The sequence below is a fragment of the Crinia signifera genome, chromosome 5 (genome assembly GCF_055691185.1).
Source record: "Crinia signifera chromosome 5, ASM5569118v1, whole genome shotgun sequence".
Classification (NCBI taxonomy): domain Eukaryota; kingdom Metazoa; phylum Chordata; class Amphibia; order Anura; family Myobatrachidae; genus Crinia; species Crinia signifera.
Genome location: NC_139221.1, coordinates 276,092,161 through 276,164,249, shown reverse-complemented (window position 1 = coordinate 276,164,249; position 72,089 = coordinate 276,092,161). Strand labels below are relative to the sequence as shown.

At 45.0% G+C, this 72,089-nt stretch overlaps 1 protein-coding gene across 1 annotated transcript; it reads right to left on the bottom strand.

Moving 5' to 3' along the window:
• Nucleotides 1-47,546: 47,546 nt before the first annotated feature.
• On the bottom strand, nucleotides 47,547-54,864 carry XRCC2 (X-ray repair cross complementing 2). Its single transcript, XM_083189043.1, has 3 exons — nucleotides 54,494-54,864; nucleotides 51,472-51,553; nucleotides 47,547-48,463 (listed from the first exon to the last, which is right to left on the bottom strand). Exons 1-3 carry the CDS (start codon nucleotides 54,530-54,532, stop codon nucleotides 47,739-47,741), a joined length of 846 nt encoding a protein of 281 aa, XP_083045169.1. The 5' UTR covers nucleotides 54,533-54,864; the 3' UTR covers nucleotides 47,547-47,738.
• Nucleotides 54,865-72,089: the final 17,225 nt, after the last annotated feature.

Here is a 72,089-nt window from a genome sequence, read left to right as displayed (position 1 = left end):
TAGACTGTAAACAGTTATAATTAATTTACACATAGAATCAAATGACAGCAGGATGGACATATATGATGATACAAAATAAACAGTAGAAACATTAGATTTTTAGTTTTCATGGTTAAAAAAATAACAATCAAAGCACAAAAAATGCATTAAGAGGCATATAGACAGGGCGACAGGGGAGGCTGTGCTGAGCGACGTGTGTAAGCACTTATCGCTCAGCACACATCGCTGCACACCCGCTATGCACCTGCGATGTGTGCTGAGCGATCAGTGTGGCCCAGTGTTCTCTAGTGAGTGAACACTGGCGATGACTAGATTTTGACTGCATGCACCCTTACACAATGTTGTCTATATTGTTTAATTATTTTGTCTGTAATGCACTTTGGGAAAAGCATTAGTATTGCTGCGTCTGAAGGAAAAGAATCAAATAAATCATAGCTTAAATTAAACTGTATTTACAGTATGTGATTTGGCAGTAGAAGTGCACTTACAAAAGTCTATGCCTTAAATTGTTACTATGTATATATTTATTTGTGACCTCACTATATTTCTTTAGGCAGATCTGACTCCCGACAGACAGGTCTGACCAACATTGGACAAGTGAGTTCCCTCCACTGACAAACCCCTTTCCCCGATCCTCGTCACCTGTTGGGTCAAGATTCTAAAAACCTGGAGACCTGATCAGATGACACACCATCAGATTGGTGGCATGTAGGATCCAGAAGGATCTTGGCACCATCCACTGTTGCTGTGGGCAGCATGGATAGTGTAATGGTTAGCATTACTGCCTTCACAGCACTGAAGTCATGGGTTCAATTCCCAACATGACCCTGTGTGGAATATTTTTTTCCTTGTTGCCTGCATGGGTTTCCTCCAGGTACTCCGGTTTCCTCCCACAATCCAAAAATATACTGGTAGGGTAATTATCAGGGGCGTAACTACCATAGGTGCAGGGGGTGCAGCTGCTATGGGGCCCAGAGCTGAAGGGGGCCCATCTTTGCTGTCAAACTAATATGTTTTGCATACATTTATCACCATCAGTTGCTAAATAGGGGGCCCTTACAAACTTTTGCTATGGGGCCTACGAATATCTAGTTACGCCTCTGGTAATTATTTCCCAACAAAATGAATCCTAGAATGTGTGTGTGTGTACATGTGATACGGAATATAGATTGTAAGCTCCATTGGGGAAGGGACTGATGTGAATGTTGAAATTTTCTCTGTAAATTGCACCATGGTTTTCCAAGGAAAGAGACTGTTGCACAAGAAATCTGAATGGGCTTCGGTCAGGTAAATATGTTTTCTTGAGAAGAAACATGATATAAAGGGTGTTTTTCTTATAGACCATTTGAGTCAAAAGCATAATGCATTATGACAGATCCTCTTTAAATAGAAAATAGAATATTAACCCTTTTGCCTCTGAGGGTTTTTGCACACATGTGCTGAGCCCATTGTAGCACTTATTTACTTAGATACGTTCCAACACTCATAAATTAGTTTTTTGCAGTAGGCACACAAAATATAACTTATTTTTATAGGAATTCTTAGCTTTCAGATGATACCATTAGTTTGCTAATTCATTCTCACACAGTAAACACTAAAATAAGCAAATAGACAAGTGTTTTTTTTTTTAATTAAAACTGCAAGAAAGTGAACTTGAAGCAGATTTTGGTATTTTTTTACATAAACACCAACATAAAAATGTAAGAAAGGTATTTGCTCAGGCACTGCACATACATTACTGGTATAAACATATATACAGTGTGGGCAGGTTGAAGAGCTCTTTAAAAAGGAGAGCTGCACAGACTGATCAGTTTTCGCATCTCTGGGACAATACAGGTCGAGTATCCCGTATCCGAATATCCGTTATCCGAATTATTCTGAAATACGGACATTCCTGAAAGTGAAAAAAAAAAAATTTTTTTTTTGCTAAAAACTCACTGGGGACATATGTAACAGCATCACTGGGGACATGATATGTAACTGGCACTATATATGTGCAAGACAATGATTGCTTGGCATTCAAATTCAGTGCTGAGATAGTACACACATTTTGTTTCACGTTTTGAAACCTTGTTTTTTGAACAATTAAAATATGTTTGTGTGTATTTTATGTGGTAATAAAATATATTTGTGTGTATATTATGTGTTTATACAGCATAAATGCAAGATACTTCAAAATACATCATTGAAATATTAAAATATTCCGAAATACGGAATAATCCGTTATCCAAAATTCTCCTGGTCCCGAGCATTTTGGATACGGGATACTCAACCTGTATTTACCAAAAACTCTTCGCCAATAATAGGATAATCTGTTTAATATATATATTTATATATATGCATGTATGTATGTGTGTGTGTAAGTCACTCACTTGCATTATTGGCACTTACCATTGCGATCAATGAGTAGATCCTTTGATCCTTTCGATCATCAGAGATGGAATAAAGGATTGTTGATACATTGTAGCCAGCAGTGTATAGTACTAAGGGATCTATATTAAAGTAGGTCGAAATTAACATTAAAATTCATGGATATCTACTTCTTACCTTTCAATCCCGATCCAGCCCACTTTACCCATGCACTATTATGAGGAACTAAAAATATTTTTTTCTTTGGAGCTGAACTGCGGAACCCTTGCCAGCTTCAGATGGCATATGTTGCCTGTGACTTCCCTGTGGGAAATAGTTCAGGTTGCGAAGAGAGATCTGCACCCCTACCACTTTCTGAGGGATTTATATGCTTAATCACTTGGGTCCATCCAACCCTCAATAATTAACATAATCATAGGTCCAACTGATCTTGGCTAAGTGGTATACAGTAGGTCAATGAATTGGGAAGGTCAAACCTAATAATGTTGTAATATTAAGTAAATACTTAATGAATAAGTAATAATGAATCAAAAAGGAAATATTAACAAGTTGAAGAAAATAATAGCCGACAATGCAGCAGTTGTATAACTTCAGCCCCTCCAGGTGTTCATGCAATAAAAACAGAGATAAATAAGGACTTTTTGAATTAAAGAGTTCTGCTTCTACTGTATCCATGGCTGGTATCAGATTTGATGGTAGCTTGGGTCCTTAATGGATTCATCTGTTTCCTAATGGACACATACAGACATAGTTATACTAAGCATTTCCATTGAATATGTGCTTATATGTACAATACATTTTTTAATATAATTATTGAAAGTAATATTTTAAACCGAATCATGCTGAAGTTTTAATTGCATTGTACAAGGTTAAAGCATCTGTGTTGTTGGCTAAACCTTTCTGGGTACACGCAGAGGCATAACTGGGAGGCAATGGAGTCATCTGCTGCTGGGCTCCTACTCCAAAGGGGGCACCACTCCTGCCTGCAAGTTTGAATTAGTTAATTGAAAGCTGGTGATATAGCTTCTGTGGCTAATTTCCCGTTGTAGCAGGACAATGTACGTCTTACATATAGTTATATAAGGTGATGTGTGGGTGGGGGCACCTATATTTATCTTGCCTCCGGGCAACTGGGACAAACTTACATCACTGGGTACATGTGAAGTGAGCAATAAGATGTTGAACAGTCTAAGGTCAGCTATGTGCCACTGCGGGGCTCTGTCACGACCTTTCCCCGAGAGCTAAATTGATAAACTCTATTAAGAAATATATGAGGACTGGATAGCACTGATTCTTCTTATTTCTAGTAGCACCAGGTAACTTCCACTTGGTAATGGGGTATAAAGATAGGGGATGTGTTAGGTGCTACATTAGATTTTCACCCCATTCATATTTCAAAAATATATTTTGTATATTTTTTCCTGGTCTTTTTTCTTTTAGACCTTTATCCCCAAGGTTCTCTTTTGTTTATGCATTGTTCAGTAGCCTAAAGATAAAAATCTACAGATATGCTTTAATACTGGAAAAAAATAAAATTGAGTACATTTTGTACAAACATAAATCCACACGGCAGTTCAGCACCTGCTGCCAAGTTAACCTTGCCTCTGCAGCAACTTGGACAGGTTACAGGCTCCCATTGGCTGTGCCAGCATTAGCCTTAATATGATCACAGCATTGCAACCTGCCTGGAAATGAAGTACAGATATACAGCACTATATTCATATATGGTAGGATTTCTATTCCTTTAAGTATGGATATAGTTTTGATAGCTTAACAATCATGTTTGAACCTTTAAAACTGACACTGTTATAATGCTTTATATCACAGTCTTAGCCCGTCGGCTTGTAGTGCCCCCATTATCACTATAAATGTTATGATCATTAAAATGACACACTAAATCCGTATAACTATTGACCAAGCTACATCCCATTGTCTATGGCGGAGTATGGGCACGTAGCGTTATCTTTTTATATATAAAAAGATAACGCTACGTGCCCATACTCCGCCATAGCCACTGTGAGTGGGGTCTGCCCATCTACCTCTTCCTTTCCCGTATCCATCTTGAGTTTTCCAAACCATAAGGAATGATATGTAACAGTTGGTATTCTCTTATTGGTTTTTTCCTCATATTGGGAATACACCAAGGTGGTGATAAGATCTAGGGAGACGTCGGCATCTGACATCTCTGCCGAAGTCCCTGCGCCTCAGAAGTCCGGAACCCCAATTTCGTTGTATTGTATGGTTTTGTAAATTCTTATCGGGTGACAACTGTGGGATAGTACAGGCTCGAGGCTGCAATAGCGCCAGAAGGTGGCCAATTCCTATAATCTTTCTTGTATATACTGCATTTGTGGCAGACCCCACGGCGGCTTGAGGAAGTGGCGCCAGCGAGGTCTGTGTTGGGCGCTGCTGGCTGAACTGACAGGTGAGCCAGGCAGCAGTGTGTGCTGAGCTGGCACTGCCCTGTACATATCTAATGAGCGGGGACCCAGTGCATTGCATATTGAATGAGCGGGTCTCCGCCGCGTGCATATGTAATGAATGGTTCCCTCATTAAATATGCACGGGGCAGAAACCCACTCATTGAATATGCACAGAGCGGGACCAGCTTGCCCCTTCTGGTTGGGGCGCCAGATTTTTTGGGGCAGGGGGAGAAAAATTTATAGCTACTCCACTGATTTTTCTGCATATCCTGCCTGCTGTGGGGGTGGGGCACTACCCCAAAAAGCAGGGTAAATATGCTTCTCCCTTCTAATCAGTTTACTTTGGTTTATCTTGTTTACATTACATAGAGCATGCATCTACACACTTATTGTATACTAATATTTTATTATGGCCCTGATTCCTTTGCGTACAACATTACTCTATTTACCATCTATATTACTTCTAGTGGACACAATGGATACATGGTGAGAATCTTCTTATCCCACAAGCCTTCTATCAGGCATAAATATTTTATTAAAAATGTTTTGAATTTCTGCATTAAATGTATAAGAGAGCGCCAACAGCAGGAGATAGCATGTTAAATGCCACGTCTGGACACCCTTCTAAATGTTCAAGGTTGTGAATGATATATACAAATCCGACAGCATTTCATTGTCACATACGCTATATAACAATGTACTCCGAGGCTCACAGAAAGTTTCTGAAATGTATTTGAAGTTCATAAAATGCATTTGGAATTTGCACCTTGAACATCGCCCTGTACAACTTCTCAGATCTTTAACATTGTGTCTCTGCTCTTTGAACTCCCTCTACAGTTTTTCTGGTTCATTTTATACTTTTGCCATTGTCCTTTAGTCCTTTTGTCCTGTTGAAAATCTATTATAAGGATTTGTACTCATTAATCCTAGTTTCTGTCTGCCAGATTGCAGGTGTTACATTTTAGTGGCACCTAATTAGGTAAAGGAGTAGGCAGTACAGAACTTGATTTAATAAAGTGAATCTATATTATTTAATATTAGCAGCGTACCCATCCCATAGTAAAAAAAAAACCCACAAAACCAAAATACTGTATGTAATAAAGTGCAAGTGTGGGAAGAACTTGCACCCATGGTTAGATTCTGACGTGTTTCCGAAGTGATTAAAGTCGCTATATTCAATTGAACGTACTGTAAGTCAGGGACGTGCGGTGAGGTTAGTGGTTGGTGAGGCACTGGCGTGGTGGAGCCAGCGCCAATGGGCTCTGTGGGGAGCACTGAGTCCGGTTTGCATCTGCACTGACAGGCAGGTGTGGGATAAGCATAAGCAGCAGAGACCTGCAGAGCAGCTCCTGCCTGTCAGTTTAGAAGAAACCCAGACCCAGCACTCCCCACAAACCATGTTGGCGCTGGCTCCACCAAGCCGCAACCAGATTGCACTTAATATGCGATCTATCATAATTAGGCCCCATGGTGTCACAGATATACTATCCTATAGGCCACAGGTCTTCAACCTGTGGCCCTCCAGATGTTGTGGAACTACATTTCCCAGCATGCCCTGACAGTTTTGGCATGTTCTTATAGGAAAAAATGTGGCAATGCATGTTGGAACATGTAGTTTCACAACATCTGGAGGGCCATAGGTTGAAGACCCATGCTATAGGCAGTGCCAGATTAAGCCTTCGGGGGGCCCGGGGTACTTTAGCCAGGGGGGCCCCCTTGCACTTGTCATTAATGGCCGCACACTGCATAGGACAGGGCTGGGCAACACCGGCCCTCCAGATGTTGATGAACTACACATCCCAGCATGCCTTGCATCAGTTTCAGCATGGCCACATAGCAAAACTAATACAAAGCATCCTGGGATGTGTAGTTCATTAAAATCTGGAGGGCCAGTGTTGCCCAGCCCTGGCATAGGAGAATATTACACTGTCAAAACACAGAGTAAAGGCAGTGTAAACTTGGTCAATGGGTAACTGCATATATATATATATATATATATATATATATATATATATATACACACACATACACATAAATACATACCATATGAAAAGCCTGTGTTTGTCCCTCTGCACCTTACTCTGTAGGAGACCTCACAGTCCTAGTGCTGCCTTTGATTAAAAACCCTCCCATGACTAAGCTGCTGCTGCTGTTCTCCATGGGCATGTAATGAGCTCCATCAATTAGAGCTCAGCACAAACCTCTCAGCCTCTGCCCTCTGGTTTAAAGTATCATGGGACTTAGTCAACTCCCAGTAATGCACTGCACACTTGTGCAATCAGTGTGCCTTGGCTCCCATTAATCATTGTCACATTGGCAGATAGGTGAAGCTGCAGCACTACCCCACTCCCATGCACAAAACCTTTAGCAAAAAAAATAATATATATTTTTTAAATACATGCCAACCACAGGGGGCCCCTAGCTAGTGGGGGGCCCAGGGGCACTGACCCCTTGTGCCTCCATTATAATCCGTCCCTGACTAGGAGTCTGCCAGCGGTGCCACACTGTATCCACCCTGCTCGATATACTGCAGTGTACGATCCGCAATGTATCTGACCTAGATTGTATTCGGCCCGCATTGTATCTAGCCTGCATTGTATCTAGCCCGCATTGTATCCAGCCCGCATTGTATCCAGCTCAGATCCGTAACTAGGAGTGTGCCAGCCGTGCCACATTGTATCCACCCTGCTCGATATACTGCATTGTATGATCCGCACTGTATCTGACCCAGATTGTATCCAGCCCGCATTGCATCCAGCCCACATTGTAGCAAGCCCGCATTGTATCCAGCCCGCATTGTATCCAGCTTAGGTCCGTAACTAGGAGTGTGCCAGCGGAGCCACACTGTATCCAACCTGGTTGATGTGCTGCATTGTACGATCCGCACTGTGCCTGACCCAGATTGTATCCAGCCCACATTGTATCCAGCCCACACTGTGGCCCTTATTCTGGTTGGTGCGGTCGAGCCGCATATGCGGCTCCGACCGCACCAGACGAATCCCCGCCTACAAGACGGATCGGCACGGCCGTCCGTACACGGACGGCTGCCGATCCGCATGAAAATGGTGGAGGCGTACGCCTCCACCATGGTGGGAGCTGCCCCCTGCATTCGATGGTCGTCGACCATCGAAGGCAGGTCCGCACGCCGCGGCAGCTCCCGCAAGCTGAGACCACACGGACAATCGTCCGTGTGGTAGCTTGTATGGGGGCTGAAAGCTGACATCCGGCGACGTCAGCTTTCCGCCCCCATGAGTTGCGTCATGGCCTCATTACCATGCGTACGCCCCGCGTTTGCATGGGAACGCCCATGAAACGCGGGGCGTATACATAGGGAAATGAGGGCATGAAGCCCCTCACGCCCCTATACGCCCCCTTTGCGGCGTACTAACGTTATGTGCGGCGAATTCGCCTGCACATGCGCAGATTGACCTCTGCGCATGTGCAGACGGAAAACATCGGCGGTACGGCCGCACGCGGGCCGTACCGCACGAACCAGAATAAGGGCCTGTATCCAGCCCTTGCTGGCTGTTTGCAAAATGACTGACAGGTGTATTTTTATATAAACGTGATCAATTATGTAACATATTTTTACCATGAATTCATGTATTTATAATAAACATGATAATATTATAATATTAAAAAAAAAAACTCCCCCTTTTTCATCTTACCAACTTTTTGATACACCTTTACTCCATCATATTATAGAATTACATTTTAGATACTGAAGGTCGCGGATATTTTTATCACCCCTGTTTGCACATTCCCTTTTTAGTTGACTTACCATCACCTATTATTTAAAAGTTAGCTGACGCCCAAATATACTGGGAGTATTTTATGGAGCTCCGCCAGTGGCACCACACTCCCCCCTATCTTCTCAATATATATATATACATAAGCTTAGGGACCAGAACACGGGCTCTCTATACTGCATACGACCCGGCTGTCAGATGCAATGTAGCCTGGATCAGGGGCGGGAGTGCTGTGACGCACCGTCGTCCCTCCCAGCTGGCGCTTAAATTGTGGAGTGGAGCAGGGAACCATCGGGATTACCAGAATATCAGCGCAGCAGCAGCATGAGTGGTGGTCGCATATATACACTGTGCTCTATCCTCCTCCTGTGTACCTGCTGCAGCTAGCAGTGTACATACAGATCGCGGCTGCGGGCGGGCGAGTGGCAGAACAAAAATTGAAATGGCTAGCCTGCCCCCTGACTTAGCCTGCTACTGTTTTCAACTGAGATGGTTAATAAAACAGCCATTGGCATCGTGCAGCCGCCCTCCTTTTGCTGGTGCCCATCATAGGCGTGCGCACATAGAGTGTTAGGGGTGCACAGGCACCCCCTAATGCTGTGCCCACCCTTATAAACACCTCCCTGCCGCTAGCAACCAGCAATACCTTTTACCAAAGATTTTTGCTTTTTAGAGCGGTATTCCATTCAAAGAAGCGCCCATCATTCAATTATGTGTGTTTTGCATTGTTAATTGTACTAGACCAGTGGTTCCCAACCTCGGTCCTCAAGTACCCACAACAGTGCACGTTTTCCAGGTCACCCAGCAGGTGCACTCATTATTCAGACACATTTTAAAAGATCCACAGGTGGAGCTAATTATGTCACCTGTGATTCTGTGTGGAGACCTGGAAAACATGCACTGTTGGGGGTACTTGAGGACCAGGGTTGGGAACCACTGTACTAGACCATTGTCATATTACTATATACCTGTGTCATCCATGTATGTTTTTGATTTTATTTGCATGAACTGTTACCAAGAGTAATAAGAAGATTAAAAACTGAGTGAAATAGGCAGGAGATTATGTATTGGCTGAGAGACTTTTATATTGTAGTGAGTGCCAATAGATGATGGTACGCCTGATTGGTGGTGTTAGACACACCCAATGGATGTTGTTAGACATGCACAATAGGTGGTGCACCCCCTAATAAAATGTGCTGCGCACGCCTATGGCACCCATAGGTGATTACCTTAAGCTGCCTAGTGGTGGCGTCATACATGCCTTTAGCGCAGTACCATGTATTTAGGGCCCTGTTATGTGAGATATACAGGGATGTGTACACGTCTGTGTGTCGTTTCCTCACATATATTTATTAACCATCTTTTTTTGTCCCTGAATGATTACCTGGATCCGCTGCACGTGGCCAGTGTAAAGCACATGGAGTATGACACACTAGGCTACTTCATGCCTGTGTCTTACCTGAGCTCTTCCCTGCATTCTATAAACTCCTGGTGGTCACAGTGGCTGGAAGTGGTTCCATGCAATGTTATATTATGGCAGGAGGTCCCATATACCCTCATACACCCCCCATATACCCTCATATTCCCAGCCATACACCCCCAGATCTATACACCTGCCACATTGTCACCTCTTCCCCATACCTGGAGGTGTATCTGGCTGTGAGACCGTGGCCAGTTATACACATTATTCTCCACTTGCTGATAGACCAGTGATGCTGTACATACACCGATGTACACCATTGGCTGCTGGGGATCCCGCCCTGACCAACAGATTTGTATTATATAATTGGATAGGATTGTCTCCTCATTGGACAAATACAGGGCCTAATGAAGACCTGATCGCGGGGCAAATTTGTTATAAAAAATGGGCAAAACAATGTGCACTGCAGGTGGGGCAGATGTAATATGTGAAGAGAGAGTAATGGTGTGTACACACGGTAGATGTGCCTTAAGATCCTATCCAAGATCCGATCAGATAGGATCTTAAGGCACATCCGATTTGCATCCTATATTGACTATATAGTGCAGATCTGCACTATATACACAAGGCAGCCAAGACTTTCTGGCTTCCGATACGTGAACGCGCATCGGGATTGGATCGGGATCGCAAGGGTTAAAACCCTTGCGATCTGATTCCGATCCGATGCCGATCCGATGTTGACTATATCGTCAACATCGGAAAGGAAATCGGACAGTGTGTACACAGCATTAGATTTGTGCCTCTCTCCCCAGCTCAGGACATAGTACCGAGCAGCATGTGCTGAGCTGGGGAGAGAGGCAGTTGCAGTGACAGTTGGGTCTCTCTCTCCCCCTGCAGCAGAGGGGAGGCAGGACTCAGGCCCCTCCAACAGACCTGGGACCCGGTAAAAAGTACCCGCTACCCCTCCCTCTCAGCGCCTCTGCTGACACTGAGAAACACTGCTGTAAAGCAAAAGGTAAGTGTGATATGTTACTGAGGAACACTGTAGCAGTGGCCGGGGAGATGGGACCATGTCCATCTATTATACAGGGCACAGACCTCTGGGGTGACATGTTATACCTACAGTACTGTACAGTAGGGGATGATACACCTCGTTACACATGATCTCATTACACGTTGTGCGGCTGATTCAGAGTCGGAGCCTTTGCGTCACATTATGCAGCCATGGGTTGTGTCACGCACATCACACACACGCACGCACGGACTGTTTTTGTACAGGGTTTTATTGTACATTGGTTATCTATAGATAGATAGATAGATAGATAGATAGATCTATCTATAACTATGTACAATATTTACAATATTTACAAATTTACATATATACAAATATATACAAATATACACAAAGGTATATACTGTCCATGTCACCACCGACCAGCAGCAGTGCGGATATATATATACAGTCTGATCAGCCAGGATAGCATAAGCATCAAAATAATGTTGTTAAAGGGGTCAAATCCCTCCACTTCTGTGTGCCCGGTGCCAGGCGCCACTTTGACGCTCCCTTGGCCAACACTTTCTCCTCCGGTGTCAACACATTCCACATCGGGCGCCTCCAGCTCCTCTTCCTCATAAATGGAGGACAGTCTAGGTGTAAACCTGGGGAGCTTGCGCTTTCTGCTCTTCCTGGTGGTAAACCTACGGAGCTTGAGCAATCTGCTCCTTCTGCGGCTAAATGCCGGTCCAGTGGAAATTATCTTCCATCTCTGATCTTCAAATGGGAAATCGCCATCTCTGACACAGACATCAGCATTCTGGGATCTCACAGGTGCAGCGCACTGCACATCAGCATCGTCATCACAGCACTTGCTAAGACAACAGCCCATCTTCACGGATAACGTCTTCATCCAGTTTCCGTCAAGGTATGAGCCCAGAGCCAAACAGCTCAGCCTATGTGTGACATCACCGCTCTGTGACATCATCACTCTGTGAAGCCTCAGAGCTACTCACATTTGCACAGATGGCAACATACTTTCAATGGTCCAGCATTTAGTTTGGGTCTGCGCGTGGATATGGATCTGCTCAAGTTTAGCAAATTAATTTGCAGACTTGCACCTTGCGGGTTCTACTCACAGTGATCTGCAGCTTCTCAGATCCATGCCGAATTAGGCCCTTTGTCCCACACAGCAATGACTCACACATAGGCTTACCAAGCAAACTAGAATTAGGCCCATAATGCCCACATATTATTGCCCTGCACATTGGGGTATTTAGACCTGATCATTGTTGTGCGTATGTATCCAGAATACAGTATGCCTGCCTGTCACCAATCAGCAAACTGGCCGCTACAGTATTTGACTGACAGGAATCTGGTGTCTGGGGGTGTCACCCAACCATTATATGGGCGTGTCAGGGAAAAAGGTGTATGTGATGTCAGGTCTGGCCTCAATCAGGGCGTGATGCTAAACAGCGAGTTCGGCCTGTCCTGATGGTTGTGGGACTGCACATGCGCATGGTCTTTATATGCATGTGCAGGTCCCCTCAGCGATGTGCGTAGTTGCCGAGCCGTTTGCAGGGATCGGGACAGGCTTGGGGCGCTCGGCGGTGGGGACGGGGCTGCCCATGAGAATGCCTAGTGTTTTATGGGCATCCCCATGAAACCACTAGGCGTTCCCATGGGAGTGTGGGCGTGACAGTGTGGGCCAGGGGCAGGTGGCTGATGTCACAGGACAGCGCTCGCAAATAAAATTCAGTAACCATTAAATGATTTCTCCATCAGCGGCAGCACACGAGGGGATGTGCTTTTTTTTGTAACACATCCCCTCGCAACCATGCAAGGGGGCAGGGGGAGGGTAATCGGTGGGGCGGGCTCTCTGGCGCTCAGTAAGCTGCGATCTTCGCAGCTTACTGAGTCAATCAGAATCACCCCAATTATACGTTTACTAGCGATGCCGCCACATTATGAAGTTTAAGGGACAGAGTGGATCTACTGCTCATGCCCAGTGGTAGCAGCTTCTTCTACCAAGTTTGGGGTGTGTGTGTGCGCGTGTGTGGATATGAGTCTCAGTCAGTGCACTGGACCCAAGAGCAGCTACCAGGAAGAAGATACAGGTGCTTGACCATGAGGTGGAAGAATGTGTGCTTAGAAAGTGCAGTTATTATGATGGTAAATTAAGAGAGCGCAAATTCAAATTAAAACTAATATTCTATTTTATTATTACTAATATTGACCATAGAATTCATTAATAAACATTTTCAAATCATACATTTATATCAAACGTGATAGATTTGCAATTTATAAATAGCTAACGATCCACATCAGCCCAATTACGCAGTAAAAAATATTTTGATGACAAATTCTAATTCAAGCCCTTCAGTTACAGTCCTGTCAAATTTAAAGAGACGGTTGTATGCTACAAGGTATCTGTTCTGTACGAGCAGAACATTGAGATTTGTGGGCAGATGTTAAGCTTTTGCCTGGTTTAATATGAACGGAGCCAAATTTCTCAATATGATTTGTCCAGAATGTTAATAAATGAATTTGGAGATAATAAACAGTCTCCAGATCGCCTCCACCTGAAGGAGCTGTGTAGCTTTGGAAATAAGTGCACTTACTTCCAAAGCTATACAGCTCCTTCAGGTGGAGGCGCCCCCAGGCCTGAAAGTAATTTTATACATATCTTATATAATTTTGTGCATGAAACAAAGTTTGTGTACATGGAACCATCACAAAGAAAAGTGTCAATTGGTGCTCACAAATGGGTACTTGTGTAGTATCACGGCGCCCGTCGCGTCGCATCGCATACCACGAATTAAGGTATGCGATGGCATGCGATGGACCCGATTTGAGGCTTTTCCCGGGATGAGTGTACAATTTTAATATCGCGTCTCATCGCATGTCATTATAATGGCATGCGATGCGATGCAACGCGATTTCAATATTAAATGCCCACCCAGACCCAATTTTTAATTGTATCCCCACCCTGATGGGTAAAGACAATGTTAAATGCCCCCCATTGTTAACGCCACCCCACTATCAACGCCAACCCGAAGCGTGGCGAGCGCAGCGATCCCGAGAGGGGCGGCGGTACGCGTCCTCCGACCTTTTCATACCCCCACTCAGTGCCAGATTAAGCCTTCGGGGGGCCCGGGGAACTTTAGACAGGGGGGCCCCCTTGCACTTGTCATTACTGGGCGCAAACTGCTTGGGGGAATATTACACTGTCAAAACACAGAGTAAAGGCATTATAAACTTGGCCAATGGGTAACTTCAGGGGATATATATATATATATATATATATATATATATATATATATATATATAGGTGAAGCTGCAGCACTACCCCACTCCCATGCACAAAACCTTTAGCTAAAAAAAAAAAAAGACATGCCAACCACAGGGGGCCCCTAGCTAGAGGGGGCCCAGGGGCACTGACCCCTTGTGCCCCCATTATAATCCGGCCCTGCCTATAGGGTCTCCCAGCACATACCCTGAGCCAGCCCCGCCAAGTCTACTGCAGCCCACAGGCAGCACATGGGCGATGCCCGGGCACAGAGCGGCTGCTACAAGTGTGAATTACAAAATAGTAGAGCCTGGTGGCCACTATGACAGGTAGCAAGGAGGTGGCATGGCTGGGATCCTGGCAGAGTGACAGGGGTGACTGTCAGCAGGCATTCTAGTTAGAAATCTGGGTGCAAGCTGTACTGAGTATGCTAGAGACAATGTGGAAAATACTGTCACTGTCTGCTTTGAAGGGTACATTAATGCAGTCTGCTGTCCCTGCTGTGCTATAACCTAATGGCCACATTCTGGCTGGGGACATTGTAGAACAGGGTACCTCTCTTAAGTTGCCAGCTCCAGCTGGTTGCCTCTCTCCTTGTAGCTCCTGGTCACACTCCCTGTCCCCTCAGTCACCAGAGGTTTTCTGTGCAGCACCACCACCTCTGCGGTGTGTTGGTCACTGCTCCCGCCATTTCCCACATAGCGGCAGCGTACGCTCCCCCTCCCAGCTGCTCCCCTCTGGTCCATGGCTCTCTGCCCGCTCCCAGCGCTCCTCTCCGTCCACACCAAAAACCCGGCTGCGGCTGCTCTGCTTACTCCCCTTGTCTCCGGCTCTGTCCCCTCCTCTGGGGCTGAGTGGGGAGGAGGGCACCGGCGGGCAACTGCAGTAAAATGAAAGCAGGCAGAGACGATCCGGCGGGCGTCTGTTGAACTGGTGAGTGGCGACAGGAGCAATTAGCGGACCTCCGTCTGTAGAAACGGCACCTGGAGAGGTGCCTCAGTGACAGCCAGGGACGTGCTTTCTGCCTATATGAAAGCACGCCCCTGTCACTGAGGCAGGTGTGATTGCCCAATCACATCTGCCTCAGCGACAGGGATGTATCTACAGCTTTTTTTAATGGGCTTTTACAGCCCGGCACTCGGCCCCGCCCGCTGCCCGCCCCCTGTTTTGGACCCTAACATTGTCAGCGGGAGGCACCGCTCTTGGTGCCTCCTAAGACAGTACAAAAAAAAAAAGGGGAGGTAAAAATGTTAATAATAATAAAAGCATACACTTATGACACATAATATGTGTCATAAGTATTTGTTTTGTATTATTTTATTATTTTGCTCATTAATGACAGTGGAGGCACTGCCTGCCCTGCCTCCCCTGACTGCACGTCCCTGCTGTAAGTATGCACAAGCATGGCTTATAAATTTATTAGGTGAAACTTGCCGGACTTCTGTCTTCCAAGGCATACTGTACAATGGGCTCTGTCAGACAAAGTTTCCGGGTTTAGCTTGTGGAAACATGCAGGAAGGTGCGAGAGTTTAACATTGGAAGCTTTTTCATTGGCTAGTGTTTTTAAGCATTATATCAGTAACGATTTGCGCTCCCGGAGTCATTAGCATTGTGCTCTATCATCTGTACAAGAAGGATGACAGAGGATATCGCTAGTGAGCGAAATGCTATGGAATGCAGCAAGGACCCCGCCACCCACTGTCGTTTGTCATCGGAAAGTGTGTAGCTCAATAATACTCAGTGACCGGCTATACCCGCATCTCTTCTCACACAGCACTCTTCATCTCCTCCATTGGCTGCCGCCCTTGGTAGTACGCAGACAACTCCTTTGCTTTCCTACATCTCAGCTGTATTGTGTACTGAGAACTGTGCTGCTTAATGTTACCTGTGCTGTTTTAGTTTTTCAGTTACTGTTATGTTTAATCCACACTTACCGACTTTCTGGCTGCCCTTTCTGGGAGAGGGCAGCCAGCTATGGGGGGGACAGGGCCACCGGGAGTGAAAAGGGGTGGGGAGGGGGTGGAACGACACGGGCGACTTCTTGTTGGGGGCATGGCCAGAGCGATAGTGCCGTTTTAGCCACGCCCCCCACATGCAATGTTGTTTTTTTATGGCGTTGCACTGCGATGGGCGTGGCTAAAATGGCACTTTTCGCATCATTTCACCCGCATATCCCCCCACCGAGGGGTGGTCGCGGGTGCCGTGTGGGGGGGGGGGGGGGTGTCGCGGGAGCCAGGCGGTTTTGTGGGAGGGTTTCCGGGGCAACCCTGGTTTGATCTTGTGTACCCTGTATTGTTCTAATGTGTGACATATGTACAGAGCTTCAAATTCCTTGTGGCACCTCATAAATAAAATGTAATAATAATAATAATAATAATAAAAAAGATGGATGTTGTTGTGGTCACTACTGCATCCTGCCAGCTTCCCTGATTTACTGCTGCTTCTGAGAATGCAGCCTCGGATCATCTGTGTGGGCACGGTCATCTGAGTTACCCTAATGTTATTCAGGATATCTGGCCAAATCACACTGGCGGTGCCTGTGAAACTGAATCTAAGGACGTAGCCACAGAGCTTGACACGCTCAGAAAATGGCGTCTTCATGCCTCCATTTTGTGGAACATTTCCTGTTGCCACCAGTAAGCAACTCCATCATGTCTATTATGCCGTCACTATGGTAACACTTTGGCCGACATTGTAGAAACAGATATGCACATGAGGACCGTGGTTTTGGCACAGATCTGCAAACATGGGAGATATATACATAAATATAGAATTTACATAAATTGCTAAATCAGGCCTATGGGTTTTAACCTTCTCTGGGACAGGGGCTGGCGTGAATGACTGAAATATTTCCTGTACAACTATATGGAATATGGGCCTGGTTCATGTTTGTAATTAAAACAAATATTTTTCATTTTAAAGGAATAAAAATTTGAAATCTTTAGTATTTGCATAGTTATTTGAAGCAGATACTTCTTCATGATCCGCGATGACTGAGCTTGTAAACTGGAGACTCAGGTCCTGATTCATTCACCACCTGCCGCCCGGTCGAATGCCCGCTGCGCGAATCCCCACATTTGCATGTGAGGGGATGTGTACGCTTATACGTCCCCTTGCATGCGTCCACACGGGCAAAAAATCGAATGATTTTTTCCTGTTTGCAGATAAAAGATAATCTAGACTGACTTTCATCTTGGCTGGAGATGGCAGAATTCAGGATCGGCGTTGTCCATCCCACGCACGCATCAACAGGCCTGCGTGTGCTATAAAACACCGGGGGCTTCCTCTGCTTCAGCTCCCTACCCACCTCCACTCCTCCCATTATGGAGCTAATGCCCCGTCGAGTGGCATATTCGCGCATGTCCAGAATCCCACCATCAGCCGGGGGACCGAATTCAGCCAGCAATGAGCAAGTCTGTATAACCCCCCTATTTTCAGGTTACATGTCATAAAAAAGAAAGCGAGAACTTTCCTTGTGCTTCACACTCTGGAAATAATTCCTCCAGCTCAGAACGTTGCTCTGTTAGGACTGCAGGTCTTTTATATAGCGATAGTTCTACTGAGAGAAGCAGCTACCTCATTAATAAAATTCTAATGTACACATGCAAAAGTTCTTAGGGAAATTGTGTCACACTTTCCGCTTCTAAATGACTTGGCCTTAAACTGGGACTAAGAACGGTTGCAGCAAAAGCACAGGCTCCATCAGGAGGATGCCAGTAACGACTCTGGGGAAAATTACATTTTGTTTGTCTAATGGCGTGCCAATTTATAGAAAACGTTATTAAAAGATTGTTGTTATTTCCTTCTCCAAGTTATTAACTCTTTCAGGTTTACAGAGTCGTAAACCGAATGTGCAGATATTCTAACTGGGATATAAAAAGCATATAAAATAGTAATTAAAACATAAGGAAATATTTTGCGCTAAACAGAGCCTTAGGAATGACAAAATCCCCAGTAATTATTAGGGAAATTCTACGTACACCACTGTGAGCTGTGAGCGCTTCACTGGCGAGGAAATTATTTGCAGCAGGATTAAAACAGGTTTAACATGTTTTCTAAAATGAAGTGGCACTAAAGAAAATAATAAAAAAGTATTTAACGGCTTCAGAAATGATTAAAATGAGGTAGTGCCTAAGGAATCCACCTATGTTTTTTTTTTTAAATGTATTTTTATCGATCTTGTCTGAAGGGGTAATTCAGACCAGATCGCTGTTCAGATAAATTGCAGAGCCCTGCAATCAGGTATATGCTGCCCTGCCAGAGTGAAATCCCGCACTGTGTAAGCTTTCGGATTGCTTAGCAGGGATTGCGAAAGGTAGCTGGATTGGCAAATTGCTGCAAATCCATTCACAAGCCGGTGTACAAAAGGGGTACAACTCCTTCACCTCCTTGCGCAGCTGCTCTGTCTAACTCTGACACTTATTTGGGGATCACCTTCCCCACAAATACAATTTATAAAACATACAATAATAAGCAGAGTTTACAAAGCACTCGTGAGTATACACAGTGAATGTAAATAAATACGTCACTTTCCTCTTGTAGTTTAGGATCTAAAGATGCAGATGATCCTGTAGATCTCAATGGTGTCCCATAAGAATGTTTATATGGAGAGGCATGAAAAAGATGAAAATAGTATATTTTGCATCAGAATACATGTAACCATTCAGAGGTAAAACAACCCGGTGTAGCACTCTCAGGAAAAAGTGTTCTGATAGGTATCCTTCCACCGTCTGATATATAAGGTGATATCGTACCGAAAGACTCACTTCAGTGAGGTAAAGAACCCACATATAAAGGTATCTTTTGAACTATAGAACGTCGTACCCAACTCACAATGGAGACAAGCAGATCTTTCACATAAAGGTATCTTTTAAAAGAAAATTCCCATGGGGAGCGTACCCCAACTCACTGTATGAAATGAAGTGCGACTCTCATCAAGGTTTCTTTGTGACACTTAGAGGTGTCCAAAAAGATATTTATTCAAAAAATACTCCAACATATGAAAGATAAAAATAGGTACAATAATTAAAAGGAGACCTTTCTCCACCTTGGAAGTGAGGCTAAATACACAAAAAGATGGAATATGACCTGGGTGTGGATAAGTCCGGTTTCTCCACAAGATGTCAAGTCCAGGGTGTGTCAGTCCCCACCATACTTGCCTACTTTTGAAAACTAGTTTCAGGGAGATTAGAGTTGGTAGTAGAATTTTGCACAGTGCCCCATTGAGGGGGCATGTCATGCTCCACCAAAGGGTGTGTCTAGTTCCATATATGGAGAGATTGTGGAAAGAGATTGTGAACGTGGCACCTAGAAGCGTGGCTGTGTACTGCTACATCTGAGAGGAATCTTTTTTTTTGGTTTCAACAAATTTTTATTGAGTTTTTACAATGTAATATAAGGAAATAATTACAACAATATCCATTTCACTTCAAATGTAGTTTGCATAGGATATATAACATTCTGTTCCTTTCTGAACAATCTTTACCTAATCGGAATCGGTACGTCAAAACTAGTACTTGTAATTAGCATTACCAACAAAATGAAATTCCTATCGATGATCATTCTTTAGGAATCTCCTAGTTATTTCTTATACGGATAACATATTTTAGAGGTATAGTCATATAAGATAAAGATGTAAAGAAAATAAGAAAAGGGGGAGGGGGTGAGACAAGACATTTGACACACAAGGGAAAATTGTTCCGGGATTTTTTTTTTTTTTTTTTTTTTTTAAAGTATTAACTTGTATAGATAGTAGATATATCAAGACATCCGAAGGAATGAACCACCACGGTCAGCCCGAAAAAGATTAAGCAGAGACGCAGAAATATCCAAAAAGAAACTTTCCTGTATCAGCTCCCAATATCTCCAGAGGCAGAATCTTCACAATGTAAGGGAGTGCCTCAATTTACCTGATCGCTTCTCTATCGAGCAGGACGAGGAGGAATATTTGCTTTAATGGGAGAATCTATTGGTAGTGATTCAATAAACTTTTCCCATTTATTATAAAATTTGACTATGGATGGTGAAAGGTTAAATTGTAATGACCTAATGTCAAAGAGTAGTAGTTGTGTTAGTCTATCTTTCAATTCATTTATTGAGGGGGATGATGTTTTAATCCAATGGATCAGAATGATTTTCTTTGAGAGGGTGAGTATGATAGTTAATAGGGGAATATATCTGGTTTGATCTAATATGGTAGGCCAGTTAGTAAAATTTAGGCATAAGCATGCCAGGGGATCGGTACTAACCGCAGCGTCAAATAGTGAATTGATATAGAAGATCACTTTCCTCCAGAATTTTAAAATCTTTCTGCATGTCCAGAAACAGTGGTAGAATTTAGCGTCTACCATTCCACATTTAACGCATCTCCCAGTAGCCTCAGAGGACATATGTTTAGATTGGGCTGGCGCAATGTATAGCCTATGAATTGTCTTAAAATGAACTTCTTGAAGATATGCAGACTGGAGTATCTTCATTGAGGACATAAGACGGTCAGTCAAGTTCTTCTCTTCCATCGTTATGTCCAAATCAGCACTCCAAAGTCTCAATGTATTTGTCAAGTTAGTTGAAGTGTCATGTTCTTGTATTATACTCATGAGATTTTTTGTTTTATATTTGGTGAACATTAGCGCATGGAAGAGTGGTGTTAACGGATCGTTTTCTAATGAAGAAATGATATCAGGTATATATTTGTGAATGTAGTGCCTAACTTGCAGATACATAAAAAAGTTGGAGTTTGGAAGGTCATATTTCAATTTTAGAGACTCGAAGGTGCTCATATTGCCTCCTGGGTCGAATAGCTTGGTGGCTAAGTCTAGTCCTTTACGTTTCCATTCCCTGAAGTTGGCATTAGTAAGTGAGGGTGGGAACAGGGGGTTGCCCCATATTGGAATGTATTGAGAAATTGTTGGATTTCTATTTAATTTTTTATTAATTTGAGTCCAGGCATTGTAAGTTCCCCTAAATAAGACATGGTTTAGGATTGAGGGAGGAATCAGTTTTGGTGGAGAGTGTAGTAAGGCGCTAAGTGAGTAGGGATAAAAAATCTCTTTTTCGATTATAGAGTTTGTATATACTGATTTCTCTTGGATCCAGTCATTTATATACCGAAAATGCGAGGAAAGTGAGTATAGTGCAAAGTCAGGAATTCCGAGCCCTCCGTCCTGCCTTGGGCGAGCTAGTTTAGCTAAGGACATTCTTGGCTTCTTTCCTTTCCATAGGAATTTTGACATTAATTTGTTTATAGATGTTATATCATTTCTGGGAATTATGATCGGGAGTAGCTGTATTATATAGTGGAGTTTGGGGAAAATAATACTTTTTAGAACCGTCGCCCTTCCCAGCAATGATAGTGGAAGTTTTGTCCAGCTCTCTAGTTGGGCTTCAATTTTTGTGATCAGGGGAGGGATATTTGCTTTGTAAATCTTAGTTGGATCATTGGTGGCTTGTATTCCTAGGTACTTGATTTGGTTAGGTTGGATTTTAAATTTTTTTATCATATGATGTGATCTAAATAGATCGGAAGGGGGCGAGAACGGAAGTATCTCTGTTTTATCTATATTTATTTTAAATCCTGATATGCGGCTGTAAGTTTCTATAATGCCTAGGATGTTCGGAATAGAGGTAAGCGGGTTGGAAATGAAGAGGACCATATCATCCGCAAATAATGCTAATTTAAGCTCCTCTTTACCCACCTGGATGCCTGAGAAGCTAGAAGAAGAGCGGAGGGCGATGGCTAAAGGTTCTATCGCTATAGCGAACAGTAAGGGTGACAGGGGGCAGCCCTGCCTTGTTCCCCTCTGTATGGAAAAGGGAGGGGATAAAAATCCGTTGCATGAAATCTGGGAAGTAGGGTTGGAATAAAGAATTTTAATATAGGAGATGTATTCTGTTGGGAAGTCAAAATTATACATGGTTTGGTAAAGGTGGTTCCATATTACTAAGTCAAATGCCTTTTCGGCGTCTATGGCTAAGATCATATCTGGGGATTCTGTATTTTTATTGGAATAGGACTTTTGGGCTGCTGTGAGAATTTTCCTTATGTTACGTACTGATTGACGACCTGTTATGAATCCTGTCTGGTCACCATGAATTATGGTGGGCAGAACAGGATTCAGCCGGTCAGCCAATATTTTAGTTAATAATTTGTAGTCGCAATTCAGCAACGATATGGGACGATAAGATCCTGGCTTAGTGAGATCTCTCCCTGGTTTTGGCAGAACCTTAATTGTTGCCGAATTGAAGTATGGGGGGATGGATTTATTAACCAGTATGGCATTAAATACTGATACTAGTATGGGGGCAATTTTCTCTGGGTACATCTTGTAGAAATCACTTGTAAAGCCGTCTGGGCCGGGGGCTTTGGCGGGTTTTAGAGCTCGGATTGCTTTGTTAACTTCTTCTATAGTGATTGGGGTAATGAGTTTGGAACTTAGCTGCGGGTCAAGTTTAGTATATGTAAGGGTAGGCCAATCTGTCTGTGTGTTTGTTGAATCTAATGTCTGTGGTTGACTGGTGGGGATGTTACTGGTGAGAGGATCAGTCGAGTATATATTAGTATAAAATTCTGCCATTACCTGAGAGATTTGTGCATTTGTCGTGGTAAGGGTGCCGTTTGGTAATAAAAGGTGGTTTACTGTCATAGGCGGACGGGTGGAATTTAGGATATTAGTTAAAAGTTTGCTTGTTTTATTGCCAAATCTGTGGAATCTGTAGTTTGAGATAAAGGTATGTTTATTAGTCATATTTAATAATGTAGATTCAAACACAGATTTGGCTTGTAAGTATGCTGATCTATTTGAAGGGGACGGTTGAGATGTGTATTCTGAGTAAGCTGCTGTGAGAGCGTTCTGCTGGTTAATATATTTTGATGAGAGGGATTTCTTATGTCTCTTTTCATAAGTTATTATAGTTCCTCTTAGCACCGCTTTTGCTGTCATCCAATACAAAGCGGGGTCGGATGCCAGGGTTGAACTATTATTTAAATGAAATTCCTCTAGAGTTTTCTGAAGCTTCGTCTGGAATTCTGTGGACTGGGAAAGATGTGCAGGGAACCTCCATGATTTATGCGGGGAGATTTCTTTAGATGTCTGTATGCTAATGTGTGTTAATGCGTGGTCAGAAACTATTATCGGTTGTATTTCTGACTCTAATGTTTGTGGGAACAGGGTGGAGGAAATACACATATAATCTATCCTTGATAGTGTGTGGTGTGCCGCGGACAGACATGTGTATTCCCTTTCAGTGGGATGAAGTGCCCTCCAAGTATCGATCAGGTTGAGGGATTTTAATATGAAAGGGATTCCTATGTGTGGGGAGTGTCTTTGTGTGCGTGTAGTGGAAGATCTGTCTAGAATTGGATCTGCAGTCAAGTTAAAATCACCGCACAGAATTATCCGAGTATCTATGAATGGGAGTAGTTTTTTGATTATTGATTTAAAAAAGACTTTGGAGTACTGATTAGGAGCATAAATGGAGCATAATGTATATTCTACCTCATATATTTTAGCAGATACCAATAGAAACCTGCCCTCTGGGTCTGCCTGGGATGAGATAATTTCTATCGGGAGAGATTTTGACACCAGGATAGCAATACCCCTGGCCTTGCTCGTGTAGGGTGCTGAGGCTATCAGCCTCCAATTATACATTTGAAGTTTAAGTAGTTCAGGGGAAAGTAGGTGAGTCTCTTGAAGACATATTAAATCTAACTTCTGCCTCTGGAGATAAAGGAGTACCTTGCGTCTTTTTATCGGTGAGTGGAATCCACCCACGTTAAGCGATCCTATTTTCAGGCTAGCCATGGTCGTCCACAGTCGGGTGTTCTGATCTGTAGGGAATAGTGGTGGAAATCTTCATACGGGCGTCTTCAAGGATTTTCCTGGATACATAAATAGGGAAGAAGGGTAAGGAAAACTTACATTGACAAGACTCGGGGAACAGATACATGTAGAAAAGGTGTATGATTAACATACAAATTGTACATATACTTATATAGACATTCCGCAAACTTTTGGAGAAGTATATACTGTTTCTAAAGTGCCATAATATGAGGCACAACATTATTATGAACTTAATCCGGAACATTTCCGCTGACCCGTGACCCTTATTAGAGTACTATGCATATATTATATTTAATCATAATACAGGTTTACCATGAGATGTGTGATGGAGCTATTACATATTACAAGGGGTATTGGTCAAGGATTGTGAGAACTTGACTATATTTTTAGTTGACACTTTTAATTGTGTCATTCGTTTCATTAAACTGCAGAAGTGAGGGTGTGATCCAATAACAGTTATATCGTTATATTATCAAGTAAGATCACTTCTTATCTACATTCAACTTAAGTGAGTGAGAGAAAAATCTAACTGCTGCTTGTCTAGGCTGGAACAAACCCTTCTTAACATAATCAGTCCTAGGAACTGTTCAATTCAAGGTGGGACATCAGAGATATCAGCGTGGGCTTCTGCACTTGTTTCTCGGAGGTATTCCTCAGCATCTCTGGGTGACGAAAAGTCGTAGTGGGAGTCTGCTGTAAAGATGCGTAGACGAGCAGGATAAAGAAGTGCAAATTTTCTTTTCTCTGCCACCAGCCTGGAACATATGGGGGAAAAAGCTCTCCTCATTCGCGATAGTTCAACTGAGTAATCTTGAAATAAACGGAGGGTTTTGCCTTCCCAGATGATAGCGGGTGTTTTGCGAGAGGCCTTCCATATGCAGACTTTATGCAGATAATTCATGCATCTGAAGAGAACCACTCTAGGGCGGGTATCCGTAGGTCTAGGTGTAGGTCCCACACGGTGAGCTCGTTCCACTACTAAATCTTTGCATTCTGCTTGGATGTTGAGAAGCTGAGGTAAAGTCTCTGAAACAAAGTTGTTAAGAGCAGGGCCCTTTATGGTCTCTGGGAGACCCACGATCCTTATGTTATGTCTCCGTGACCGATTTTCAATATCGTCAAGTTTGTTCCAAAGTTGATGATTTTCCCTTTGCAGCTTTATGATGTCTTTTTTCACATCGTGCATATCATGATGTAAAGCACCAATGCTTTTTTCTGTATCTGTGACCCTTGTGGTGAGGTGATGAATTTGCTGTGTGATTTCAGCCACAGCCTTGTTTAACAGGGGTGACATCGTGGCCTGGATGGCGTCCACAATATCCCCATAAGAGGCTGGTGCAGCAGGGTCCCTGGCGCTGCGTGAGGCTGTATGTGCTGGTGAGCCTTCTGAGTACTTGGACGCTGGGGAGGGAGGCGCCGAGTCCAGCTCCGGCGCCATGACAGTTTCTGCCCGGCGCTTGTCAGCTCTCTGTTGCTGCGGCTTTTGAGACACTCCTGGAGACAAATTTTTGTCCATGGCTCTCCCTGGTGCAGCGATTTAGAGGAATAGGTAGGTGGGAGGTTAATTACCTTCCCGATTTAGCGGGTTTGGGGTCCGGTGTCGGAGCTGGTCTTTTTCAGCCAGCTAGCTTCATGAGCCGGAAGCGGAAGTCTCTCTGAGAGGAATCTTTTAAAATGACTGATATACAAATGTAGATGATCCCCAAAGCAGTTAGTAAGAGCTACTATACTTGGTAAAGTGCTGGGAAATGGTGCTGATGATTCAATGTAAATGTATCTATCCCTCATTCCTTTTTCCCTAAAAAATGTAACCGTGTAATATGGGCTAGGTGAAATGAGGGAGATTGCTAGACTAATGAGGGAGAGAGGGAGATTGCTGTTATTTCAGGGAGTCTCCTGCAGAATGCAGGAGGGTAGGTAACTATGGTCCCCACAGGCAAGGGGTCAAGTGTCTCCACAGCTTCCCTGTCTAAAGATTTTACCAGCGTCTGGAGTCTGAGTATGGCCCAGTACTTACTCGGCAGGTGCAATCGGGGCCGGAGCTGACATCACATGACCTGCCCTAAAACACCTTAGGGATGCCTGCTTTTTCCCTGACACCCCAGAAAATGGCTGGTTGTCACCCACAAATGTCGGCTTTCTGTCAATCAACTTGCCTCGCCCATGCGCTCTATGATCTGTACGCATGCACAGTCTATCAATAATCTCCTAGCCTGCGAATTCAAAGCTGTGCCATCAGGTCTGAATAACCCCCTGAGTTTGGGAATGACTTTGGTCATTCTCTTTACAGTTCTTGATGGGGGTATGGATCATTGGGTAGACAACGACTAGGTCGACAAGCAATAAGCCGACACCACTAGGTCGACATGCATGAAGGTCGACTTTATTGAAGGTCGACAAGGTCGCTGCACTCACCATGCTTCGGGCACAGTGCATCTCCGCGCTCAACACAATTTTTTACTCCCACCGCGCCCTAGTGGATGGTAGGGCATGAAATACCGCCTGTCAGCTAAAAAAAAGTTCAAAACCCCATGTTATGCATTTGACTGTTGATTTAACCCATGTTGACCTACAGTCATGTCCACCTTCATGCATGTCGACCTAGTGGTGTCGACCTAATACTTGTAGAACTAGTGACCCTATCCCCTTGATGGAATGTTTGACTGAGGAACAGTTGTTTTCTATAAATCTGTCATCTACAGATGCAAAACGGGTGGTCACAATTTTTTCTGTTTTCATATCTACACACAATAAGACACACAATGTAAACAATGAATTACAGTATTGGCTTAAACCCTTTTACCATACTTACCTGCTTCTTTGAGCACTACCTTTGGGAAGGGGGTGTAGTCAGAGGGAATATGCGCTTGTTGGCAGGGAGAGGTGCATTATGAAATTATTACATCACCATGGCTACACCCCTTACTAGAAAAGAACAATAACAGAGGCATTGTATAGCAGGAACAGGGCTACGGCAATGCAAGACATTCATACTGGTGATTGGAAGTTAGGGAAGGGGGACACTGGAGAGTTGGATGGGGGAAGGGGGACATGGAGACATACACACTGGTGACTGGGGTGGGGAAAGGGGGACATGGAGACGTACACACTAGTGATTAAGAGTTGGGGAAGGTGGACATGGAGATGTATTCACTGGTCAGTTGTATTGGGGAAGTGGGATATGGAGACGTACACACTATTGATTGAGAGTTGAAGAAGGGGGACATAGAGATGTACACACTGGTGAGTTGGATGGGGGAAGGGGGACATGGAGACATACACACTGGTTATTGGGAGATGGGGAATAGGGAAATGGAGATGTATCGATAGGGGATAGGTCAGTTGTATAGGGGAATGGGGACATGGAGACATACACAATCATGACTGGGGTGGGGAGAGGGGTACATGGAGATGAACACACTAGAGATTGAGAGTTGGGGAAGGAGGCCATGGAGACGTATACACTACTGAGAGTCACATACTGTATTGATGATAGGGGAAAACATTGAAATGTACACATTAGTGAGAGGGGGAGCACTTGGAGATGTACACTTTCGTGGCAGGGGAGCACATGGAGATGCATACATTGTAATGGTGGATCAAATAGAGGTGATTGGTTAGGAGCACATGGAGATGTATACATTGGTGACTAAGAGTGAGTACATAGTGACTGGGGGATATATACACTGGTGATGCTGTGGAACAAAGGCTAGAGACATATAGAGGGGCTAGAGACATATAGAGGGGTGTACACCTGCTTACCACTTGCTTACCCCTACTTTTTGTAAAAGTCCTGCAATTACTCCTGTTATTAACGAGTGTACAACCATTTGTTTATTTCTCACCATTGATTATAGGAACTGTGGTTTAAGTAAAAGCTGTAGCCAATCTTCCTAACAATCAAGTTTTACACTAGTTGTTCATAATTGCATATTTATGCTTTTTGTGTCACTTCATTCCATGTAATGTATGTTATTATCACCTGTTTTAACCCAACTTCCAAACTGACAGAAAAGTTGCAATAGTATAAGTCTATAATAACTTTTATCTTGGTTCCAATCTGAAACCTGTTAACACAGGGGTGTCAAACTCAAATTCATTGGGGGCCGCATCAGCAGTTTGGTCACCCTCAAAGGGCCGGTTGTATCTGTAGGTCCCCCTGTATAATTATAATGCCATGACACCACAGTCTGCTCCCCCTGTATAATATAAAATGAATGCCATGACACCACAGGCTGCTCCCCCTGTATAATAATAATGCCATGACACCACAGACTGCTCCACCTGTATAATATAATAAAAGTAATGCCATGACACATAAATGATTATACAGGAGGAGCAGCCTATGGTGTCATGGCATTATTATTATTATACACGGGGACACCTCAGGAAACAGCAGATATATATATTTTTTTTATTGTGAGTGTGATCCTCATCCTCACTTACTGTTTCTCCGTCTGTCCTGCACTGTCCCCGACTCCCGGTCCAGCTTCCCTGCCTGGTCCTACTTCTCTACAGAAGCATGGGCGGGCGGCGTCATCGTCATGACGTCCCCACCCAGTGTCTGTCACTGCCGGGCATCAGAGGGAACAGGCGGCCGGGCCCTCCTCCACGTAGCCGTGGAGGCCGGCGGCCATGTTTCTGTAGCCGCATACGTATGTGCCTACAGGAACATGGCTGCTGACAGTAGAGGAACAGGTAAGGCGGACTTGGACGCGGCCCGCAGCACTCCTGTTTTAGACACACTGCCCCATGTGCTATCTCCTCGCGCGGGCCACATGACGAGGTCTGGCGGGCCGGATTTAGCCAGCGGGCCTTGTGTTTGACACCCGTGTGTTAACCCCTTCCCGACATTGCCTTTTATGGTAATTTTTTTTTTTTTTCCTCCTTGCGTTCAAATAAGCGTAACTTTTTTAATTTTCCGGCTATATAGACACATGAGGGCTTTTTTTTTGCGGGACAAGTTGTACTTTTTAATGGTACCATTTACTATACCGTATAATATTCTGGGGAATCAGGAAATAATTCAATGTGGGGTAAAAAGAAAAAAAAACGCAATTCCACAATTTTGCGCTGGTTACGTTTTTTTTGGAGTTCATAGTTTGTTTAAAATGATGGGTTATCTTTATTCTATGGGTCGTTACGATTCCGGTGATACCAAACTTATATAGTTTTCGTTACATTTTACCACTAAAAAAAAAATAGAAAATGTTACGGTTTTTCGAATTTGCGTCGCGTCGCCATGTTCTGCGGCTTATAACTTTTTTATTTTTCCACCTACGGACCTGGGTGAGGGCTCATTTTTTGCGGGCTGAAGTGTACTTTTTAATTAATACCATTATGGGATATGGGCGACTTTCTGATCTCTTTTAGCTATTTTTTTTTGGGTAGGCGATGCGACCAAAAAACGTAGTTTTGGCGTTGGGGATTATTTTCCGTTTACGCCTTTAACCGTGCGGGATAACTAATGTTATATTTTAATAGATCGGACTTTTAGGAACGCGGCGATACCAAATATGTTTATTTTTTTTATTTTTTATTTATTTTTATTTGGGAAATGGGGAAAGGGGGGTGATTTGAACTTTTAATATTTTTTTTTTTTTTTTTTTTTTTAAACTTTATTTTTTTTTTTTTTTTACTTTTACTACAAGGCCCCCTAGTGTACTTGACCACTAGGGGGCGCGATCGCCTGTACTAGGTTCAGCCATAGAGCTCTATGGCTGAACGTAGTGATTTTATGCACTTCCTATTACATCCTGCCTCAGGCAGGATATGATAGGTATGCAGACACGGCCAGCACAGGGGTCTACATTAGACCCCTGGCTACCATGGCAACCGATCGGCACCCTCCGATCTCGCTGCGGGGGGCCCCGATCGGCGCCGGAGGGGGGCGCCCCCCCTCCGATCAGCTATCCGGTCGCTTTGCCCGCGGTGCTTAAAGGGTTAAACGGCCACGATCGGCGAACTCGCCGCTCGTGGCCGTGAGAGCAGGGACCTGGCTGTAATATACAGCCATTACCTGCTCTCGTTCAAGCCAGCTCACTCCGTGAGCTGGCTTGATTCCCCCTCAACCGACATATGACGTAAATGTACGTCATATGTCGGGAAGGGGTTAACACATTAAAATCGAGTTGTACCTTTTGCAATGTATCAGTCTGTGGGCCAGATTCTCTAAGCTTCAAAAGTGATAAAATGGAGAGTAATAAACAGCCAGCCAATCAGCTCCTACCTGCCATGTCACAGACTGTGTTTGAAAAATGTCAGGAAGGAGCTGTTTGGCTGGTTGCTTATCACTCTCCATTTTATCACTTTTGAAGCTTAGAGAATCTGGCCCTAGGTCTGCAAAAAAAAGGGGAGAAACTACTGTACACTGGCCTCTCTGTCGCGGTGTGCTTGTGGAAGACGAAGGAACTTCATGTCATTTGGTCCACAAGTACCTGAGCTGTTGGTTATTACAATTGTTTACCCTTGTATGTCTTCTTTCCATGGATTGCTTATTTCACACACTGTAGCCTATGTGGCATGCCCAAAATGGTTGCCTCATATTCCTTTGAATTAGGATAAATAATCTTTAAACTGATGATTCAATATAGTTCCATCTCTTCTGAATGTTCATTGTTTCTGTATATTCTGAAAATCTAAGCCTCTGTATTATGTTTTATGTTTGTAATTTCTGTAAAGTGCCTTTAGAGTCCTGTTGGAGAAATGTGTTTGAGTAAAATGGTATTATTATAGTAAATAGATATTTTTGGCATGTAGATTATTCATTCTATATTAAATCTGAGGCTATTTCTAAAACAGTGGTTCCCAACCCTGGTCCTCAAGTACCCCCAACAGGTCATGTTTTCCAGGTCACCCAGCAGGTGCACAGATTATTCAGGCACATTTTAAAAGATCCACAGGTGGAGCTAATTATGTCACTTGAGATTCTGTGTGGAGACCTGGAAACCATGCACTGTTGGGGGTACTTGAGGACCAGGGTTGGGAACCACTGTTCTAAAATGTTATCTATCTATAAATCAAAATGTAGAAATGCCTTTGCTCTTAACCTACCTACACACAAAGGCCCCTCTTCTGGTTGACTGCGAACAGCTGACATCTGCTGCCCTTCCCCCACACCATCGGGAATTACCATGAGAACACCCAACGTTACATTTCATGGGAACACCCATGAAACGCTGGGCGCTCCCATGGGCGAGTCCCCCAACCCGCAGCCCCACCCCCCCTGCCCGCACTGTTGTGTGCGAGCACCCGGTGAATAATCTATTCGCTGTGGCCGCTCGCACACAGCGGCTGCACACTTGCACATGCGCAGTCGCAAAACATTGCTCCCCTGCACAAACACGTAGGGAGGAGAATGAACCTGAATAAGGCCCAAAGTTTGTGATCTCATTTCTTCATTAATTGGATGGGAATAAATACAGTATCCTGGCGTTTAGGATGTTGGCGACCATAATAATGTTGACAGGGGTTCGTAAAGCACCCTAATCCGCAGCCTAACACTAAGTCTCCCCACTAGTGCCTAAACCATGGGTCTTCAAACTGCGGCCCTCCAGATGTTGTGAAACTACATGTTCCAACATGCATTGCCACATTTTTCCCTATAAGAGCATGCCAAAACTGTCAGGGCATGCTGGGACATGTAGTTCCACAACATCTGGAGGGCCACAGTTTGAAGACCCATGCCCTTCCCTGGCCGGGTGCTAGCAACTCGCACATACCAATTACCAATCTAGATCTCGGCTGTTGGTTTTCTGATCTATTTGGAGTTCTGAATCTGGTCTTATAAGGGCTGTCAGGATGCCAGCTTCAATATATACAGTATTGAACACAACCTGACTGCCAGGATATTAACAGAATGCCATTGAATGCATTCATTCAGAAACGGCAGTCCCAGTTAGTTATCTAAGATATTCAGTAGAGGGAATCTTCCCTGTTTCAGAAAATTATTCAACCAAAAATATATGTGACATGCAGGTCTATTCAAAAGACACCACATTTATAGTGACGAGCAGCATTTTAGAGTCCTTTATAGGGAACACCGTATGAGGCAACACACAATGAACAGGTGTACAATAATATACTTTAATTCTGTTTTAGTACTAAATAAACTGGAAGCTTGCTTAAGGAATGTTACAAAAACTATCTGGTGGTGAGTGTGATTAATGGTGACAACGTAATTATTCTTTACCCTTTAAGTAAACAAATTATCAGCACACATCCCAAGCCAGCACACCTGGAGGAAGTACAGGAACTGGTAAAGTTTGCTGAATATAATTTAGCTGTAACTAGATTGTTTGTGAAAGGTATTCTGTCATTTCAGAGAATTTTCACTTTAAGAGAGCAATTTAAGGGGGGGTACGAGTTTCCATTGGGAATCCCAAAAAAAGTCCCACGAATCTGTCTGTACCGTTAGGGTGGGATGTAGTCATACTTACTCGAGGGTGGGATATATTTGTACTTACGCGAGGGTCGGATATATTTGTACTTACGCGAGGGTGGGATATAGTTGTACTTACATGAATCGATTTGTAATACAGTAGTAGCTGCATTAGGTAGTGTGCATTATGTAGCCAAATCCAATTAAAAGTGGCTATTGCATAAACTATTTTAATTGCAATGTAAAAAACATCTAGAGAATAAATGGCACTTCCCACTGTAATTGCAAAGGCCAATTTTTCACTTAACAGTTGGGAAAAAAAAATTGCAATTCAAATTCAAAATAGCATTTTAAGTCATTTTGCTGGATTCATTTACCAAACACAGGGCAATACTGTATGTACTAAGTATTGCATCTGTGATATTGGGGACATACAGTTATAAGCTTCGGATTCGGCACACTGTTAGTGCAGGTCATGGCCATTGCCAGGCAAGCTGGACAAGGCTTCAGACTTGCCATGCTGATCAATAGCCCTGGGACGCTAGGCAGCCAAGACTCAAGGTGGCAGCGATTATTATTAGTCCTGGCTGTCTGCAAGTATGTGCAGCCACTCAGCTGGGGCTACTGTGACTAATAATGGGCTGATCTCTGCATAATATGATTGGCCCATGTTTCTGTTATAGGGCAGTCAGTCCTGTGCTTCATTGCCGCTGATCATTTATTCCTGAAGCTTAGTCATTCATGGGTAGATTTGCATACTCTCCAACATGACCCATTCATTTAGGTACAAAATGCTCTGTTTCTGGACTTCCCTGCAAGTGGCAGTTACAGAGGTTGGACTCCAGCACAGTCCAAAAGAGGGGATGTCACATCAACTGCCAGTGAGTCCAGGACAGTGATGTTTGAGGTGGCAGTAGGTGTGGCTCCCCTTTTTGAATACTGGACTGTGCTGCAGCCTCACCTCTGCAACTGCCACTGGTAAGGAAGTCCAGGAACAGAGCATTTTATACCTAATGGAATGGGCCATGTTGGAGGGTATGGCTTTATTATGATTGGTAAAGTGATAAAGTGTCTGGTTTTTATCACGGCCAATCAGCTCCTACCTGTTATTTTTCAAACCATGCCTGTAATTTCACAGTTAGAAGCTGATTGGCCGTTGATAAAAAAAAAAACACTTTATCACTTCACCCAGCTAATAAATCTGCCCTCAGTCCCTGTTCATGGCTGCTGATATTATGGAGTACTGTTGCTGGTTCCCTGCCTATGGGGGAGGGGGTATCTTATTAACCCCAATAAAAGCGTGGGGCCAAAATCTTCCATTTCTATGTTTTTATTGGGCTATCAAAATAGATTGCCTAATAAAAAAAAAACACATTGGGATACATTTATTAAATGTTTTAAAAATGAAACGTGGTGATGTTGCCCAAGGCAGCCAATCAGATTATGTACAGTATATTATTCTTTAGAATGCAATAGAGAAAGTATAGATTGGTTGCTATAGGCAACATCACCTCCGTTAATTTTTGAAGCTTTAGTAAATTTATCATAGCTAATTAAATAGCTGCCGGCGAGCCATTTACCTGCTTTTAGTGATCACAGGTAATTAGATAATGACAAATGCTTTCAGCGCTCGTCCTCTGAACCAAATATCTGCATCTCTACAGTATGTAGCCTTACCTGAATTTTATATATCTTATTATTGCTACTACATTCGCAGTTGCTGTTTTGAATGGGGTTCGTTCCCCATGCTGTGGATACTACTGTTGATTGCATAAACAATATACATTTATAGGCCCTTATTCTGGTTGGTGCGGTCGAGCCGCATATGCGGCTCCGACCGCACCAGACGAATCCCCGCCCACCCTACGGATCGCCACGGCCGTCCGTACACGGACGGCTGGCGATCCGCATAAAAATGGTGGAGGCTACGCCTCCACCATGGTGGGAGCTGCCCCCTGCATTCGATGGTCGTCGACCATCGAAGGCAGGTCCGCACGCCGCGGCAGCTCCCGCAAGCTGAGACCACACGGACAATCGTCCGTGTGGTAGCTTGTATGGGGGCTGAAAGCTGACATCCGGCGACGTCAGCTTTCCGCCCCCATGAGTTGCGTCATGCCCTCATTAGCATGCGTACGCCCCGCGTTTGCATGGGAACGCCCATGAAACGCGGGGCGTATACATAGGGAAATGAGGGCATGAAGCCCCTCACTCCCCTATACGCCCCCTTTGCGGCGTAGTAACGTTATGTGCGGCGAATTCGCCTGCACATGCGCAGATTGACCTCTGCGCATGTGCAGACGGAAAACATCGGCGGTACGGCCGCACGCGGGCCGTACCGCGCGAATCAGAATAAGGGCCATAGTGCTGAAAAGAATTGTGTTTATTTCTCTGGCTGTGAAAACTACCTGCGGCTTATACACAATAGTGTATTACTCCCTTGAAATATTCTGATTACTATTTGTGTTAATGCCTTTTGTAAAATCCTTATTATTACTGAAAGTATTATTCCTCTGCCATATTGGAATAATCCTGAAATCTCCTGCCAATTATATAAGCCTACTGCAGGGGTAACCAAGTCCAGTCTTAGAGACCTACCAACAGGTCACTTTTTCCAGACCACCTAGTTGCTACACAAGTGTACTTATTACTCACTGACACATTTTAAAAGATCCACAAGTGTAACGAATTACATCATTTGCAATTCTATGAGGAGACCTGGAAAATATTAACTGTTGGTAGGTCTCAAGTACTAGAATTGGCTATCCCTGCTCTTCTAAAGGCCGCCATACACTATGCGATTTGGCCCCGATTTCACCCGATCCAGATGGATCGGGCAGTGAAATCAGACCAAATCGCAGGTTTTGACACCCGGTCCGACCCGATGCGCGGTCCCGTGCCCGATGGGTCAGAGTCGGGACGTCGGACCGGCTGCACATAAGATAAATCTTATGTGCAGCCATGGGGACTCTGAGGACGCCGGCGAGGGAGGGGGCGGGAGATGCCGGCGAGGGAGGGGGCGGCAGGGGGAGCCGGAGCAGGGAGCTGTCATGCTCCGTCCGGGTAGGGGGGGGACACGCCACTAGTAGTGCGGACGCTGCGGGGGACACAGGTGGCAGTGACATAGAGCCGGGCGGGGGGAGCCGGGAGCTGTCAGCACTGAAAAAAAAAAAAGCCCATACAATGAATGGGCAGTCTGTGATTGGCTGAGCGCTCTCTCAGCCTGTCAGCAATTGGCTGAGAGAGCGCTCAGCCAATCACAGGCTGCCCATTATGGGCTTTTTTTTCAGTACTGACAGCTCCCGGCTCCCCCCGCCCGGCTCTATGTTACTGCCACCTGTGTCCCCCACAGCGTCCACACTACTAGCAGCGTGCGTTCGTCCCCCCAGCCACCTTGCAGCATCCCCTGCCCGCCACCTCGATGTCCCCGGCCCCCCTGCTCGCTCCACATTGCAGCTCCCCGGGAGTTGCAAATGATACATTGCATGCGATGTATCATTTGCAAAACTTGGCACATCAAGTGCCAAATCGTGTGCCCCCCTCCCGGGGAGCTGAAGGGGGAAATCAGGTCCGACTTGTCCTTAGGACAAGTCGGTCTAATGTATGGGGGCCTTAAGTTTAAGACCTGGCAGCATCCTAAGTACCAGTATGTGTGTGTATAAATCACTAAGGGTACAACATGTCTTATTATTGCTACTTCATTAGTATTTGCTGTTTGATATGGTCTTCATCTTTCTTTCTGTAAGTACTACCTGTGCCTTGCATAAAACAATATACATTATTAGTGCTGAGAGGAATTGTGTTTATTTCCCTGGCTGTGGAAGCTACATATAGCTTACATTAACTATTACAAATTGCATTCTAGAGCATGGTAGATATGGAAAATGTGGCCAAACTTTTGACCACGTTTTCCCTTTAGTACTCCATTAGGGCTAAAATTACTAAGCAGCGTGTTTGTTATCAAAAACCCGCAGTCAATTGAAAGCAGTTTTTATTTATAATTGACAGCATTTACTAAAGGTCGGTTTTGGTGTCTAAACTGAATCCTCTGTTAATCCCCTGCAGTTTCTAAATGACAAATCCGCCATGGCATAGTCTATGTGGCAGCGGTTTCCTTTGAAACTAACGAGGATGAGAAGCAATTTTATCTATATTCATTTAGTGGTGTTTTTATAGAAACAACATACAACTGACATCATGGACACAGGCCACTGTGCAATAGAAGCTATTATATTCTGTCATTCTCTGTTTGTTATAGAAAGCACAATTCAATTGATGTCATAAAAACAGAACTCAGTGGATTAGAAGCTATTCTATTCTATTCACATTCATCTAATGGTGCTTTTATAGAAACAACATTCACCTGACATCACAGACAGCTTGCTACACTCACTTTGTGGGTTTATGAGTGTGGGGGGAGAAGGAGAAAGTTGTAGAAAGTAGAAGAAGAAGGTATAAAAAGGTTGCTAATAGTTGTTTTTTCTCTTGTTCTGTATTTGACTATTTGAGCTGTGTTTCCATAGTCTTTTTTTTTTTTTTTTCCAGTGTATGGTTTAGATTTGGTGTTTGTGTAGTCTGATTGTGTTTTTTTTTTTTTCCGATTTTGTTTAATATTTCAAACATTCATTACAGTGTAAGTGATTATAAGCTACCGGTAATTAGCTTACACTGCTTTTAGAAATTTACTCCATTACTATGAAATCCCTCTTTTGCCTGTTTTTTTATTTTTATTTATTTTTTTTGGGGGGGGGGGGGGGGGGGGGAGGGGCTCTCTAGTTGAGCACCTATAAAGCTGTAGGTGGTAAACCAGTGCCAAACACAGGATTTTTACAGGGGGGTTGTACTTACTCTGCAGCACATTGGAGTAAGTACAGGAGTCTGGAGGAGCAGTGACAGCCCTGAAAATTTGTCTTTTTCTACACTGGATACTGTATGGAATACAGTATTAATATTTAACAGTACAGATGGTGTATAGTAAACGCTGTTTCAAACATTTAAATAAGAAAAGTGGTCAGAAAAAAGGTTAAACATATCATAATAAGCACACAAACATAATAGAACCAGTACTGCACTTTCTAAGCTCCTACTTCATGGTAAGGCTCCTGTCTCTTCCTCCTGGTAGCTGCTCTCTGGTCCATTGCGATGTTTGAGGGCTCAGATCCTCACATACAGTAAATGTGGTAGAATAAGCTGGTGCACTGGGCATGTGCAGCAGCTCTGCTCTGTCCCTTACACTGCATGATGTGGTGGCAGCTCTTGATCATATTATATACCATTGCTATTGTCAAAATTTAAGGCACTTGTCAAGAGGAGGGGGTTTCCGGGAAACCAGAACCCCCCCCCCCCCCTTCCTACGTTTGCCTATGTAAACATCTGCATATTCACTTATTCCTATTGTTCCTGAAGATTTCTTGTCAAGAAACTGTTTTGGAACAATTGTATTGGCTCTTTTGGACTTTTAGGCAATGCTCCTGGCTTGGATTATTATTTATTTATTAACAGTTTCTTATATAGAGCACACATATTCCGCAGCGCTTTACAGAGAATATTTGAACATTCAGTGGAGCTTACAATCTATATTCCCTACCACATGTACACGCACACACACACACACACACACACACACACACACACATTCTAGGGTGAATTTGTTGGGAGCCAATTAGCCTACCAGTATATTTTTGGATTGTGGGAGGAAACCGGAGTACCCGGAGCAAAACCACGCAAGTACGGGGAGAATATACAAACTCTGCACAGTTAGGGCCATGGTGGGGATCGAACACATGACCTCAGCGCTGTGAGGCAGTAATGCTACACCATCCGGACTGCCCAATTATGTACATTATGCCCATAATTACATCATGTAGACTGTTTTATAGAGATTTACATTCTTCTGAGTTTAATGCAATCCCAGGGGTAGATTTACTAAATCTTCTAAAACAGACAAGTGAAGGTGTTGCTTATAGCAACTAGATGCAATTCTTTTGGATACTGCAGTAAAAAAAATGTATATACCGAATCCGATTCATTGGGCAACAACACCACTATTGCATTTTCAGAAGTTTTATTAAATCTACGAACTAGATTGTATTGTGACATTTCCTCTTATGCCAGAAATGCGCATGTGCACAAGCCAAACATCAGACCTCCGTGCGTGCACACGGAGGATCCGAACAAACCAGAATAACCCCTAAGGGGTTAATGCACTTAATAAGACTTTATGATCAATTGTGGTGTAAAACAAAATATACACATTATTTAAGTTATATCCTTCCTTGGGTCTGTCAAAAATATCACACCATCTATATGACACAAACTAAATAAGGTAAGTGTCATGTCTGGAAAAATCCTGCTGCTGGTGAACAATTTGGTACAGTAGAGTCAAAATGGGATGATCAAAACATTCTAGACTTCAAGAGTTAATACCAAGCTGAGCTCTAGATTCAAATGGACAGGGTACCACGCAATTGTTATACAATAAAAGGTGGCAGCAGAAATGATTATTAGTATTTTAAGGCGTTTTGGCAATTCTTGGTTAAACCTGTCGAAGTTGCTGACCTGTGAAGCCAAATTGGACATAAACCAGCTGATGGACTGTGATGATGCTACATGTTAGAGCTGGTTCTTATATGAAATGCATCATTTTTAATTACTTTATATTTGTGTTAATAATCAACATCCGCTGTTGACAATGTGCAGTATATGACCCAAAGTGGATAATGACTTAATCTTTGCAAATGTATAGAACTGAGACCTCTGTGTTTCTGCTATTAAGCAGGATGTAAATCCAATTTAGAGTGTGCTGTGGGAATTATGTGATGTGACTCTCTCTGTCTCTTATATATATACAGCAGGGAAACTCACAGATGCAGAGTACATTATCAATGTTTCAGTGAGTGCTTTATTGCACTGAAACATTGTGCTTATTTTGTAAAAAGTGCAATAAAGCACTGAAACACAGCACCCATCAGCACAGATCACATCAGCACCTACCATTCACTGGCAAATCTATAATAGGTGAATGGGGGGCCCACACACTGTACACCCTGCACCCATTCCATTCTACTCACCTCTTCATCGGTCCTCAAGAGTAGCGGCAGAAATCACTGCCCGACTCACTGTGCTGGGACCCACTTTAGCACTGAGGTCAGTAAAGACCTTCATACACTATGCGACTTCTCCAAGGGGAGAAGTCACATACAATACCCCTTTAACCCATCATATGCAGTCCTGTGCATACAATGTATTGCCCTTCAAAGCTCTCTGTGGGATCCAATCAAACTATAGTCCAGGCCCTTGAGCTCCTAACTTATTCACAGAGGACTGCGCATTGGATTGGAATGAAAGCTGAAACATGTGTGATTTGACTTTTATTACATTTCTTAGCCCGATCCATCAGAATCGGATGAAAAGTGCCCAAATCGCACTAGTGAATGGGGACCTCAAGATAGAAAGATATGGGGGAGTGGAGGGGGTTTGAAAATCATTAAAAATATTTTATAAGGTTCGGTCAAAGGTGTGAAGTTATCAGACTCACTGTAAGACTGTAATTATTATATTTTATTAGGTGTAGTGATTAATGTACTTTTTAGTCCGTCTGTACCCTCTTGTTCTCTGCAGATGTTTCTATTCCCCATATCTGTGTGTACCATAGTATTAGATGCTGTTACCCAAATATGGTCGGACAGGAAATACCCAGGAAAGAACAGTATGATTTCACCAAAATGTTATATCCAATTACCATACTATTGTTCCTGCTATTTACAGGAGGGTGATAGCTGAGGGACAATCTTCGCAGGGGGTAATCAGGACATAACCAAATTACCTTAATTGTATTTACACTCCTTTGTGCCTTTCTGGACTCTAGTAGACTGTTTGGAGCCTGACCCAGCAGGGGGGCAGCAGCAGCAGATGGACAGGTGGGATATACCTGACTTTTGAATCCACCAATCGAGACCCACTGCAAGCCCACTTTTGGTTTGTGTACCGTGGGAATTTAGAAGGTTTTAAAATGACTTGCACATAAGCCAGGGGGGAGAATTTTTGGACTGTCCTAGACTAAGAGGTTGTACTCTGTCTAGGTATCGTATGGACTTATCTGCTATCACTGCTGTGTGGAGTGATAGTTTTGTGCTTTGGAACTGCTGCTACAAGGACTGCCATTTTGGACTGCTACCCGATAACGTTTATATGCTACATTTGCCTCTTGTTCCTGTCTTTGTCTACCTGTGTGTGCTGTGATAAAAATAAACCATATTTTGGTTTCATCTGCTAGGTGTCTGAGTGATTGAAGAACTCGTATCCTCACATTTGGCGGCAGCGACAGTGGGATCATTCAGACACCAACCATCGAGCACAGAAAGCACAGAGAACAGAGGATCAGACCATATGTAAGGAAACGGAAAATGCACTAAGGTGAAGTGAGCAGGTGTCATTCCTGTGAAAGGGAAAATGTTTCCAAGGAAAGAAAATCGATGCCTCAAGACCCCTGGAGCAGAGGAGCTCAGGGATGGAGGTTCTTCAGTGTATCGGCAGGCTGGGAAGCCGGATCTGTTATTTATTGTCCGAAAAATGCAGTATATGTGGGAGTACTGGGAAGAAGCTCAGCAGATGATCAGCGGGTGGAGAGTATCCAGCATACAGGACAAGTTGTGTTACCTGGGGGATGCATTCCTGCACTGTAAAGGTGAGGCCACCTCGTGGAATCTGCTGGGGGAGCCAGAGTTTGTAGAATTTACAGAGGAAGTGATTGCTACAGTTACCCAGATGCTACGAAGAGGACAATATTCTGAGGCTGAAGGACAAGTCCAGAATAAATTGATGCCCCAGATAGAACCAGAGGAGAGGTCCAGAATGGGGCTACTGCAATCTGGGCAGACAACCGAGGGGTCTGACACAGAACTATTTGTTACCACAAGAGAAGGGCCTTTGTCAGGGGGGCCCCTAACTGCCCTTGAAGAAATGAGTATGGAGGAGCTGATAGCAGAATATCAGCTGCGAGGTATACCCATCCGATCCTGCACTCGGGGGGAAATCCTTCAGCAGATCCTTCAAGATCAGGGGGATCCTACAAAAGCATTTACTGATTATCGGGCATGGATCCTCAATTTCGGTGCACAGCGGAGTGTGTGGGAACAATTGGAGTGTCTGGAGGAGTGCTTTATTGTGGCAGAGGAAGAGGCGATTGATCACGGGCTCCTGGACACCCCAGCATGGCGAGACCAGTGTCGCAGGGTGGCTGATGAAAGGCACCGCCTGCAACAGCTTCTCACACAGCCTAGGGAAGAAGCTGCTCAGTGTTCCATACAGGGGGAGGTTATCCCCAAAGTGAAGGAAGTGGGGCCTGTGAGCCAGGCACCCCAGGAGGAGCTGCACTACAGTTTCCCTTTTGCTGAGGTGGAAGATGGAGAATTATTATCCTGGTGCCAGGGGATCTATGAGGACTGCGTCCAAGAAGAGATCACCGTGGTTAGAGGAGTATTCGCCAACATCCAGGCCACAAGAATACCAGTCACAGATGACATCTTGTTTCAGGCAGCCCAGCATATTCAGCTGGGGAAGGAGGTTGTCCAGGAGAAGGAGGTGTGCGCAGAAGTGGCTGCAGGTGAGCAACTGGCTTGTAAGGGGATAGAGCTGATACGGCCTGTCCTGCAGCCACCAGCGGAATTGTTCCTGATGGAGGGTCCCTTCTCAGCCCTGGGCATTGAGACCAAATGCTGTAGTGAGATTTGCCATGCCCCTAGTTTGGGTTTGAGGGAGGAAGGATGTGACAGAGTGGCGGAAGTGCCAGGGCCAGAGTCCCTATATTGGCCTGCTGTTGGGCAGCTGTTCCTTGTGCAAGAGGGGGAGGTGGAAAGTGCTCCCTGCCCCATTATGCCAGAGGCAAAAGTATTAGTACACCCTATAGGTGTACACAGTGTAAAAGGCTACAATGTTGCAGAGAGGGGGTACCCAGCATCTGAAGAAGAGGAATTGCTAAATCCCTTGTTAGTTCAAATGTATAACTTAGATTGTGATATTTCCCTTGCTGATTCTGCAAACCAGCCGCCTTTTACAAGATGGGTTTGGTATGATGTCACTCTGTGGGACTCAGGTGGTACATCCAAACCTCAGATTCTCTGCTCTGCATCCCACTACAGGTTGTTATTGGTTCCAGAACAACTTGGTACAGGGACTAAAATAGTAGGGGAAGGAATGTGAAGTTATCAGACTCACTGTAAGACTGTAATTATTATATTTTATTAGGTGTAGTGATTAATGTACTTTTTAGTCCGTCTGTACCCTCTTGTTCTCTGCAGATGTTTCTATTCCCCATATCTGTGTGTACCATAGTATTAGATGCTGTTACCCAAATATGGTCGGACAGGAAATACCCAGGAAAGAACAGTATGATTTCACCAAAATGTTATGTCCAATTACCATACTATTATTCCTGCTATTTACAGGAGGGTGATAGCTGAGGGACAATCTTCGCAGGGGGTAATGAGGACATAACCAAATTACCTTAATTGTATTTTTGTGCCTTTCTGGACTCTAGTAGATTGTTTGGAGCCTGACACAGCAGGGGGGGCAGCAGCAGCAGATGGACAGTTGGGATATACCTGACTTTTGAATCCACCAATCGAGACCCACTGCAAGCCCACTTTTGGTTTGTGTACCGTGGGAATTTAGAAGGTTTTAAAATGACTGGCACACAAGCCAGGGGGGAGAATTTTTGGACTGTCCTAGACTAAGAGGTTGTACTCTGTCTAGGTATCGTATGGACTTATCTGCTATCACTGCTGTGTGGAGTGATAGTTTTGTGCTTTGGAACTGCTGCTACAAGGACTGCCATTTTGGACTGCTACCCGATAACGTTTATATGCTACATTTGCCTCTTGTTCCTGTCTTTGTCTACCTGTGTGTGCTGTGATAAAAATAAACCATATTTTGGTTTCATCTGCTAGGTGTCTGAGTGATTGATGAACTCGTATCCTCACATTTGGCGGCAGCGACAGTGGGATCATTCAGACACCAACCATCGAGCACAGAAAGCACAGAGAACAGAGGATCAGACCATATGTAAGGAAACGGAAAATGCACTAAGGTGAAGTGAGCAGGTGTCATTCCTGTGAAAGGGAAAATGTTTCCAAGGAAAGAAAATCGATGCCTCAAGACCCCTGGAGCAGAGGAGCTCAGGGATGGAGGTTCTTCAGTGTATCGGCAGGCTGGGAAGCCGGATCTGTTATTTATTGTCCGAAAAATGCAGTATATGTGGGAGTACTGGGAAGAAGCTCAGCAGATGATCAGCGGGTGGAGAGTATCCAGCATACAGGACAAGTTGTGTTACCTGGGGGATGCATTCCTGCACTGTAAAGGTGAGGCCACCTCGTGGAATCTGCTGGGGGAGCCAGAGTTTGTAGAATTTACAGAGGAAGTGATTGCTACAGTTACCCAGATGCTACGAAGAGGACAATATTCTGAGGCTGAAGGACAAGTCCAGAATAAATTGATGCCCCAGATAGAACCAGAGGAGAGGTCCAGAATGGGGCTACTGCAATCTGGGCAGACAACCGAGGGGTCTGACACAGAACTATTTGTTACCACAAGAGAAGGGCCTTTGTCAGGGGGGCCCCTAACTGCCCTTGAAGAAATGAGTATGGAGGAGCTGATAGCAGAATATCAGCTGCGAGGTATACCCATCCGATCCTGCACTCGGGGGGAAATCCTTCAGCAGATCCTTCAAGATCAGGGGGATCCTACAAAAGCATTTACTGATTATCGGGCATGGATCCTCAATTTCGGTGCACAGCGGAGTGTGTGGGAACAATTGGAGTGTCTGGAGGAGTGCTTTATTGTGGCAGAGGAAGAGGCGATTGATCACGGGCTCCTGGACACCCCAGCATGGCGAGACCAGTGTCGCAGGGTGGCTGATGAAAGGCACCGCCTGCAACAGCTTCTCACACAGCCTAGGGAAGAAGCTGCTCAGTGTTCCATACAGGGGGAGGTTATCCCCAAAGTGAAGGAAGTGGGGCCTGTGAGCCAGGCACCCCAGGAGGAGCTGCACTACAGTTTCCCTTTTGCTGAGGTGGAAGATGGAGAATTATTATCCTGGTGCCAGGGGATCTATGAGGACTGCGTCCAAGAAGAGATCACCGTGGTTAGAGGAGTATTCGCCAACATCCAGGCCACAAGAATACCAGTCACAGATGACATCTTGTTTCAGGCAGCCCAGCATATTCAGCTGGGGAAGGAGGTTGTCCAGGAGAAGGAGGTGTGCGCAGAAGTGGCTGCAGGTGAGCAACTGGCTTGTAAGGGGATAGAGCTGATACGGCCTGTCCTGCAGCCACCAGCGGAATTGTTCCTGATGGAGGGTCCCTTCTCAGCCCTGGGCATTGAGACCAAATGCTGTAGTGAGATTTGCCATGCCCCTAGTTTGGGTTTGAGGGAGGAAGGATGTGACAGAGTGGCGGAAGTGCCAGGGCCAGAGTCCCTATATTGGCCTGCTGTTGGGCAGCTGTTCCTTGTGCAAGAGGGGGAGGTGGAAAGTGCTCCCTGCCCCATTATGCCAGAGGCAAAAGTATTAGTACACCCTATAGGTGTACACAGTGTAAAAGGCTACAATGTTGCAAAGAGGGGGTACCCAGCATCTGAAGAAGAGGAATTGCTAAATCCCTTGTTAGTTCAAATGTATAACTTAGATTGTGATATTTCCCTTGCTGATTCTGCAAACCAGCCGCCTTTTACAAGATGGGTTTGGTATGATGTCACTCTGTGGGACTCAGGTGGTACATCCAAACCTCAGATTCTCTGCTCTGCATCCCACTACAGGTTGTTATTGGTTCCAGAACAACTTGGTACAGGGACTAAAATAGTAGGGGAAGGAATGTGAAGTTATCAGACTCACTGTAAGACTGTAATTATTATATTTTATTAGGTGTAGTGATTAATGTACTTTTTAGTCCGTCTGTACCCTCTTGTTCTCTGCAGATGTTTCTATTCCCCATATCTGTGTGTACCATAGTATTAGATGCTGTTACCCAAATATGGTCGGACAGGAAATACCCAGGAAAGAACAGTATGATTTCACCAAAATGTTATGTCCAATTACCATACTATTATTCCTGCTATTTACAGGAGGGTGATAGCTGAGGGACAATCTTCGCAGGGGGTAATGAGGACATAACCAAATTACCTTAATTGTATTTTTGTGCCTTTCTGGACTCTAGTAGATTGTTTGGAGCCTGACACAGCAGGGGGGGCAGCAGCAGCAGATGGACAGTTGGGATATACCTGACTTTTGAATCCACCAATCGAGACCCACTGCAAGCCCACTTTTGGTTTGTGTACCGTGGGAATTTAGAAGGTTTTAAAATGACTGGCACACAAGCCAGGGGGGAGAATTTTTGGACTGTCCTAGACTAAGAGGTTGTACTCTGTCTAGGTATTGTATGGACTTATCTGCTATCACTGCTGTGTGGAGGAGTGATAGTTTTGTGCTTTGGAACTGCTGCTACAAGGACTGCCATTTTGGACTGCTACCCGATAACGTTTATATGCTACATTTGCCTCTTGTTTCTGTCTTTGTCTACCTGTGTGTGCTGTGATAAAAATAAACCATATTTTGGTTTCATCTGCTCGGTGTCTGAGTGATTGAAGAACTCGTATCCTCACAAAAGGTTCATCAAATATATTAAAGTAGGGGGGGGGTTATTCAATATTTAGTGGGTGGGAGTCTCTAAATATTAAAGGTATTGGGGGTGCATCATATATAAAGGGGTGGGAGTGAGGAGGACATTATTAAATATACTATATAAGGGGTGGAGGTTTGCGTATTATACATTAGTTAACATTATCTAGTATCTATCTATCGAGTAAGAGACAAAGACCCATGACAGGATGAAACACGTCAGCTGAGAAGAGGTGGACGTTGTTACCAACTACCACATCAGATCCTATTATGTCTACAACCAGTTTGATGAAATTGCCCATCTAATCGGTGCTTGGATGACCGGCAGTATAGAGGAATAGGAGTGTAATACTCAGTGGTCAGTGACAGTGAGGCAGGCGTAGCTTCAGCGGAAGCTCCCCTTGTGTACTGCTGTATAATATGTACAGATGATAGATGCCCACGCTGACCTTAAGATGTCCTTTCTCACCTAACACTGCATATTTTAGGAGGTCCAATAGGCACCCAAAGCTATTGGTGCTGATTTTAGGAATTTTAGACTCTTTTTGGATGCTTAGCCGACTGAACTTTTCATGGATTTCTATATGGATTAATCTTTTACATTGATAAGAAGTAAAATGCACCTCCAGTGTTTGTTTTTTGCCTTTATTTATAAGGAGCAAGAATGGCTAACAAAATTGGATGTAGAATAATATATATTTATATTATAGAGCAGGGGTCCTCTCTCTCACCAAATGCACACATTACCACATTACCTTCTGGTTGAGTATCCGCAGGAGCCAGCCAGAGGAAAAAGGAGCTGCAGGGAGGGCTGTACTCAGAACGCTTAGGCCAAGGCAAAGCTGGGGTGTGGCCTAATCAGACCCCCCCATGGTCACACCCAATTAAACCACACCCTATCATGCTGCAGAAGGTCAGTAGCAGGCAACATCAGCCTAGGAGAGGGGCCCTGTGACCGGACCAACTTACAAGCGTCTATGCCTCTGCCTGCTGTTGAGGCTGAGCCAGCCCTACGCTTGAATGACCCTAGGCATTTCCTCAGATTGCCTATGCCACAAAGGCAGGAAAAGTGGAGCATATTGAAGAGTCCTGGGTGCAGTGGTGACTGTGAAACACATTGCACTGCCAATCCCTTGGGTAACGCAACCCCCCATTTGCAATGTGCTGCCGGTGCTACAGCCTACGGGCAGCAGCAGCCATTGGTTATTCATGTGCTAGTTCCCGGCTTATCAGAGACCAACACTTGACTAACTCTGATGGGGGCCATTTAGTTGCCGTTGGCACGTAAATCATTTTAACTCCCCCATAAAGGCGAGCAGTGTTTGCCTTTTATTATATAGGTTATCTATTTTCATAGAGGGTCTCCCATTAATTCAGAAAACATTTCAGCTTTACAACAACTGAAGAAGAAAAACATGAAGTAAAAGTACATTTTAATAAGAAAATGTAATGGATGAAATCAATTTGATCAAAATTTAATGCGTTCTTTTAAAACTACCTACAATGTAGCCATGCTACCAAAAGTTACAAGTCACAGATACTGTGAATTTAAAACAGTCCATAAACATCGAAATATCTTCCAGTCAATGCGGCACATTCAGAAGACCGTCATATAAATTGTACTCCCGATTCAGCTATCATGAAGGAGCGCCTGATGACACTGTTGCCCTTCAGGTGACAGGATGTAATGGAAAATGTCTGGACACTGTTCGTCTGTAGTGTTTCTTTTGAAAAAAATATTCTAGACACTGTGATGTTCTGCCACAATTTACACAGATAGGGTTTAAAGTCTATGGCTGGGCTAGTCAGTTTTGCTGAATGAGAAGGTACTTCGCCACCACCGCTGTAACTCTTCTGCATTATTGTTTGTGTTGAAGCAAAAAGTACCAGCTTGTATTCCTTGACAAGCTTCTCAAGAAGTTCAATGCATTTTCTTATTGTGGACTCTTGCTTGGAAATGCTTTCGCCTCCATTATTCCTGTCAATCCAGTAGAATGAAGACAGGCTATCTATGATTAGCAGGCACAAGGATGGGTGAGTGCAGAACATGTTTTCTAGGGAGTACAGTGTGAGGAGCAGCTGGACACTACTACTGCAGTGGACCAGGAAGAATCTGCTCAGACACTGCTTCACCATCTCCTCATTGCTCTGGGACAATCTGTGTTCAAGGATAGTAACCAGTCGAAGCATATCAAAATGATAATCTGTGTCCACATAGATCACCTCCACTTGCAGACCACCTTCTGATTTAGGCAAGATACACCGAGAGATGACGTGGCAAAACATTTCCGTTTTACCGGTGCCTTCAGGACCATGAAATTCAATTATATCACCTGTTCAAGAAAAGGATTTAAAAAAAAGCCAGTTACATACCGTATTTATCGGCGTATAACACGCACCTTCATTTTAAAAGGGAAATCTCAGGAAAAAAAGTTACCCCCCAGGTTTATTACAGTGTTATTACAGTGTTTATTAGCATACAGCATTTATTAACATACTGGATTTTAATAGATACTAGCAGGGCAGCACAGTTATCCTTCTCCTCCTCCAGGCTACAGCCAGCGCTTGGGAAGGTTGATGACGCTGCTGTAGCCAGGGAGGAAGGAGTCACTGTGCAGGGAGGAGCTTTAAGCGTGCTGCTGCTGCTCACCGTCGGGTCCTCGCAGCAGCAGCACGAGAACACGCGCTTAGTAGGCGCCGGATGACTGCGCGCATAACAGCACTGGCATTACAGGTACCGTCGGGTGAAATTACCGCCGTATAGCACGCATATCGGCGTATAACACGCACCCATCTTTTCCCCCTGTTTTCAGGGGGAAAAAAGTGCGTGTTATACGCCGATAAATACGGTAGTTAAAAAATAAAAAAAATTAAAAAAAAAGTATACAAAACACACAGCTGTATAAGACAAGATAAAATAAGCGATTGATCAAATAATATATAGAATTTTTTTTCTTTCCAAATGCTTTTTACCATGTCATCCTTTAGTTTCCAGTATGGGTTGCTGTTCACACATCATCCTTTCATCATTTCTATTTTGTAATATTGTTTTCTGTATATTCTTATATTTCAATAACTATATTTTTAATTGACATTCAATAATTATCAGCAACTTCATATATATATACATTTATAAATATTTATCACAAGCAGCACTATAACATTGTAGAACTTCCAAAAACAGAGAATAAATAGAATCAAAAATAGAAAGAACATACTTTACATGCCTCTTATGACTAACAGTATATTCCAACTTCATTATCTAAATGTATTATTCTCATTATATAATATTCTCTATTCCTAAAACTAATATTTTAAGTATTAACTTTGGATTGTAAATCCAGCCTTCTTGATTGTCTTTCAAAACATATTTAGGGACAAGTATTTTTATAGCAACAATCTGGATTTCTAAATCAATGAAAGCCATAGCCACATGCCTCAATTCACATACATCATCCACCTTCTAAGGGAAGCAAACTGCTAACAGTCGATGTAAAGGAATAGAAATATATACAACCCTGTTCTAGACATTGGATACAAATGTAGCAAAAGCCCAGGAAGGGATGTGGTTAGCATAATGGTCGTTGGAAAACTGACTCTGGAATACCAACACTGGCCATCTGGATCGCAAGTATGCCTGGGAGAGGGTAGGCTGCAGAAGGTGTTAAGTTTAGGCACTAGAGGGAAGGTTAGGTTGCAGGTAGGGTGGGTTGAGGTTTAGTATAGTTACCAATGAGCTGTAGGGATCCTGACAATCGGGATGCCGATGTCAGTATTCTGACCGCTGCATCCCAAAGGCTGGATCAATACCATTCCCTCACGAAAAAAAGGTAAAATGACTCTAATTTCCATTAATCCCCCTTTCACAAAATCCCAAGTGCGACCCGTCTTGCAAGCACTTTCACACTAGCTGCATGACCCGGCGGGTGACGTAATCGGAAGGCGGGGCTGGTTGGAGCTGGGAGATGACAGCATCTCCCAGCGGTGCCTTTACAGTGCAGTGAACGGGACCTGGGTCGCACTGCTCCTTGACTTGCGTGAGTTCAGGGTGCAACCCTGGTCAAGACCCGAGTTGAAATGCCAGAACGCTGGTCCTGGGACCCACTCTGGGGACAGTGGCAGGTTGGGAGTTTGACTGGGGCAGTACACCTGTCAAACTGTAAAGCAGGTGTCCTAAGGCGAGCTCAGGGAGGACAGAAACCTCCCGTGGAGCAGCAGGAAGTACCGGAACGCTGGGATAACTGTTCAGGACCCTTTTACACTGACCAGTTTCCCGGGTTGTTGCGCGTTCATGTGCAATAACATGGGAAACATGTGTCAGTGTGAAAGTGGTATCAGTGAGATACTGCACAGTAACAAGCAATTGAATGGGAAATTATAGAACTGGAAATTGAAAATAAATAAAGTTCAGGAAACCGAAAACCAAATGCTAAAAAAAAAAAAAAAAAAAAACACACACACCAAGAAGTACTGTATACGCTAAATGAATGTTGGGTTAATGAAGTGCTCACAACCACTGAAGGACTGGCTATGATGTACGCCTTTAAGACACACCATAACCCTTCTCTATAAAGTTTTCTATGCTCACTTCTTAACCCCATTTACCCCCACATCATTGTCCACCTTCTGCTTCCTCCTCATTTCTAATCCCCTTATCAACAGGTCTTCATTACTAGTGATACTCTACCCAATAATCATTATTATCAATTAACACTGCCACACAGTATCCTACAGTAAGTCCTCAATAACCATTACAGTAATAATAATTATCCCCAACATTCTAATTAAAGTCCTCCATACACAACTGTGACTTCTCCACTGGAGAAGTCGCAGCCCATCCCCTTTGCGCCACCCAGGAGTTACCTGGGTGGAAGGATCGCATGTGGTCCTTTTGCATGTGAATTATCACATGCAGTCCAATTCCCAGCTGCCAAGAGGCTGTCCGAGTCAGCACCTATGTCCAATTTGAAACTAAAAATGGCCGCCAAGTATGACTAAGTAACGATAATGACCAACAGTTTCCTCCTTTACCATTGATTGTAGTGCTCTGAAGGAAAACTGCATTCAGTACTGTGTATGCGCTCCAAAAATCCCGAACCATCACTGCCCAGACAAAGCCATCAATGGTTAAACCAATAATGGGGAACCCATCGATGACGATCATGTATATCATACTTTAGAATCCCAATAATTGCCACCTGGTCTTGAGGGCACCAAAAGATATCATAAGTGTACATGCAATATTAATCGGAAGCAACCAAGTTCATTTTACAATGAAGTCAATGGTAAATTAGAAAATGCGAATAACATTTAACATTAAAACATATTTGTAAGCATTTACCATGAACTGGACAATCTTCGCTGGCAAAAAGCAAAGGCTCCAGATCTTTCAGGGAAGTGCGTCCATCCAGTCTAGCAAGCAGCTGAGAAAGATTAATGTATGCATAAGCAACATGTATGAAATTACCTTTGGTCACAGCTTATTAGCACACATGTATACGGGATAAAACATTAATAAACACACCATGCTCAGAAATACATAAACTAAACAAGTATCTTAGTAAACACGTTGTACTTCAATATTTTATATTATATGACAGGTATATAGACTGAAGGAAACCCAAATCTGTACAATCAACCCTTGATGGGGGTCCAGACTGTGGCTGAATGAATACCCACTTTGGTTCTGGTTTACAGATCTAGTGTCTACAGTTAATAAGTCGACACCAAAAGAGCAACGTGTAATAGGTTGACAGGGTCAAAAGTTCAACATGAAAAAAGCTTTCCACACACTTATGTGACAACTCCAATATGGAAAAACTCTCCCTTTGACTGCCCTGCAGGGCTGCATATGATATACCGTATTGCAATCCCAGCCTGCCAGATCTGACAAAGCTATAGTCTCCGGCTCGCTATAGTGCACCTGATTGGATATCAAACACTTTTCATCCGATTTCTTGGCTCGATGCATCGGACTCGGATGAAAAAGGCAAAAATTGTACTAGTGTTTGGGGGCATCAAGGGAGACACAGGAAAATGTTGATATGAGTTTTTCACTTTTTTTTAACTTTTTCATACTTTACCATCTACGTGGACAACAATTATGAAAAGTGTGCCGAAGCATGGCGAGTGTACATTTGGGGTCCAGGTCAACAGGTGTCGACATTGACACACACACACACACACACACACACAAAAAAAAAAGTGTAAAAGCGGTACTTGTGTAGTTACACGGCGGCAGTTACGTAGTTAGCGTAGCGTCCCTGTCAGAATCAGCGTAGTGTTCCCGCGGGCAGCATAGTCAGCGTCATGTCAGGTTCAGCGTAGTGTTCCCCGCTGCCGCAGCTGTTGGGCTACGCTAACAGCGTAGCTTAAGCTGCCGCCGTGAAACTACACAAGTAGTCAGTCAGGCGTCCCTGCCCATTTGTGGCAGCCGGTTCTTACGTAGTTAGCGTAGTCAGTCTGCGCTTATTACATTATGTGGGAACCATTGACCATTTTAACCTGCCTGTCATGACAGGTGTGAATGTGTTCCTGAAACACCCCCAGTATCCACATCAGCCCGAAGCGTGGCGAGCCCGCGAGGGGACACGTTACACGTCCTCCCGACCTTTTCATACCTCCACTATCCACGTCGGCGTGGAGTTGATTTTATAAAGTGTGGCAATCACAGCCAGCCACTGAACCTGAAGCTTGGCGAGCGCACGTGGATTACTTTATATGTATTCCGGGTACTTGTGAGTTATCCGGGCGTCCGATTTTGTACTTACGATTTGCATGCGATTTGCATGCGATATCGCATACGATATCGCATACGATATCGGATCCGATTTGCGATTTACATGCGATTTACATGCGATTTAGCATGCGATTTGCATCAGATTTGCTATTCATTTCATTACCCCACTATCCCCAAAGTGTGTCTATCAACGTGAACCCGAAGCGTGGCGAGCGCAGCGAGCCCGCGAGGGGCGGCGGTACGCGTCCTCCGACCTTTTCATGCCCTACTATCCACTAGGGCGTGGAGTGAGAATAGAATAGTGTGGCGAGCGCAGCGAGCCACCGAGCCCGAAGCGTGGCGAGCGCAGCGAGCCCCGCGAGGGGACGCGGACACCTGTGAAGCCCGCAAGGGCACGCGGATACCTGTGAAGGTGTCCGCGTCCCCTCGCGGGGCTCGCTGCGCTCGCCACGCTTCGGGCTCGGTGGCTCGCTGCGCTCGCCACACTATTCTATTCTCACTCCACGCCCTAGTGGATAGTAGGGCATGAAAAGGTCGGAGGACGCGTACCGCCGCCCCTCGCGGGCTCGCTGCGCTCGCCACGCTTCGGGTTCACGTTGATAGACACACTTTGGGGATAGTGGGGTAATGAAATGAATAGCAAATTGGTACTTGTGAGGCTCCCGATTTTGTATTTACGATTTGCATGCGATTTGCATGCGATATCGCATACGATATCGCATACGATATCGGATCCAAAATCGGACGCCCAGATAACTCACAAGTACCGTATTCCGTGTCCCCTCACCACGCTTCGGTGGCTCGCTGCGCTCCCCCACTTTATAGAATCAACTCCACGCCGACGTGGATAGTGGGGGTATGAAAAGGTTGGGAGGACGCGTAACACGTCCGCTCACCACGCTTAGGGCTGGCGTGGATAGTGAGGGTTTCAAATGGAGGCATTTGCCAGTATGTAAAATGGAGCTCTGGCAAATGCCTCCTTTATTGTGCATCAGACGCACTTGTGTCCGCACCCCCTCTTTGTGCAGGAGACGCACGTCTTACCGGACCCCTAACCCTGTCGGCTGGGTTGCTGTACCTGGCCGCAATAGTTACTCAGACGCTCCTGCGTCTCAGATGGAGCGCCTCTCCGCCGGCGCCCGCATGATCCCCTCTCTGCCGGAGAGTGGATCATGCGGGCGCCCGCACTGTGTGAGAGGCACTCACTAGGCTTGCCAGGGATGCCGGAAACAGAGATGCAGTTCCCGGCAACAGTACGGTAGTTGCTTGTTTAGTTTCACGGCGGCAGCCTACGCCGATAACGTAGCTTAGGCTGCCGCCCTGAAACTACACAAGGTTGCTGTTGGGCTACGCTAACAAGTAGCTTCAAATGTAGCGTAAGCTACCGCCGTGAAACTACACAAGTACTGTAAAAACTCAAGTCAATCTTTTACTACAAAGCTTATGCCTGTCACGAAGCATCTCACAGCATTGAGCTCCCCACAGCCCTCCCTGGCTGTGACCCCCACAGCACTGAGAGGAGCGCCCCCTGTGCCCGCATGGTGAACGCTCTCTATACAGCAAGTGAATGCAGGCAGTGACCGGGCTGGTGCGCTGGGAGTGTCCGGGGTACTAGGCCGATTACCTGGGTGCCGGACTCCGACTTTTGCAAGCCATCACTCATGGTAACATAAGCGGAGACCCTGCCTTAAAGAACCGGCCGCGAATCTCGCGAGACTACGCTCCGTACGCTGCCTGCTGTTACCGAACTTCCCGGAAAGTAAGCTAGTTATTGTTGTGGGCGGAGTTTAGGTCCCCAAGAGGCGGGGCCACATAGATCAGTGAGTCTCAAACTTGGTCTACATAACCCCGCTGGTCACCCGGCTGTAGGGCTCGGGTGTATCACCGCCCCTCATTCCCGCTCGCGTAACACGAGTTGTGTGCGGGGTCCTGTGAGCCCCTGAGACAGACATCACTCGGCGTCCAGGGTATAAGGCTGGTAGGGGCGGGGCCAAACATGTGACGCAGAGAGCGGCTGCCTGTGTGCCTGTCACGCGCCAGGCGTTGTTTGCCATGGCCTTGTTGGATGATGGAGGGCGGGACTTCCGCTCAGCCTGTAGCATATAGGAGGCGGGGGCACTGCGGGTGTGGCATAATGACGGAGCTGTACCATGACAGATGACGTTGAATTTGACAGCGCATTCTTCTCGACCGGGGTGCCTGACAGAAGGGGCGGGGTTACAATGACAGAGGGGGCGTGCTGATTCTGGCGGGGCTGGGTGTGTCGTAACTGAGGCTTCTGGCTGCCTGCTGCACCGCTGCCAGCAGCACTCTACACGTACACACAAACAGCGGCCAGCATGCTGCACAAACACACACACTCTCCCTCTCTCTCTCTCACACACACACACTCTCTCTCTCTCTCTCTCTCTCTCTCTCTCTCTCTCTCTCTCTCTCACACACACACACACAGCGCTCCCAGCATGTGCTGTACACACCAGTGCTGTAAGTAGACAGTTTGGTGCCCTCTGTCACAAAGGGAATTATGTGTAGCATAATGTGATGCATCATGTGCAATGGCCACTACGGTGTGAGAGAGAGAGAGAGGGAGAGGGAGAGGGAGATGGAAGGAACACCTCCCGGCCAAACCCACACAAACTCCGGTGCCCAAATCCTCTAGCTATGCTGCTAGCTGATATGTACGCGTGCACATCTGATCCCATGCTCCTGCACAGGGGACGAATCATTTGATGGTTGCTCACCATCGATGGCTGCACATCTGGTATTTTTACAGAACTGCTAATTATTTTAAGTGAAGCTGCCACCCAGAAAAGAATAAAGACACCCACAGGCAGGGCAATTTCTAGACAATTTAGCTCCCAGGGCAAAGAAATAAAAATGCGGAAACCCCCCCCCCCCCAATACATAACATGAAATAGAAGAAATTGCATGCGCGCCGAAATAGGGGGGGCATGGTTTATTTTAAAAAGGGGTGTGGCTTAAAATAAGGGGCGTGGTCTCGCAGGAAAACAATTACCTTACATCTCACTTTTGCAACCTGCATGTCCAGACATTGGTTACCGCAGGAATTGTCATTGTCCTCCCGCACTTAAGTTGGCGGGCTGAAGGCCACACAGTGACATAAAAATATAAAGGCGCACACAGTTACCTAGTACGCCTCACAGATCAAGGCCAAACAATGACAGGCTACTTAAATCATTATACACTTTTTATCCGTGATGCCAATTACACATTACGCCGCACACTGTGATGACAATTACATATTACGCCGCACACCATGATGACAATTACAATTTATGTCGCACACTGTGATGACAATTACACAATACTCCCCACAACCTAATGCCTATTACACATTATCCCCAACGCGCCTCTGCCACACAACTGATGCCGTTTACTAATATGCCCCCACAGTGGCAGATATGCCCCCACAGTGCCACACATATGCCTCCACAGTGCCACACATATATGCCCCGGACAGCTGCACGGCTTGTCCGCCTCTAGAAACGGCCCTGCCCACAGGAGCCATCACAACGTTATGGTGTGGTCTAGTCCACCTAAAGAGATGTGCTGTTAGATCTTTGCTGTGTATAACAGTGAGTCCTTACATTGTACATAGGCAGAGCCGGCTCTACCTTTAGGCAGCTGCAGAGGGCGCCAGGATCAGGGGGGCGCCACCATGTCTGTCTATCAAAAGATCAAGAATGTCTTGTTGTACTTAATGCAGGTGGTGGCTGTGGAACTTCTAAGACCTCACCTCCATAAATTTCCTTGAGGCATACTTCCCAAGCTTTTTCCTTGTACTCTGTTGTGGGTGGTAAATTAGAGGGTGCAGGGGGCCTCTAGGGAAAGCAGGGGACTTTCCCACCTCCCCAGGGGGCATGGTGGACCACCTGATTTTTGGGAATCCCTGCCATTCCAGAATAGTATGCCTTAAGGGTTTGGAAAGTGGTTATTTGTGGCAGTATGAAGGGGGGCAGTAGATTGAAGTTTTGCCTAGGGTGCTGAGAATCCTTACACCGGCCCTGTACGTAGGCCCTGAGTCTACGCTCACAACTTACCGAATCTTTATGACGCCACCACGGAGACTACATGCCATTTCCCCTCTCATGTGCCTGCTGGTGGAGAACTCATTCGATGGTCACGACCATAGATTGGTTTCTCAAGGGCTCGCAAATACTGTATAAGTCAGTGGAGACTGATTTATATTTGCGGGCTTACGGCCACAGATATTCAAATGGGAATGCCCATGCAAGTCTCCATAGCCATTCATACAGGGAACCTGCACATGCGCATAAACCATTATACGCATGCGCAATAAAAAACGGGAACGCACGGGGGAGCAAAGCAATTAGAATGAGCCCCATAGCACGGTCACCCTCAGCCTCCTGTGCCCCATCACATATATCCCTCCTGTGCCCCTATCGCACATATCCCCTCTTATCATGGGCCCCGCATAACACATATATGCCTCGTGCCCCTATCACACATACAATCTGGTGTAGGACTCTCAGACTGCTTGTTAAGTACTGCTTAGCCTTGAGGATTTTAGATGGAATGTAAAGTCTGCCACAGTCTGGATGAATCAAGTGCATTGCTTGTGGAAAAGAGTGCTAGCAGGCACTGTGTGCTGATGGGAGTAATCGCCACAACCCCCCCCCCCCCCCCCCGATCTACCAGTAGCCATTAATTAGTAGCAATGGTATGAAAACTGTAAAATAATCCAATTATGTTGTGATGCCAGCATGATGCTCCTGTTGAATAAATTAATAAAAATGGTCCATGGTCCTGAATGTGAAATATGAATGAGGAACCATGGCTGCAAAGTGGAGGCACTGTTTCCTACAGGTAGAACAAACACAATTTAGAAAGAATATATAAAGTATTTGTAGGCAGGAATGGTTTCTAATGGTTTCTACTGCACATGCTCAGGTCTCCTGAAACATGGTGCTCCATGTTCCCAGTAACTAATTACTGCGCAAATCTCCAGGAAAATGATCACAGCACCATTTTCACTGTAATTTTGGCAGCTTTGATGCAGTCAGTATATATGCCACAGTTTGTTGGTGAATGAAAGATACCACACACACTATAAAGTATATAAAATACAACTAAATCATCTATATAAATATATATATGTATGTCTAGTGTCCAGGAGTCTCTGAAACACTGCCATCTGCTGGCAGAGAGTGAAACTACATCTCTTTCTCACACATGCACATATACCGAAGGTAGCAGATTAGCTTTCAAAGCTTTTGCTTACTAGTGTTATTATGAAATGTTTAGCTGCATTGTGAAAATTGGAATAAAATACATGGCACTCAGGTCAGGATGGTCCTACTCCCGATTATCGCCACTTTGCGCATGCACAGAACCCAAATAGTGTGCGTGCATTAATGGGTCCTGAGATATAGGGTCTAATTCAGATTTGGCCGCTAATGGGTATATATTTAATTGGAGTCGAAACTGCCTTCTTGTCGGAAAGATGGCATTTTCCGGCTTGAATAGGATGGTAGGGGCTCTGCACTCCGCACTTGCACACACTTTCAGCTTAGGGTTCATTTTTTCACTGGAACAAATTAACCTACCAGTATATTTTATACTTACGCACGGGGGGCGAGAGTACACACAATTATGGATATGGTGGAAATTACGGGTGAGATATATCAGGATGAGAGATTCAAGAAGTGACTGATTTGGTGAGAAATCTCCAGTTGTTTTTTTTTAAAAGCGGCAATCGTTTACACTACAAAATCAAACAGTGTAAATGATTGCCGCTTTAAAAAAAAATGATTTCTTATCAAATCTCTCACTTTCTGAATCTCCCATCCTATTAAATCTCACACTATATGACCTCAGTGCTGTGAGACAATAATGCTAACTATAACACCATCTGTTCTCCAAATGGCTATACGGTAGTGCAAACAGGATTAATGGATACAAGGCTATATATAATAATAGGCAGATGGTCATGGTTGTATACAGTACTGGGCACAGGGTTAATGTAGTATGTTGTAGTATGCAGTATTGTGTGGCCCATCCAAAGGCAATTTGAGGCCCGCTGGGCCCCAGTGAGCGCCTAGTTTGCCTTGTGGAAAATCCGACCCTGTGTATATTAAATAAAGTTTTGCTTGCAATTCAAATAAGATAAAGAAATATATGTTTATTGTATACCTGACATGTTTTATCTCCTGTGCACAAAAGATCTGAGAGAAATAAGCAAAGAAGAGTTTTCATAAAATTTCGATACAGAGTAATGTGTTTATAGTACTAATTTTAAGTGTCAATCATAGTGCATTTACCATATGCAACACAATAACGTAATGTTAATATTAATGTCCTAAGAAATGTGTGCTGATATTTCATTTGGATAGTAGTTTTCAAAATTCGGCACATTCAAAATAAAAATGAAATATTAACATACTGTATTCAGTGCTAATATTATTAATTGTACTCGTATGAGTGCAGTAGCCAAGTGTCACAAAATGCAGGTTGTCAGCGCTCCTCAGCCACACATAACGTTACCTGTGGTGCTCTGTTAAGCTGACTGTCATCTGATGCCCCATCTCTAGTCCCGCTGTTGCGTCTGCGGCATTCGGTCCCAGCAGCCCGGCATCCTGCTGCACATGCCTGCAGGCCCTCCACACCGGCCTTGGCGCTATTCTCCTCTATGGGCAGCGCATGACACTTCCTGGTCATCTGTCACTGCAAGACCTAGTCAGGACTAATGTCCCTGTATCCTGATTGGCTGCTCCAGCTCACACTCTTGCCTCCTGCTCCATGAGAGTGCCGTGACCCTGCGCCCTGGTGGTGCCTGCTCCCCCTACCACCGTTAGTGCTGCAGAGCCCTAGTTACGCCACTGATCATTTGACTGGTACATAAATATAATGCACAATATAAAATGTGAGGTGACAAATGGGGCAAAAATAAAAAAAATGATGTTGTTAAAACACTACTCACTGTAGTATGTGAGTGACAGCTCCTCATGCAGTAAAATGGAGTGCAGGAGTACACACCAGAGAACAATTTTAAAAGAAAGGAAGAGGGGAGCGTCTACTAATGTGCTAGGGGTGTTATGACACACCAAGGTGAAGCAAAGGGGTACATAGAAATACAACTTATCTGAAATAGGTATCTTCGGTCCCAAGACCACCACATAAATGATTCATAAAAGATGAAAACCATAAATATAACCTAGTTTGTACTGTTTAAAAAGAGAGGTGCAGTCAGTGGCATAACTATCGTCCCGCAGCCCCCGCGGTGGCGGGGAGGCGCTGAGGGTATGTGGGCGCCGGGGGGGCTGCGGGACGATAGTTACTCACTGTTTGCCTTCTGCCGCGGCGCCGGTGGTTTTATTTGCAGTGCACCGGGTCCCAGCTCACCCGAGTCCCGGCAGCCGCAGCGCTGTTCTAATACAAAAAGGTAACACTTGGAAAATGGTTGCCCCCATACCGCAGACAGTTTTTCGTCTGCAGTATAAGGGCAGCCATTTTCCAAGTGTCACTTTTTCATTAGCAGCAGTTACGGGAGAGCTGCCTGGGACCCGGCGCAGACGGATGCGGCCACGCCAGCCAGAGGTAACACACACACACACACATACACACAAACACACACAGAAACACAACCTCCCCCCCCCCCCCCCCCCCGCCGTACCCCGGCTCCGCTCCGTTTTTTTTTACCGGGGGGCGCCTCCTGCATTGTCGGCAGGGGGGCGCAGAAAATCTAGTTACGCCGCTGGGTGCATTATCATATAATACAGTCTATATAAGTAACCTTATTAGTCCCATAAAATCACCACAATGGGGGTATATCAAGGTTTAAAATACACAGATTTAATGCAGACACATACATCATCCCCTTTGATGAAGGCACACTAAGAAGAAATGCATTGTTTTTTTTCCCTCTTGTACAGTACAGGTGTTTTTTTATATATATATATATATATACAGCAGCACCACTGGACTTATGTATACAGCAGCACCACTGGACTTATATATTCAGCAGCACCACTGGACTTATATATACAGCAGCACCACTGGACTTATATATACAGCAGCACCACTGGACTTATGTATACAGAAGCATCAATGGACTTATATATTCAGCGGCACCACTGGACTTATATATACAGCAGCACCACTGGACTTATGTATACAGAAGCATCACTGGACTTATATATACAGCAGCACCACTAGACTTATATATACAGCAGCACCACTGGACTTACAGTATGTATACAGCAGCACCACTGGAGTTATATATGCAGCAGCACCACTGGACTTATATATACAGCAGCACCACTGAACTTATGTATACAGAAGCATCACTGGACTTATATATACAGCAGCACCACTGGACTTACAGTCAGGGCCAGTGCAAGACTTATCAGCATCCTAGGCAAAATGTCAACCTACTCCCCCCCCCCCATACTGTCACCAATACCCAATTTCCAACCCCTTAAGGCATACTTGCCTAACATTACCGGAATGGCAGGTGGTCCTCCCAGCTCCCCGGGAAGGTGGGCAAGTCCCCTGCTTTCCCTGGAGGCCTACCTTTGCCACCCACAACAGAGTGCAAGGAGGAGGGTGCAGCAAAGTAGGGAAGTATAGCTCAAGGGAAAGTATTGAGGTGAGGTCTTAGAAGTTCCACTGCAGCCACCTACATTAAGTACAACAAGGATCCTCATAGACATCCTTCATTTTTTGATAGGCAGACTTTATGGCGCCCCCCAGATCCTGGCGCCCTAGGCAGCTGCCTAATGGTAGAGCCGGCCCTGCTTACAGTATGTATACAGCAGCACCACTGGACTTATATATTCAGCAGCACCACTGGACTTATATATACAGCAGCACCACTGGACTTATGTATACATAAGCATTACTGGACTTATATATTCAGCGGCACCACTGGACTTTTGTATACAGAAGCACCACTGGACTTATATATTCAGCGGCACCACTGGACTTAAATACAGCAGAGACAGCAGCACTCGCCCCATGCTACCAGCAGACAGACATATGTCCGTCCACTACCCTCTCCAATGCCAGAGTGAAGATGGCGTCAATCAGCGGGGACTTATATAAAATCCAAAACCCAGAAGAATGCGACAGTGGGATGATGAGGTTTTGCCTCGATCTGGGATCTGAGTCTTGCCGGAAAACACAAGCTGTTTGGGGTGGGGGAAGGAGCGGGTTCGGATCTCTGAAATCTGAACCCGCTCATCCCTACTGAGAACTTTAATATATGATCGAGGTGGTTAGTGGTAGTAGTGGACAACTTCCTATGCCTTGGTGCAGTGATCTCAGACGGGCAATGTCAGACCCTCCAACATGATAATAGGGACAAAATGCTCTGCTCTTGGACCAGGGGCGGATTGGAAATTAAAACCAGCCCGGGAAATATCTTGAAGCAGCCCTGGCAAGGGGGGTGGACTATCAGTATGGGAGTGTGGCCTATTCCAACGAGGCCACGCATTCAACAGAATCAGAGACACAGGGTGAGAGGGGGTTGGTGCAGGGTGAGAGGGGTTGGTAATGAAGGGTGAGAAGGGGGTGACGAGGGGTGAGAGTAGAGTGGCAGGGTGGAAGAGGATGCAGGGAGGGAGGGGGTGGCGTACAATGCTGGGAGGGGAGATGCAGGGTGGCTGAGGACGAAGGGAGGGAAGACATAACACAGGGTGGCACAGGACGCAGAGTGTAAGGGGGGCATGGTGGCACAGGATGCAGGGTAGGAGGGGGAATGCAGAGTGGCAGAGGATGCAGGGAGGGGAGTCAATAAGTGGTGGAGGATGCAGGGAGGGGAGACAGTGATGCCCATTATACATATGCCACACACAGTGATGCTATTATACATATGCCGCATACCGTGATGCCCAATATACATATGCCAAATAACGTGATGCTTATTATACATATGCCGCACACCGTGATGCCCATTATACATATGCCACACACCATGATGCTCCATTATACATATGCCGCACACCGTGATGCTATTATACATATGTCACACACTGTGATGCCCATTATACATATGCCACACACCGTGATGCCCATTATACATATGCCACACACCGTGATGCCCTTATACATATGCCACACACCGTGATGCTTCATTATACATATGCCACACAACGTGATGCTATTATACATATGCCACACACCGTGATGCCCATTATACTTATACCACACACCGTGATGCCCATTATACATATGCCGCACACCGTGATGCTCCATTATACATATGCCACACTGTGATGCCATTATACATATGCCGCACACCGTGATGCCCATTATACATATGCCAAACACCGTGATGCTCCATTATACATATGCCACACACCGTGATGCCCATTATACATATGCCAAACACCGTGATGCTCCATTACACATATGCCACACACCGTGATGCCCATTATACATATGTCACACACCGTGATGCCCATTATAGATATGCCACACACCGTGATGCCCATTATACATATGCCACACACCGTGATGCCCATTACACATATGCCACACACAGTGATGCCCATTATAGATATGCCACACACCGTGATGCCCATTATACATATGCCACACACCGTGATGCTCATTACACATATGCCGCACACTGTGATGCCCATTATACATATGTCACACACCGTGATGCCCATTATACATATGCCACACACCGTGATGCTCATTACACATATGCCGCACACCATGATGCCCTTATACATATGTCACACACCGTGATGCCCATCATATCATGCCCATCCCCAGCACACATTACATACCTGGCTGGCTAGCTGTAGAGCTGCTCCAGGCTCTGCCCATGCTTGGCTGGCTCTTCCTATGGCTGTGGCTGCCAGGCTGCTGATCTGCTGCTGCTGCTGTAGGGAGGAGGCTAGCAGAAGGGTGGGCGGCGCTGCAGACTGCTGCTCAGTCTCTAATTCTGCTGCTTTGCCGGCGCCGCCCCCTTCCTGTTTTTGATCCCCAGCGCGCAATAAACTCGTGCTGCGCTGCCTGCTGGGGATCAACTTAGCAGCCGCACACACAAACTCAAAGGAGCTGCTGTGTGCGACCGCGCATGCGCACCAGCACTCCCGCGGCCATTATAATTGCTGCCAGGGATGAGGCCGGCCGCGGCCATCTTTATTGATGGAAAAGTGCTGTGGCCGCGGCCGCTAACCGCGGAGAAGGTGGTCGGGCGGTCCGCGGCCCAGCCAGGGGGGGCGAGCTGCCGCTGCATGGCTGAAATGGTCCGGCCCACCGGGAAAAAGCCCGGTATCCCGGTGGGCCAATCCGCCCATGTCTTGGACTTCCCTCTTAGTTGATGATTGCCATCCCCTGTAGTGAAACACCTTTCTTATATATTGGCTTGTTCAGCACATCGGTAATCTTAAATTAAAAGGGAAGTCCAGAAACAGACGGTATGAAATGTGAGTTCTTTTTTTAATTTTAAATTGTGTTCACAATTTTTATTGTAGGCATTTAAAAGCAGTCATGAAACTATACATTGGTCTGTTTTGAATAGGCACTATTGAAGCCATTGAGATTTTGGTAGATATTATATCAACCAATTTTAGCAAACCAAGAGATTATCTACTTTTTAATAGTGCATATTACATAGCATGTGCAATCATTTTTTTTTTAAATGGAGATGAAGTGCAAATGCAGATCAAGGACCTTATTCTGATTCACTCTCAGAGGCAAATTCCTTCTCAAATGAACAAAACCATATGCACTACAGGTGGGGCAGATGTAACATGTGCAGAGCGATTTAGATTTGGGTGAGTTATTTTGTTTCTGTGCAGGGTAAATACTGACTGCTTTATATTTACACTGCAATATAAATCTCACTTTGAAGTAAAACCCCACCCAAATCTAATTCTCTCTGCACAAGTTACATCTGCCCCACCTGCTGTACATATGGTTTTGTCCATTTGAGAAGGAACTTTCCTCTGCCAGTGAACTAGAATAACCCTCAACACCTGATTCAGCAGATGGCTAATTTAAGCAAATCAGTATTCGCTGATTTTTGATAATCTGTGCATGTGTGCACATTTTCGAGCACTGAAACTGTGGTCACATTCAGCAAAATGATAAGGGATGGTTGAGGGCATTGACGCAGCACTGCGAGAGCTTCGAAACAATGTGGAGGGGGTGTGGAGTGCAAAGTGCGAACATGCTCTGAAATGAACACATCATTGCAGTGGCGGAACTTGTGAGTGGTGGGCCCAGGTGCAAAAGTACAATTTGGGCCCCACAACAGTGGGTGACAGTGGTACAAGCTGTTGGTCTAGGCAGTAGTGGGCCCCTTAGTCCTCAGGGGCCCCGGTGCAATGCACCTGCTGCACCAATGGTAGTTCCGCCTCTGCATCATTGTGTGCATTATTGTGAATAAACATTTGGTACTTGTGTACTTTCATGGCTCCCATTGCATGCCATCGCATGCCATATGTAGTGGCATGCGATGCGATTTTACCGTGGTTTTATGCATTTTTGGTAAAAATTGCATGCGATCTGATGCGATGCGATGTCATTTTTCACTGAAATTATGGAGTTAAAATCATGTAAAATGCTTCTCCACCAGGGCCGTACTGGGACCAGAAAATGGCCCTGGCATTTTGAGCATACAGGCACACCTGCAGCAGGCATGACCCTTGTGCAAAAGGGGGCGTGGAATCATGGAGAGGAGGCGTGGTATCACAAAAATGAGGCATTACACATTATGGAACACACCTTTATGCCCATTACACATTGCCAGCTACACATGCCCCACAGTGCCAGATACATATGCCCCACAGTGCCAGATACATATGCCCCACAGTGCCAGATACATATGCCCCACAGTGCCAGATACATATGTCCCACAGTGCCAGATACATATGCCCCACAGTGCCAGATACATATGTCCCACAGTGTCAGACACATATGCCCCACAGTGCCAGATACATATTCCCCACAGTGCCAGGTAAATATGTCTGAGGGGCAGTGTCTGTACTGTTGCAGGCTTGGGGGTAAGATGGAGGGGGGCAGTGGGATGGGGTAAGTTGGCTGATTGGGGAGGGAAGGGGGCAAGGTAGCAGCTGACACTGGGGTGGTGGTGGACTACTGGGCTGGAAAAAGTGGGGGGTTAGTTAGATGTGGGGTAGTATTCTGGGGAAAGGAGCTAGTTACACTGACCTGGAACAGGATCTCCACAGGCTGGAGATGTCCACAGGCTGGACTTCTCCCTTGCTTTCAGAAACTTTAGCAGAGAGCCGATCACCGCCTGAGGACTGGAGTGATCAGCAGCGCTGTGTGTGGGAGCTGATCTCCCCTGCACCAAGTGACTGCCCGCTGAGGGAGATGTCGGTGCCGGGAACGCATGCTGAATGCAGGGTTCAGGCAACTTCATGCTTGTATCTGCCGCTGGTCTGTCAGTAGCTGATGTCATGATGCTGCAGCGTCACATGGCATCAATATGCTAATGATGCCGGGGGGAGACGCGGTGGTGCAGCACACAATGAAGGCCAGGAGGCATCAGTGGTGCTACTGCACCGGTGCAGTCTTTACAAAAAATCGGCCCACAGATGGCCAGTCCGGCCCTGTCTTCCACCCAGGTCAGTACAGAGCAAATGTTCGCTGATGTCTGAGGGCAGCGCAGGTAGCTCTCAGTGGATTGCTGGTTTGGCCAAACACAAGGAGTCGCTGATGATGCTGCAGATAGAACCGGATGTGACGCAACATGGTTCGTCTCCATGGCAATGGTAGACTTCTTTTGCCATATGGACACTTTTTCTTCTTCCGCCATTACCAATGTTATTTTCAAGTACCCCCAACTGGTCTGCAGAGTACCCCCAGGGGTACTAGTACCCCAGGTTGGGAACCACTGATCTAGTATCATTGAGGCAGGGATGTGCTGCTGTCAGTGAGGCAGGGATGTGCAGTAAGACAGCAATGGGCTACTGTCAGGTATGCAAGCATTTAATGCATACTTGCCGACTTGTCTGTTCTCCTCTCCGGGAGAAGCCCGGATGGGAGACCCGATAGTAGTATGTCAGGGGGGGTGGGGAGAGGCTGACATCACCATGGCAGTCAAAGAAAGCAATCGAGGGTCGACAAATTGGAGGAGGGGCTAAAATGACGCGAAATGTTGCATTTCGCGTCATTTTAGCCCCACCCTCACCGCGGACCCGCGAAAAGCGGGTATTTAGTACAGCACTGAAGGGAGTGAGGGGGCTATGTGTCCAATGTGGGAGGATTGCACACCTTCCCAGGGTGCTGGGAGGGGGACCTGATTTACAGGAGCCTCCCGGCAATTCTGGGAGGGTAGGCAAGCCTGATTTAATGTTGAGCTTTTAGTGAAGCAGGGATGTGATGCTGCCAGTGGGGCAGGGATGGGTTGCTGTCAGTATGGCTCGCATCAGGCCTTTTCTCTCACAGAGTGCAACTAAGCTTATCATCCACATACTGGTCTTCTCACGGCTCAACTACTGTAATGCTCTCCTCACCGGCCTCGCTCAATCCCAACTGGCTGCTCTCCAATCTGTCCTCAACTCTGCAGCCAGGCTTATCTTCCTCTCCTGCCGCTCTAGTTCTGGCACTCCCCTTCAACAAAATCTGCACTGGCTCCCATTCCCCTACAGAATCCTCTTCAAACACCTCACACTCACATACAGGGCCATCTCTAATTCCATTGCTCCATATATCTCTAACCTCGTCTCCATTCATACACCCTCCCGGCCTCTACGGTCGGCCGATGACTGTCTTCACTCCTCCACCCTGATCACTGTTTCCCATGCTAGAGTACAGGACTTTGCCCGTGCTGCACCCCTTCAGTGGAACGCACTCCCTCGCTCCATTCAGGGGCGGATCCAGGATAAAATGACAGGGGGGGCACCATGATAAAAGAGGGTTTAGGTGGGGGAGGGGGCGGTGTTACTGGTGCCAGTGTACATGCTAAGAGAGAGGGTGGGAATGGGATTAAAAATAGGCCCTGGCATTTAAAGTACGCAGGCCCATAGCGACAGAAGTGAATGATGTAGTTGTGCCCGCGCCGAAGGTGTGCTCTGAAAAAGGGGGTATGACCACTCAACAGGGGGCGTGTCCTTGAGTGTAGTGTACCACACCATATACAACTGCTACACATTATGCAACAAAATAATAGACCCCTTGCATATACTGGGCATATACTTGCCCATTACACATGATGCCAAATGGAATGAGCCAAAATTCACGTAATGCCACATGGATTGTGTCAAAATTCACATAATGCCAATCGAGCCAAAATTCATAAAATGCCATACGGATTGAGCCAAAATTCACATAATGCCACACGGATTGAGCCAAAATTCACATAATGCTACATGGATTGAGCCAAAATTCACATAATGCCACACGGATTGAGCCAAAATTCACATAATGCCACAAGGATTGAGTCAAAATTCACATAATGCCGCACTGATTGAGCCAAAATTCACATAATGCCACATGGATTGAGCCAAAGTTCACATAATAACACATGGATTGAGCCAAAATTCACATAATGCCACATGGATTGAGCCAAAATTCACATAATAATACATGGATTGAGCCAAAATTCACATAATGCCACAAGGATTGAGCCAAAATTCACACAATGCCGCACTGATTGAGCCAAAATTCACATAATGCCACATGGATTGAGCCAAAATTCACATAATAACACACGGATTGAGCCAAAATTCACATAATGCCACATGGATTGTGTCAAAATTCACATAATAACACACGGATTGAGCCAAAATTCACATAATAACACACGGATTGAGCCAAAATTCACATATTGCCACATGGATTGTGTCAAGATTCACATAATGCCACAAGGATCGAGCCAAAATTCATAAAATGCCATACGGATTGAGCCAAAATTCACATAATGCCACATGGATTGAGCCAAAATTCACATAATAACACACGGATTGAGCCAAAATTCCCATAATGCCACATGGATTGAGCCAAAATTCACATAATAATACACGGATTGAGCCAAAATTCACATAATGCCACAAGGATTGAGCCAAAATTCACATAATGCCGCACTGATTGAGCCAAAATTCACATAATGCCACATGGATTGAGCCAAAATTCACATAATAACACACGGATTGAGCCAAAATTCACATAATGCCACATGGATTGTGTCAAAATTCATATAATGCCACAAGGATCGAGCCAAAATTCACATAATGCCACACGGATTGAGCCAAAATTCACATAATAACACATGGATTGAGCCAAAATTCACATAATGCCACATGGATTGAGCCAAAATTCACATAATAATACACGGATTGAGCCAAAATTCACATAATGCCACAAGGATTGAGCCAAAATTCACATAATGCCGCACTGATTGAGCCAAAATTCACATAATTCCACATGGATTGGGCCAAAATTCACATAATAACACACGGATTGAGCCAAAATTCACATAATGCCACATGGATTGTGTCAAAATTCACATAATGCCAAAAGGATCGAGCCAAAATTCACATAATGCCACATGGATTGAGCCAAAATTCACATAATAATACACGGATTGAGCCAAAATTCACATAATGCCACAAGGATTGAGCCAAAATTCACATAATGCCGCACTGATTGAACCAAAATTCACATAATGCCACATGGATTGAGCCAAAATTCACATAATAACACACGGATTGAGCCAAAATTCACATAATGCCACATGGATTGTGTCAAAATTCACATAATGCCACAAGGATCGAGCCAAAATTCATAAAATGCCACACGGATTGAGCCAAAATTCACATAATGCCACACGAATTTAGCCAAAATTCACATAATGCCACACGGATTGAGCCAAAATTCACATAATGCCACAAGGATTGAGCCAAAATTCACATATTGCCACACTGATTGAGCCAAAATTCACATAATGCCACATGGATTGAGCCAAAATTAACATAATAACACACAGATAGAGCCAAAATTCACATAATGCCACCCGGATTGAGCCAAAATTCACATAACAACACACGGATTGAGCCAAAATTCACATAATGCCTCAAGGATTGAGCCAAAATTCACATAATGCCACACGGATTGAGCCAAAAATCACATAATGCCACATGGATTGAGCCAAAATTCACATAATGCCACACAGATTAAGCCAAAATTCACAATACGCTTCATAAACAGGGACATTGTCCGCCAAAGGCGCGCATTAAACATTTACACCATTATGTCCATTATGTATTATGCCAAACGCCATAATAAAAATAAAAAATGATGCTACATAAGTGCTGCTTATCTACATGCTCATTGCCAAGGGTTCCATACATGTTCGTGGTAAATGGGGGACAGCCGCTGCCAGGCAGAACTGATAGCCACTGACAGTGGCAGAGCCTGGCTGTATTCAGAGCACTGCAGGTCCCGGCTTTTTGAAATAATACCCCTCTCACACCAGAAAATGCATTCCCGGGTTGGCCCCTTTTACACCAGCTTAGTCCCTGCATTTTCTGGTGTGAGGGGGAGAGAAAACCACCCCTCACCCCCTTAAACCAGTTATCTCATTTAACCGGCTATATCTTCGGAACCAACTGACCCATTTACATGAGACAAGAATCATATTGAAGAACTTTTGAGTGGGCTTTGAATGATTTTGGTCCAATGAAACTGGAACGTTTGGTTCCAGGGTAATTTGGCCTCAAAGAACATGAACAGCCATGAAATTAAATTTCAAAAATAAAAGATAATGGTTTTCCCGCAATATCTCTGGAACCGATTGACCGATATGGACCAGCCTTGTATCGTATTGAAGGCCCAGCGATTTGGAATTGAATCCCCGGGGGGGAACTGGCAGCCATCGGAACCGGGTGGGGGTCCAAATTAACGGGTCCCATATTGTCCTATGGGGAAAAACGTTACAGCTTTGCCAGGCGATATCTCCGGTTCCCGGGGGGCTAGTGCCACAGGGCTGGGCTTGTTGGAAAGCCCTGGTCCTCAGCTCTGGCTCCTCCCCCAAAAAGCACTATTGGCTGCTTAGCAGCATGTATCCGCCAATCAAGAGTTACTAGGCCGTTAGGCAGCCAATATCACTATTTGGGATGCAGTTGATCTGAGGTCTGCTATATTCACAGGCCTTTCACAGCCTTGCAAAGGGCAGGATGTCCCTAAGACTGGACAGTGGTATCTAATTACAGGGTGATCACAGGGCGCTTCTAAATCGCGCCACAGTGATCAGGTCTGAATAACCATCTATATCCCATTAGCAGCTGAAATGCAGGAAGAAAATATCAGAATGAAAACAGAACTCACAGAATAAAAAAATAAAAAAAACAGGGTAATCTTTGTCCATGATTAATATGCTTTCCTGCTGGGTTCCCTGGTTCAGATTGTGGAAGTGTTACATTGTTAATATTTTATCGTAACTGCTTCCAAAGATCAAAAGGATTGGCTTTTAATGTTTCTCTGAAATAATATGAAAATGAGTCTTATTTAATAAAATGTGTTTGCCAGGATATAATTACCACAGCAGGTTACTACTTACGTAGAGGAGGAGCATGCTAATTAGAATCCGGCACAGAAAATGCTTTGAAAAATACTTATGCTACATGGATCGTGCCAGAACAGGTGTCGATCTGCAAGGATGTTGAGTATCTTGAAGCTAAAGTGTCAGAGTGGGGTTTTATTTGCAAATTGTATCAAGAGGAGGCTGTTCTGTTTAGCTTACTGGTGCCCATCTTATCATGGGCTGATTGAAACTGGGTACACTTTAGATGACATGAAAATGTTGCAATGTCGTTAGCGATTTCCTTGAACTTCTATGAACTCCCGGACAAATTATATTGGGCCTGATTCAGCTTTGTTTGCAAAAGAGCATGCAAATGGACAAAACAATGTTGGACTGCAGGTGGGGAAGAAGCAGGTGCATTTTTATAACTGGTGCACAGTGGCGTAACTATAAATTTTGCCCCCCTAAAATACCCCCTCCCCCCTTAAAATAAAGTCCGCCCCGCACCTCCAACCCCCAACCTCGCTGCTTACCCCTCTGCTCGCCTCAGATCTACTTGTCTCTTGTCTGCGGTCCCGGCTCTCCTCTTGGCAGGCTTCTGTTAATGAAAATGACCCTCACAAAGGGCCTTATTCTAGTTCACTCTTTCTGACAAAATCCTTCTTAGATGGACAAAACCATGTGCACTGCAGGGGGGCAGATGTAAAATGTGCAGAGAGAATTAGATTTGGGT

Excerpts from the sequence above, each read along its gene's own strand:
- XRCC2 (XM_083189043.1), bottom strand. The coding sequence starts at position 54,532 with ATGAGTGATGGCTTGCAAAAGTCGGAGTCCGGCACCCAG. Across the intron at positions 51,554-54,493 it reads AGTCGGAGTCCGGCACCCAG|CTGCTTGCTAGACTGGATGG; the intron begins GTAATCGGCCTA and ends AATCTTTCTCAG. Across the intron at positions 48,464-51,471 it reads CGAAGATTGTCCAGTTCATG|GTGATATAATTGAATTTCAT; the intron begins GTAAATGCTTAC and ends TTTCTTGAACAG.